General features: G+C 39.1%; 6 protein-coding genes, 1 long non-coding RNA gene and 1 pseudogene across 9 annotated transcripts in view; 7 read left to right on the top strand and 1 right to left on the bottom strand.

The window, feature by feature from the left end:
• Nucleotides 1–42: 42 nt before the first annotated feature.
• On the top strand, nt 43–988 carry LOC135776810 (olfactory receptor 52E8-like; annotated as a pseudogene).
• An 8,487-nt stretch (nt 989–9,475) lies between these two features.
• LOC135776811 (olfactory receptor 2AT4-like) lies at nt 9,476–10,387 on the top strand. Its single transcript, XM_065287728.1, has one exon. The coding sequence runs from the start codon at nt 9,476–9,478 to the stop codon at nt 10,385–10,387; it is 912 nt and encodes a 303-aa protein (XP_065143800.1).
• Nucleotides 10,388–15,697: 5,310 nt separating this feature from the next.
• Nucleotides 15,698–16,627, top strand: LOC135776863 (olfactory receptor 6E1-like). Its single transcript, XM_065287779.1, has one exon. The coding sequence runs from the start codon at nt 15,698–15,700 to the stop codon at nt 16,625–16,627; it is 930 nt and encodes a 309-aa protein (XP_065143851.1).
• Nucleotides 16,628–23,317: 6,690 nt separating this feature from the next.
• LOC135776812 (olfactory receptor 14J1-like) lies at nt 23,318–24,274 on the top strand. The gene has a single exon (XM_065287729.1). The coding sequence runs from the start codon at nt 23,318–23,320 to the stop codon at nt 24,272–24,274; it is 957 nt and encodes a 318-aa protein (XP_065143801.1).
• A 5,652-nt stretch (nt 24,275–29,926) lies between these two features.
• Nucleotides 29,927–30,862, top strand: LOC135776813 (olfactory receptor 5K1-like). Its single transcript, XM_065287730.1, has one exon. The coding sequence runs from the start codon at nt 29,927–29,929 to the stop codon at nt 30,860–30,862; it is 936 nt and encodes a 311-aa protein (XP_065143802.1).
• Nucleotides 30,863–44,672: 13,810 nt separating this feature from the next.
• Nucleotides 44,673–53,883, bottom strand: LOC135776265 (uncharacterized). Of its 3 annotated transcripts, none has more exons than XR_012335415.1 (5): nt 53,479–53,883; nt 51,644–53,257; nt 51,284–51,394; nt 45,996–46,067; nt 44,673–45,910 (listed from the first exon to the last, which is right to left on the bottom strand). It is a non-coding gene; the product is annotated as an uncharacterized lncRNA (long non-coding RNA). The 3 variants fall into 3 exon arrangements; XR_010544095.2 differs by having other exon boundaries at nt 44,684–45,910; nt 53,154–53,257; XR_010544094.2 differs by lacking the exon at nt 51,284–51,394 and having other exon boundaries at nt 44,687–45,910; nt 53,154–53,257.
• A 9,470-nt stretch (nt 53,884–63,353) lies between these two features.
• LOC135776814 (olfactory receptor 5K1-like) lies at nt 63,354–64,286 on the top strand. Its single transcript, XM_065287731.1, has one exon. It carries the CDS (start codon nt 63,354–63,356, stop codon nt 64,284–64,286), a length of 933 nt encoding a protein of 310 aa, XP_065143803.1.
• Nucleotides 64,287–69,827: 5,541 nt separating this feature from the next.
• The window catches only part of LOC135776815 (olfactory receptor 52E8-like), a 4,834-nt gene continuing 2,572 nt past the window's right edge, over nt 69,828–72,089 (top strand). The window contains exon 1 of the mRNA XM_065287732.2: nt 69,828–70,733. Coding sequence (XP_065143804.2) covers nt 69,828–70,733 — 906 coding nt within the window. The remainder of the gene's footprint in view (nt 70,734–72,089) is intronic.

Genomic DNA, 72,089 nt, shown 5'->3' on the forward strand with positions numbered 1-72,089 from the left:
TACATTTGATTTCATGTGACTTTAAGGACCATTCATACCATGATGGATAACTCTTCTTATCCTGTGATGCTGACTCTTATGGTGCCCAAAGAATCAAAATCATTCAGGCACATATATTTCACGTGTTTTCTTTTCCTTTATTTGCTCATACTGTCTTTAAATATTCGACTTGTTTCTGTCATTGTAATGGAGATATCCCTTCATGAACCAATGTACACATTCTTGTGTAATATATGTGTGAATGCAATATATGGAGCTTCAGGATTCTACCCTATGTTTTTGTATAATTTGATTTTGGATTCATATGTCATTTCCTCTTACATGTGTGCTCTGCAAAGTTATGTCATATACACTTCTTTAATATCTGAGGTTACAATATTAACAGTCATGTCATATGATAGATATGTAGCAATATTGCAGACCTTTAGACTATCATTCAAAATTAACTAAAAGCACCTGTTTGAAATTAATTCTGTTTTCCTGGATCATACCACACTGCTATGCAGTTCCGGCATGGCTTTTATCAAATTTGAGGACATTTTGCAAATATCACATTGAAAAATTATATTGTGACAACTGGTCAGTTGTAAAACTATCTTGTGCATCACCTTTTGTTAATAATCTTTTTGGATATTTAGTTATTGTCACATTCTTTCCTTTTGTAGTTGTTGTCATAGTGTCATACATTAAACTCATTGCTGCATGTAAAATATCTTTAGAAAATAGAAGAAAATTTTGGCAAACCTGTTTACCACATATAATATCACTGATAAATTTTACCTTTGCGGTTCTTTTTGATTTCATGTTTAGTAGATACGGTGCTAATGATATTCCAGAGAGTTTACGGCATTTTCTGGCTTTAGAACTGATTATAGTTCCTCCTGTTGTTAATCCTCTAATCTATGGGTTAAATATTAAGGCAGTGCGTGAAAGAGTTTTGCCGGCATTATATTGAAAAAAATGTACATGTATATATAAATACATGTAAAAGGTTGCTGTGATATTTGATTTTATAAACAGATTATGACAAAAGACAAGACAAGACAAGTCTTATACGATGCGAACTGTCAAAATAAATGACATACACAATATAATGGTAGCAGTTACTCAGTGATAACATATCTTTTGTAGACAGGGTTCATTTTTAAACTTGTTGCAGCATAAGACAATTTTATGCAAATAAGTAAGTACATTTTATATTAACATATTTTTGAAAAATATTGTGCATGCCGAGACCATTCAAAGTTTTCATGCAACTTTTAAAAAAAATTCTTTAATGATTATTATATACGTTTAATTATCACATTGTATGATTATTAAAGTGAAACATGCTATGGTACTGTAGGAATCTCACATGTTTGCTGTTCCTTTCAAATGAAACTATTGTATGGAGCAACATCTGTGTTTTTCTAGTCATTTGTTAAATTCAACTTCTGCTGTTGAGTTCATCCCCTGTCTTTCTTTAGTGCTTGTTACACTTTCACAGATCACTTGTAATCATAAAGATCTGGGGCCGTATTCACAAAGAATTTTAAGGCTAAAAGTAGCTCCTAACTGGCGAATTTAGGAGCAACTCCTAAAAATACTGGGCGTGTCACTCCTAAATTTAGGACTCCTAATTTTTTTCACTAAGAGTAATTCACAAAGCATTTTAGCCCTAAAAGTAGCACCTAAGTCTGGGATAGCTTAAAAGAAGTCGAGAGGACTCCTAACTCACTAAGACCTATTCACAAAGGGTCTTAAAATGTCTTAGGTGCTGATCCTCCTTAACATGGACAGTTTCACCAACTCAAAAGCATTGCACATACTTAAAAGCACACTTTAATGTAAGCATATTGTTTATAACATTTGTTTCATAATTCATTACATTCATGGCAAGCGGGAAGTTTTTTAGAATTACATGAAACAATAATGAAATTAAATATTTAATAGCATACCTGTTGCCATGCTAGTCTGTTTAAAGGCTGCAATCTCAACCCTCTACTGGGGTGAGACTGTGTTACAGATTGTAATGCATACCACTGCCTCTCGCAGTCGTCCGGGGTCCGCGACACAAGCGGGAATGCTGCATTGATCTGCAACAAATCCTCTCCCCAGTGATGCGCGGGTTGATCCGAAATGAGCGGATGCATGCGGTCACCCGCGGTCGCGAGTCATCCAAAAATATTTTTTATGATATTCGGGTCGCGTTCGGTCGGGTCGTTTGAAATAAAGATGGCAATTACAGTAACTATTAAACAATTACTACTTAAAAAAATGATGGCCAGGTAGCGGGTCGGGTACACTATTTATTTTTTATTTTTTGCGGTCCGAGTTGCGGGCGGGTTAGTTGAAAACGTTGGTCGGGTGCCAGTTGTTTTGTACATTGACCCGCGCATCACATTCTCGCATGTCTCACGCTTAGTTTTGCTTGATATCTCAGTGCCGAATTTCCTTTTTATTACGTTTCTTTTTTCCAGCACAAACTGGGCCAGCAGCAGTAACTGATCCTGCATCCATTTGGGCTTTCTTTTTCGTTTTGGCGAGTTCCACCATCATTTAGCCTATTTATTACATTAGGCAGGCTTCTTTAATATGGGCAACATTTCCTTGCTTTAAGTAGTCTATTTAGGCTAATAGGATGTACATTAATCAAGCAAGTGTTAATGCAATGTCGTTTTATTATTAGGCAATTGGCGGTTTTCATTTGCATTAGGCTTGATTTAATTTAATTTAATTTAATTCACGACTTTTCTTTAATATATGCATTTCGATGGCATTACTATTATTATTATTTTGTATAGGACACAGACATATTTCGATGTTGTAATTCCATGATTTGGTGCGTCTGTGTTATGTTCCGCATGACAGCCCTGTCATCTAACAACCAATCACCGTGGTCATTGCGAGGCAGCTCGTGCATGAGAATTGACGTCATCCGTAGCAACGAAGACTCACTCTTAGTTTAGGAGTTATCATTTTTCCTTACTAAAAGTAGGTCTGAAAGGCGTTGTGAATAACTTTTAAGAGAAAACTCCTAGCTAAAATCTTTTAGTGCGATTTAGGAGTACTCTTAGTGATAAGATAAAATGCTTTGTGAATACGGCCCCTGGAGAATAAATTCACCCAGATTTCCATGATTTCCACATGATCTAGTATTTCTCACCTCATACACATGAACATTTTCATAGTCTTCAGTTGTGAATATGTGGTGTATATAATTTAATTATAACTAACACGAACTTAGGGCCTAAAATGTAACACTTATAATTTTACAGGCAATAATGGTTTTATTTAAAACGTTTATTCAAAGAAACTTTACTTTTACTGACCATAAACCTCAAATATATCAATACTTGACAATTATGAAGTCCAACGTTGGGTTTTGACGTCTGTTAGAAGGGTTTTGACGTCAATTTGACATTGGTTTTTGATATTAGTCCGACATTGGCCTTTAACTCATTCCCCACTATTAAGAGAAAACATTTGCAGGAAAAAAAAATGTATTCCTTATGAGTTTTTATGTAAATCTGTAATACTACGATTATCCAGTAGATTGCTCTTACCCAATTTATAAAAAACTGAAGCAAAAAATTATTAATTAATTTTACAATTCAATTAAATTCAATTCAATTTTATTTATATAGCGCTTTTCACAAAGTCAATTGTTTCAAAGCAGCTTTACATAAATAGAAGCAGTTAAAAGCACAGAAAAACGACAGATAGCACAACAAAATACATGATAGCATGAGCAGTTAAATTTGCTGCGGCTATGACTCAATATTATAAGTGCACGTATTACTAAAGCAACGTCTAGAAGAGGAAGCTAAGTAAAGCCCAAAAAGGCTGCCTCCCCGGGGTGAAAAACCCCCTAGGAGAAAAAAAACCCTGGGCTTTTATCCGAGGAAAGATAAGTCCCCACTGTCGTCGTTAATGCAGGTTCAGTGGCAAACGGGTATGTATGGCATACTATTCACAAGACACACGAAAGCGTGAAAACGCAACCCGACCATACATACCAACCCGTTTGACTAAGGCTGGAGGCCCCACTGTCGTCGTTAATGCAGGTTCAGTGGCAAACGGGTCTGTATGGCATACTATTCACAAGACACACGAAAGCACCAAAATCGCAACCCAACCATACGTGCCAAACCGTTTGACTAAGGCCGGAAGCCCCACTTTTGTCGTTAATGCAGGTTCAGTGGCAAACGGTGGCAAACTATTTAATGCAATTCATTTTAAGTGTTCATGCAGAAAAGGTTTTTTTTATTTATTTGGTTGGTCTGTGTTATGACCGTGAGTGCTTTGTTCCGTGAAAATAACTATTGCGAGTTAAGAACCTTTAAATTATGCGAATGCTTTGTTGAAGAGAAAAGTTTTAAGTCTAGATTTAAAATGATCGACTGTGTCTGATTCTCGGACATCGGTTGGTAAATCATTCCAGAGCTTAGGGGCTAAGTAGGAAAAGGATCTTCCACTTTTAGACACTTTTGATAGTCTAGGGATAATCAATAGACCAGAATTTTGCGACCGTAGTGTGTGTGATGGATTGTATTCTGATAGTAATTCTCTAAGATATGAGGGTGCTAAGCCATTTAAAGCTTTGTAGGTGATTAGTGATATTTTAAATTGGATGCGATATTTAACTGGTAGCCAGTGTAAAGATGCCAGAATTGGGCTTATGTGGTCATACTTCTTAGATCGAGTAAGTACCCTTGCAGAAGCGTTTTGAACTAGCTGAAGCTTGTTGACCTGATTTGAATGGCATCCCCCGAGTAGCGAGTTACAATAGTCTATTCTAGAGGTCATAAAAGCATGAATAAGCTTCTCTGCGTCAGATGTAGACAGCATATGGCGTATTTTTGAGATATTTCTAAGATGGAAGAATGCTGTGCGGCAGACGTTGGCGATATGACTATCAAAGGATAAGTTGCTGTCGAACATCACACCTAAGTTCCTAACCGTGGAAGATGGCACCACAGTACAGCCATCTATGTGCAATTTGTAATCTGACATATTATGTTTGTAGCAATTTGTGTGTTTTGACTCCGTGTATGTTTTGATAATCGTTCTCAATCTGATCTCTAACAAAATTTCCTTCACAAAAATGCAATAATTTTAACTTTTTGCTTAAAAATTTGTATATTTGAAGAAAAATGCCCATATTTCAGAGTTTATAAACAGAGAAAAAAAATAAAGATAGGATAAAAGTTTTTTTCCGTTTTTTTTTTTTGAAAGCAGATGGTCTGTTCTTTCATTTGAGATTTGTATGTTTATTTTTTGAAGAAAATTTTCCTGGAAGACATTCTGTAACACTTTTGTGAAAATCACAAAAAATGCTGATGTGCAACTTTAAAAAAGGCTGGATGGGAATGAGTTAATGCCTTCCAACATTGGGTTTTGATGTCAGTTCAACGTTGGCTTTTGTCATAAGTCTGACATTAGGTTTTGATGTCAACCAGACGTTGGGTTTGACATCAAATCGCCGTTAGGTTTTGACGTCAGTCCGACGTTGGGTTTTGATATCCATCCAGCATTGGGTTTTGCCGTCCGTCCAACGTTGGGTTTTGATGTCAACCAGACGTTGGGTTTTGACATCAAATCGCCGTACGGTTTTGACGTCAGGCTCACATTGGGTTTTGACGTCCGTCCGACATTGGGTTTTGATGTCCGTCCGACGTTGGGTTTTGACATCCGTTTGACGTTGAGTTTTGACGTCCATCCAGCATTAGATTTTGCCGTCCGTCCAACGTTGGGTTTTGACGTCCATCCAACATTGGGTTTTGACGTCCGTCCGACGTTGGGTTTTGACATCCATCCAGCATTGGGTTTTGACATCCGTCCGACATTTGGTTTTGACGTCTGTCGATGTTGGGTTTTGATGTCTGTCTGACATTGGGTTTTAACATCCATCCAACTTTGTGTTTTGACGTCCGTCCATCGTTGGGCTTTGACATGAACCAGACTTTGGATTTTGTAAGGACAATTTCCTAAATAAAGATAGCCCCTCCCCAAAGCACAGCTCACACGATTCACAGTGGACTTCCCACCGAGACCATTTGGTTTTCAAAGATCACACCTTTAGGGTGCAATACAGCTGTATTCTCTTTCTCTCAAAGCAAACTGTATATGAAATGCTATATGCATAAATAATCTAAAACTGATCTTATTTGTTTTCATTCAATGCAAGTGGTTAATGGTCTCACTCATATAACAACAGAATTCAATGTGTGTAAAAGTGTAAGCAAACTTTACTCAATATGGATAGACACCTCCCATCTTAGACATAAACCAATCACCCACTGTATGCATATTAAGGACAGCCCTAAGTTTTACAACAAGCAATCAGTACCAAATTCCTATATGAGGATTTGAGAGAAACGACTAGCACTTGGCGTTAGTTTAAGTGTGCTTAAAAGCGTGGAGGCTAACAATATGTGTTTCCGTTTAGAGTAACATTTCTGATTACTCTAAATAGGGTCAGCCTCAACCTCAGATTAATTAATTATTCTATTCATTAACTTTGGTTAGAAATAATTATTGTAATAAATAAGTGTCACCTCTAAGGGGACTAAATAAAGTATGTTTAAAGTTGAGCACGCAGAGAGAGGCCGCTTAAGCGTATAGTCCGACCTCTGGCAGCGACCAATACTGATTCGCTTATGACCGTTAAACAGTATATTAATTATAAGGCCCATACTAGGATCAAGTGCGACTATGAGAACCGAATGAACGAGTGTAATTCCAGAGCTTAATTAGAATAAACAAGCATCCATCTAAATTCTGTAAGTGTTAAAAGCAATAATCAATCCGATTTGTATTATAATATAAACAAGATCTTAATCTTTGGAGTCAGATAAATGACAGACATGGGGACTTGTGACTTGGTGACTTGGACTCGAGTCGACTCGAGTCGCTATTTTTGTGACTTGTGACTTGACTTGACAAAAAATAAAATACTTGAGACTCGACTCGGACTTGGAAGTTAAAGACTCGGGACTTGACTTGACTTGAGACACGATGACTTGAATGACTTGAGTGTTAATCACATCATGTTTTCAGTTTAAATATAAAATATATAAATTATTTTAAAAAATAAAGTCGACCCAGCTGGAGCGCAGGCTGAGAATGGTGTTGTCATGACTGAATCACGACACTATCATTCGTCATGCCCTCTCGTACCTTACGCACACTACGCCCACTTAGATCAGATATCAACATGTCAGCCGGAGGGGTATGGAGGGTCATCGCTTTTGGCTTCAACAAGATTGCAAAAGACGAACAGTGCTTTGCAAGACATGCAACATCAAAATCACAAGCAGCCAGAAGGCAACCTCCAATTTTGGTCGTCATTTAAAGAGCCATTATGCCCAGTAAGTGCTTGTCAATTTGTTAATATCTGGTTAGTTGGTAGTTAGCTAATGTAATAATAGCTAATTTAGCCCTGTGTAACGTAGCATGCTGTGTTGGGGACAAATGTGGGCAAAATAATTTTGATTTATTTTTTTAAATACTTATTTTTATTTTTGAATACTTCTTTTTCAAGTTTGCCACCTGAACACACACACAGAGAAAATTTACTTGATTCTACAATGTTAGGGGCGGTTCAGATGTTGCGTCTTTTGCGCGCTCAAGTTCGTTATTTCAAATTTAGGCGCGCGAACGGAAGAGATGCGACGCGCTCGTTTTTTCTGGGCACATGTTTGAGAGAGAGAGAGAGAGAGAGAGAGAGAGAGAGAGAGAGAGAGAGAGAGAGAGAGAGAGGGGGGGGGGAGAAATGTAACAACGTTTAATGTTGTATGTGAACTGTGTTTGAGAGAGAGGGAGGTGTTCAGAGAGGGGTCTGTTGGATGTTAAGCTGTTATTTGTTTTATGGACTCAATGTGGAAAATTTCAAACACGGTTGGCAGAAGTGAAAAATAAATAATTTATGAAATTACAATTTAGTTTGATTCCAAGATGTATTTTACTGAACATGAGTATTTACAATGCAAATCCAAATTATTGTAATTTACTGATAGTTACTTACTGTATATCTTGTCACTTTATTAAGATCAGATTCTGCAGGTAAAATTACAATAATAAGGTGACTTGACTTGGACTTGACTTGACCTACTACAGGACTTGACTTGACATAGCCTGTGACTCGACTTGACTTGACTTGCCCAAGAAAAAAAATACTTGGGACTTACTTGAGACTTGAAGGTTCAGACTTGAGACTTACTTGAGACTTGCACATGTGTGACTTGGTCCCATCTCTGATAAATGAACCTAAATTATGTAATGCCAAAAAGTCATCTGCAAGCGCCGGAAAAGACAGAATGCGCTAAAATCCTTCGCCATGCCGTTGGTTTCCGCTATTTGGGCCTACTTATATTCACCCCCTTACAATTTTGACATCAAACTTATGTTGTGTTGAAACGTCAGTCCGACATTGGGTTTTGAGATCCGTTCGACATTAGGTTTTGACATCAACCCAATGTTGTGTTTTGACGGCAGTCATAATTTGGGTTTCGACATAAGTCCGAAGATGGGTTTGATGTCAAAGTTGGGTTTGGAAGTCAGTCCAACATTGGTTTTTGACGTGAGTCCAACGTTGGATTTTGACATAATTATATACATTGTTATATACATTATTATGGATGTTTCAAACAATAGTTAAATACAATTTTGAAACTTATAAATAAAAAAGGTGTTATGATATGTACATTGTGTCAAACCTTGAGAATTGTTGTAAACTTTGATACATGCTGAAAGTGTGTATTTTTCAGTGCTCAATTACTTTGCCCTATGCAAATGAAATATGTACATAGAACTATAATTAAACCATTCATGGGTTGATTTTAAGATAATCTGAAAAACAGCAACCAGTTTTCAAACCCCGACGTCAAAACCCAGCATTGGCCTGAGGTGAAAACTCAACATATGACTGATGTCTGGTTGATGTCAAAACCCAGTGTAAATATGACGTCAAAACAGTACTGTGCCTACTCACTTCCGTAGTAGGAAAAACAAATACTTTGAAAGTCTGTGAGTACCATCATCTGTGTGCAAACCATCTTTAAGAGGTTTAGAACAACATGAGAGTGAGCAAATGGTGACAGAATTTTCATTTTTGGGCAAACTATCCTTTTAATTTTAAAATAAAATGTATATACATTTTATTAGTCTCACAAAAGAAGGTGCTTAAATAATTTGTTTGTGAGCGGAAAATCAATCCCTAGAAATTATGGGCGAAAATTCCCAACTGGGGAAAGCCTTCATATAAAACAATGCACAACCTTGCCAATTTTTAATTCCAGACACATGCAGCTCCAGATCTGTGGATTAGTTAATTTGCCTTTTCCTGACTGTGACGAACAATAACTGATACATCTATGACTGTGACAAGTTTATTTTATCAACAATGGCAACTGAAGCTTATTGAAATGCTGTTTATATGTTGTAGAGAGCTTAAATTTGATTTCATGTTACTTTAAAGACCATTCATACTATGATGGATAACTCTTCTTATCCTGTGATGCTGACTCTTATGGTGCCCAAAGAATCAAAATCATTTAGGCACATATACTTTACTTGTTTTCTTTTTCTTTATTTGCTCATACTGTCTTTAAATGTTCGACTTGTTTCTGTCATTGTCATGGAGAAATCCCTTCATGAACCAATGTACATATTCATGTGTAATCTATGTGTGAATGCAATATATGGAGCCTCGGGATTCTACCCTATATTTTTGTATAATTTGATTTTGGATTCATATGTCATTTACTCTTACATGTGTGCTTTGCAAAGCTTTGTCATTTACACCTCTTTAATATCTGAGGTTACAATATTAACAGTCATGTCATATGATAGATATGTAGCCATTTGCAGACCTTTAGACTATCATTCAAAATTAACTAAAAGCACCTGTGTGAAATTAATTCTGTTTTCCTGGATTGTACCAAACTGCTACACAGTTCCAGCATGCCTTTTAGCAAATTTGAGAACATTTTGCAAATATCACATTGACAAATTATATTGTGACAACTGGTCAATTGTAAAACTATCTTGTGCATCACCTTTTGTTAATAATCTTTTTGGATATTTAATTATTGTCACATTTTTTCCTTTTGTAGTTGTTGTCATAGTGTCTTACATTAAACTCATTGCTGCATGTAAAGCATCTTTAGAAAATAGAAGAAAATTCTGGCAAACCTGTTTACCACATATAATTTCACTGATCAATTTCACCTTTGCTTATCTTTTTGATGTCATGTATAGTAGATACGGTGCTAATGATATTCCAGATACTTTACGTCATTTTTTGGCTTTAGAACTGATTATAGTTCCTCCTGTTGTTAATCCTCTAATCTATGGATTAAATATTAAGGCAGTGCGTGAAAGAGTTTTGCCCTCGCTATATTGAGAAAAAATTACTAAAACATACATGTAAAAGGTTGTGTGATAGTTTGATTTTATATTCGAGCATCAAGACTATTCACATTTTTGGGTGGATTTTACATGAAACTTTAAAAAGAAATTCTTTAATGATTATTATATACGTTTAATTATCACGTTGAATAATTATTTAAGTGAAAAATGCTATGGTACTGTCGGAATATCACATTTTTGCTGTTCCTTTCAAATGAAACTATTATATGCAGCAACATATGTGCTTCTCTAGTCATCTGTTAAATGAAACTCCTGCAGTTGAGTTCATCCCCTTTCTTCCTTTAGTGCTTGTTGCACTTTCACAGATCACTTTTCATCATGATGATCTTGAGAATAAATTCACCCAGATTTCCATGATTTTCACATGAACTAACTAGTATGACCATACTCTCTCACCTCATACACATGAACATTTTCATAGTCTTCAGTTGTGAATATGTGGTTTATATAATTTAATTATAACTAACAATAACTTAGGGCCTGAAATGTTATACTTATAATTCTAAAGGCAGTAATGGTTTTATTATTTTTTTAAATATTCCAAGAAACTTATTTTAACATTATTGAACAATATTTTTGGGATAAGGAAAGTGTTTTCTGTGTTGTATTATACAAACAATAGGTTAACACTAGTTTGGCAAACATGCACTTGCTCTGTATGTGTTACCTTCGTACTCTGTTTGTTTGAGGAAGACAATTAATTGATACATGTGACCCCTTGTCTGTGAAATCAAGTCATGTTATCTATTTTTGAGATTAGGAACATCTAAACTTGATTTAACTCATTGATTTCACATTGATTATAATCTTTGACATTAGACCTTACTCAGTAAATATTAAGTATATCAATGTTATATTCCTACAGAATGTTCTTTACATGATGTAGAATGATTTTATGTAAAAAAGAGTAAATCACAAAAAAATTACTTGAGTTTTAACAGACAGGGTCACATAATGTTTAATAGTCTTGCTACATTGCATCCATGATCTAAACGTAGCAGTGAAGTGATTTTATTGGTAAAGTAGCGGGTAGCACTTTATATTACAGTACATGTACTTACCTTGTACATATATGGTAAATATGTTGTACTTACAGACAAATGTGTGGTACTTACATTTGCATATCTACATGGTAATTAAGGGTATCATTACTGTGCTTACAGTGGTACGTACTTGGTAGTTATTGTGTAAGTACTGGGTAATACCAGATACATTATTATATTGTAGGTATACTGTAACTAACAAGAAACACTACTGTACTTACAAATAAATGTACAATATAAGTATTTAGTATTTACAGAAAGTTTGGATTTATGACAGGTACTTATAGTGTAGGTATATGATAACTTATAACAAACACCACTGTACTTACAAATTGTATGTACATGGTAAGTGTATAGTACTTACAGTGTGTAATTAATGGCAGGTACTTATAATATAACAAATTACAAACATTACCAATGTGCCATTTTGTACTCAGTATCTTTGTCCTTTATTATACTCTTTAAACCCAACAATGCATCTTATTTTATGGTCTGACTAGTTAATATAACTCACAGTGGAATATGTTACTATGCAATAACTTAGATTGTAGGTCCTAGGTAATAACTGTGTAAAATGGAGCACTTTATTTAATCATAAGTATGTACCACTGGTAAGTACAGTAATGATATCCTTTGATTACCATGTAGATACTCAAAAGTAAGTACACATTTGTCTGTAAGTACAACATATTTACCATATATGTACAAGGAAAGTACACTACTGTAAAATAAAGTGCAACCAAATAGCGAGATAACATTCATAAATCAGTCACAAACTGTCACAAACAGTCATTCAGTCATGGAAATGCATCCTGCTGTTTGCCAGAAATAATGAAAATAATTGTTTAGTTTAACACCTGCATGTGATGATTTTAAATACTACTGCCCTCAATGGAAAAATATTTTCAATAAACAGTTTCAGTTACATAACTACATAAAACATGGCAACAAATACTACACAACAATTATGCCACTGTGCTTACTTATGACCATAAGCAACAGTGAATAAGTACATTTTGAGAAGAGACTTAAAATCAGCGTAGGTTTGTGCGGCTCTTATACAGAGTGGCAGCGTGTCTCATAAGCAACAGAAAAGGCACGATCGCCTTTCGATTTCATCCGTGTCCTTTGCACAGAAGACTGTTAGACGAACAAAGATTCCTTGAGTCATTATACTGGAACAGTAGGAGATCAGAGATATAAGATGGAGCTAGACTGTGGACGCCTTTATACACGAACAGCAATGTTTAAAAATGGATAAGATATTTGACTGGTAGCCAGTGGAGAGAGAGATCAACACTGGTGAGATATGTTTCCTATTCCTCGTTCCAGTCAACAATTGTGTAGCAGCATTTTGAAGACGTGACAAAAGAGACTGTGACACACCAAAGTATAATACATTATAATAGTCAGATCTGAATTAAATAAAAGCATGTATTACAGTCTCCATGTCTCTTGATGTTAAGAATTACTTTATCGTTGCAATATTCTTTAACTGATAAAAGCAACTTCTAAACATTAACCTGTTTATCGAAAGTTAAAGTAAAGTCGAAAGTAACGCCTACGTTTCTATCATGTGAATAAAGATTATCTGATAAATGTCCCAGTTACTGGCCGCAACCTCTGTAGAAGCAGATGAGCCACAGATTAAAACTTCAGTCTTAGACTCATTTAACTGAAGGAAGTTGGTAGACATCTACTCTTTAACATCTCTCAGACAATCAAACAAACACTGTAAACTAAAAACATCCGTTGGATGCAAGGGAACATAACACTGAGTATCATCTGCGTAACAGTGGTGTGAGACACAATGCTTCTATAATATAGCATACAGAGGAAGCATGTATAAAGAAAATAAAACAGGACCCAAGATTGAGCGCTGTGGAACCCCATACAAAACTGGTCTGCATGATGATGAATATTTGCCAGTCTCTGCGGAGAAGGTTTGATCCTTTAAATAGGAAACAAACCAATCTAAAAAATGTCCTTGGATTCTAATAAGCTGTAGGTGCTTTATAAGAATGCCATGATCAAGAGTGTCAAATGCCGCACTAAGGTCCAATAGAACAGCACACTTGCCAGAGTCAACAATCAACAATAAATCATTTAAAACTTTAACAATGCAGATTCTGTACTGTGTTGAGGTCTGAAACCGGACTGATATTTATCAGAATTACCATTTTACTGTAGGAAAGAAGAAAGATTATTAATTACAACATTCTCCAAAACTTTTGATAAAAACAGCAATTTAGAAATTGGACGGTAATTATTTAAGATTGTTTGATTAAGATTTTTTTAAGTAATAACTGTAAGGTGGCATGCTTAAAATAGGATGGGACTATTCCACTGGTTAGACTACTATTAATTATTGAGAGTAAATTAGGACCAGTTGTGTCAAGTGTCTCTAATCAGAGACGAGTAGGAATGACATCCAAACGAACAAGAGCTGGGCTTCATTTTATGAATAATTTGCACCAGGTAACTCTAAAACACTGGAGTAAATACAGAAAATTGTGTAGAATTGGAGGTGGACTGAGGGATGTCTAGAGAGGAGGGGACAATGCATGATCTAATTTCATTGATCTTGTCCATAAAAAACTTTAACTTTAACTTTCTTTTTAAGTTTTTGCAGGCCACAGGAGATGGATCCAGATATAAATTTGACATTGAATTTCAGACGCTATTAATAGTATTAAATAATATTTTGGAACTGCAAGTGTTCTTAGCAATAAGATCCGAGAAATGATTTGCCTTTGCGATACCTCCTCACGCGTATTAACACACCATCGCATGTTTCCCGTCTTCTATAGCGTTTCCTCCTCCGATGACTCTCACAGTCCAGTATGCGACATATTTCAGATGGCAACATAGAGAGGAATGTGGGATCATAGGTAATTTACCCTCCGTGATTGAATCAGAAACCGTTCCTACTGACCATAGTAAATTAAGAAGAACCAAGCGATCATAACCAAGCACTGTAGTTATTTTTAGTGCAGATGTAGACACAAACAAGACAAATATACTCAATAAAGAGAAAACAGACGACGGGCAATGGCTTGCCAAACTCCACACCGGCGCCATCTTGCAATAACAAATGACATACTATTAGTGAACTAAAAAAATTTTAGTGAGAGATCAAATGCTTTAGCTTCAAAACTGCTTAATCCCAGACTCAGGCCATTTAGAAATACCAATTTGTTTATTCAGAAAGGTATTTTATTGCCATTAAAACCACTAAACAGTGAACATACATTTAGAGCCTGATAAAAAAATGCTAATTTACGAAAAAAACAAAACCATTTCAGACAGTATTTCAAGGCCAATTAACTTTTATCTTAAGCAAAAACAAGTGTATTGAGAAAGTGCTAGTGTCAGCTATTGAAGTAAAGTGTTCTGATGCAATTTTATATAAGGTGATGTTAAAAATGTGTGTGTCTGATGATGTCAGAAAGTCTGAAATTGCATGCTACATGGATGACAATTATATGTTTGTGTATATGGACCCTCATCTGTTAGTCCTGTTAAACAATGTGTCAAGTAAACAATGTGTCAAGTAAGACCTTAACTGGATAGTTCACCCAAAAACTAACATCTGGTGGACATCAAAACCCAACCCAACCTAATGACAAACCCCAACGTTGGCCTGACCTCAATGTTAGACTGAGGTGAAAACTTAACATATGACTGATGTCAAAACACAATGTCTGGTTGACATCAAAACCCAGTGTAAACATAACTTTAAAACAGTACTATACCGACTTCCAAAGTATGAAAACCAAATACTTTGAAAGTCAATGGGTACCGTCAACTGGGTGCAAACCATCTTTTTGACATGAGTGTGAGTAAATGGTGACAGAATTTTCATGTTTACTCAAACTATCCCTTTATTTTAAAATGAAACATATATACATTTTATTTTCTTACGAATGAAGGTGCTTTCATAATTTGTTTGTGAGCGGAAAATCAATCCCTAGAAATTATGGGGAAAATTCCCAACTGAGGAAAGCCTTCATATAAAACCATGCAAAACTTTGCCAATTTAATTCCAGACACATACTGCTCCCGATCTGTGGATTAGTTCATTTGCTTTTCCTGACTGTGGAGAACAATAACTGATACATCTATGACTGTTTTGATTTTTTTAATCATCAATGGCAACTGAAGCTTATTGAAAAGCTGTTTATATGTTGTAGTGAGTTTTAATTTTATTTCATGTGACTTTAAGGGACATTCATGCAATGATGGATAACTCTTCTTATCCTGTGATGCTGACTCTTATGGTGCCCAAAGAATCAAAATCATTTAGGCACATATACTTTACTTGTTTTCTTTTTCTTTATTTGCTCATACTGTCTTTAAATTTCCGACTTGTTTTTGTCATTGTCATGGAGAAATCCCTTCATGAACCAATGTACATATTCATGTGTAATCTATGTGTGAATGTAATGTATGGAGCCTCAGGATTCTACCCTATATTTTTGTATAATTTGATTTTGGATTCATATGTCATTTCCTCTTACATGTGTGCTCTGCAAAGCTTTGTCATATACAGCTCTTTATTGTCTGAGGTTACAATATTAACAGTCATGTCATTTGATAGATATGTAGCCATATGCAGACCTTTAGACTATCATTCAAAATTAACTAAAAGCACCTGTGTGAAATTAATTCTGTTTTCCTGGATTGTACCAAACTGTTGTACAGTTCCGGCATGCCTTTTAGCAAATTTGAGGACATTTTGCAAAAATCACATTGACAAATTATATTGTGACAACTGGTCAATTGTAAAACTGTCTTGTGCATCACTTTTTATTAATAATCTTTTTGGATATGTAATTATTGTCACATTTTTTTCATTATTAGTTGTTATTATAGTGTCATACATTAAACTCATTGCTGCATGTAAAGCATCTTTAGAAAATAGAAGAAAATTCTGGCAAACCTGTTTGCCACACTTACTGTCAATTATCAATTTCTCATTTGCTCTTCTTTTTGATTTCATGTATATTAGATACGGTGCTAATGATATTCCAGAGAGTTTACGTCATTTTTTGGCTTTAGAACTGATTATAGTTTCACCTGTTGTTAATCCTTTAATCTATGGATTAAATATCAAGGTCGTGCGTAAAAGAGTTTTTCCGTCATGTATTATAATGAGAAAAAAATGTTAAATGTTAAAACAAGTGTAAAGCATACTATATATGTACTGAAAAATGTATAAATACAGGTACAGTAAAAGGTTGCTGTGATAGTTTGATTTCATAAACAGATCATTACAAACTACAAGAACGAGTCTGTTTTTCACACACATATTTCTGGTCTGATACAGTATGCAAACTGTCAAATGACATAAAAGGCCATCCAAATAAGAGTAAGAAAACTTTTTGCAAATAATTAAAACATTGACAATATTTAACCTGATCTGAAAAAAAATATTTTTGAGCACATGCATCAAGACAATTCAGATTTTTGATTGATTTTTAGATGCAACATTAAAAAGAAAATAATTATTAAATACGTTGAAAACTATCAAAAGGACATAAAAGGTTACATTTGTTATTTGGCATATGATTTTACCAAGACTCAGTGTCACTGCTGCCATTAAATAAATCACATTGATTGGACACTCAGCACCACAGTGAAGGCTCAGTTTTTTCACCTCTTTTATTTCTCAGTTTTCAACTTGAATTGAGTGTGTGCGTTGTCACTTCCCTGTGTGCTTCGTCAGCTTTGTGCAAACACAAACATTGATTTCCCTAAAAGAGCAGCATGTTTAAATCTTGTGTCTTTTTAAAGACTGCTGTTCATTCGTGTCACGATAAGGTGCATCTTTTTAAAGATTACATTTCGTCCCCGTTCCAGTTCCAGATGCGGCATATACATGGCTCCCTGGGATGGCCACGAGTGTTGTGTCTTGTGTCTGGGTCTTCAGCATGCTGAGGCAGTGTTTGTGGAGGGTTGCAGCTGCTAATGGTTACACTGGTATCCCAACAGTGGAGCGCCCGGTTGCAATGCAGCTCTGTCCAGACAGTCTCACTTCCACCTGGAGGGACCAGCCGACCCTTCCCTCACAGACTTGTAAGCAGTCTCACGACGGCTGCCTACCAGGCTTGTGGGGAGGCAGCTTCAGCCCTGCATGCAATGGTGTTGCTGCAGGTTCACCAGGCTAAGGCTCTGAGGGACCTGCATGAGGGAGGTCACGATCCGGCAGCCTTTACAGACCTTTGTGTGGCTACTGACTTGGCACTCTGTCAGACATGCAATGTCCACCCTGGTGGTCCAGGAATGCCATGTCTGGCTGTGCCTGGAGGACATGCGGAATGTTGATAAAAGCAGACTCCTGAATGCTCTGATTTCTCAGGCCAGCCTGTTCAGCAAGACAGTTGTGGAGTTTGCCCAGTAATTCTCTGTGGCCCAAAAGCAGACTGAGGCCATTGCTCACATCATGCCGCGTCCCAAGAAGCCAACACCTGCCCCATTGATATTGGCTCCTCAGTCTGCCTCTGGCTAAGGGTGTCCTTCAGTGGCGTTCTCCATTCCTCCCTGGGTCACTTCTTCTAAGAAGAAACAAACCAGTAGTCCGCCTCCGCCACTCAGCCCGCTACCTGAGGTGGGCCGGGTGGGGAATCCTTGGTTACAGTTAATTTCCATTCTGCCGGCTTTTCAGCTGGCACCCACTCATCCACAAAAAGTGCAAGTCTCCTTCCATCTCCAGGTCTCCAGAGGAGCAGTGAAACTATGACTGGGCTCATAACCCATCGTCCCCCTCTTCCTCTATCGCCAGTGGGTACGTAGAGTGGCTTGGGACCCTCACAATGGAGTGTCACCTGTTCTGCGGAGTCAGGTGAGGGTTGCATTAGGCAACACTTCTGTCGGTATGGCCAAAACGCACACACCAGCAATTCATACTATGGAATTCCCAAGTGCCGTTAATCTATCTTGCTTGGCACCTGGGGGCTCGGCTATGCGATTCAGTTCTTCCTGGAGAACATTCATTAATCAGATGCTTTGTGACCACAGAGTTCTCAAACACCTCACTCAATTGGGTCTTCAGGTCAACTGGGAAAAGAGCAAACTTTGCCCTGTGCAGAGGTTCTCCTTTCTCGGTGTGGAACTGTACTTGGTCAAACTAACAGAACTGACTTGCCTGAATACATTCAAAGGCAAGAACGCGGTCCCACTGGAATAATTTCAGAGGCTTCTGTGGCATATGGCTGCAGCAGCGGCAGTGACACTGTTCAGGCTGCTCCATATGAGACCGCTTCAGCGTTGGCTTCACAAGGAGAGGGTGGCACAATGGGTTGCACCGTGTAACCATTACACCGCCGTGCCATCTACTCTTCACTCTGTGGTCAGACCGATTGTTTATCTGGGCTCGTGTGCCTCTGAGACAGATCTCCAGACTGCCATAGGATGCACAGATGCCTCCACCACGGGTTGGGGAGCCACATCCGACAGGCTTGCAGCTTTGGGGGTCAGGACGACACCCCAGCTGCATTGGCATATAAGTTGCCTAGAACTTTGGGATATATATTTTGCTTTCGTCTGTTTCAGCAACAAGCTCCAAAACAAAGATGTATTAGTTTGTACCAACAACACTGTAACTGTTGTGTAAATCAATCACCAAGGCAGTTTGCGCTCTTGTCACTTGTCGCATCTCGCTCGTCATCACCTCATATGGAGTCAGAAGAATTTGAGGTCCCTTTGTGCCATTCACAATACAACGCCAGATGCATTCTCACGAGCAGCAGGCCCCGGCGAGTGGAACTCCACTCCCAGTCGGTTCAGCTGATTTGGAAACATTTCAGCAGAGCGCAGATAGATCTGTTTGTTTTTTCAGGGACAACCCATTGTCGCCTGTTTTATTCATTAACCGAGGGAACACTTGGTGTGTATGCACTGGCACACAGCTGGCCGCGGGGTCTGCGCAAATATGCGTTTCCCCCAGTGAGCTTTTACAGCCCACAGTTCGAGGCAGTTTATGTGTCAGTGCAGCTTGGGTGCTGTCCACATTCCAGAGACTGCAAGCCCGTTTTACGTAACCCCTTCACCCCATGTTGGAGGCATCTGTGTGTACTACAGCATGCCTGAAAACCTGTTTCAGGGGTACACCAGGACAGAGAAACGTTGGGTATAATGGTTACACAATGCACACCGCTGTGCCATGATATTAGTGCCAGTTCCATACCGAGAAAAGACATCCTCTGCACAGGGCAAAGTTTGCTTCCCGATTCCTCTGGGGTACTGGAGGCAGAAAGGGAATAAGCTCTTTTTTGTGTAAAGGTGGGTGCTGGCTGAAAAGCTGGTGGAACAGAAAATAACTGAAACACAGGATTCCCCACCCGGCCCTCCTCCATGGGGGAGCAGTGCCTTCACCGTCTCCCGAAGACCCCTCCATTTCCAGGTCGCACTGTCTCAGGGCCACTTACCCCTTTGTGTTTCCTGCCTCAGGTAGTGGCCAGGGCAAGCTGCTGACAACCGGTACCTCCCTTCTTCTGAGAAGAGGCTGTGGAGGAGGAATGGAGATGGAAACGGAGATGAGAAAAGGCAGCCTGGTCGTGTCCTTTCTCATCCAGATCCTTCAGCATTTTGGCCTGATGAACCTGGAGCAATGCCATAGCATGCACAGCCGAGGCCACCTCCCCACTGGCCCGGTAAGCTGACTCCCTGAAGGCGGGGAACTGCTTACAGGTCCACAAGGACAGTGTCGGTTGGTCCCTCAAGGAGGCAGTGGCACCGGCGGGACACAACTGCATTACCACCGTGCGCTTAATTGTTGGGATACTGACATTACCCTTGGCAGTCCCACCGTCTAGAGAGGAAAGGGGTGACAGCTGAAATGGCCAATTGCGGGATGCAAACGGGGTCCTCCATGACGGAGTCAGCTCGTCAAGAACCTCAGGAAAGAAAGGTACTGGGGTGAGGGTTGAGACGCCTGAGCAACCCAGAAGCACCAATCATCCAGGCGGGATAGTTTGGGTGGGTGAGGTTGAGTCCACTCCAAGTCGACCATCACAGCCACCCGACAGAGCATTGCCCCCATCTCAGGGTGAAACGCAGGCACTGCAACTCTACCCGAAGGAGAGAGCTTGTCCAGATTGAGAATTAAAATTCCTCTGCATGCCTAACACCTGTCGTTTTTAACCGAAGCCTTACGCCTGGGACACACTGCCTGCATGGAAGACGTGGAGTTGGTTTGTTGCGTGAATGCTGTGAACAAAAGTGTTTCCCAATCCTGGTCCTCAAATACCCCCTCCCAGAAAGTTTTAGATGTCTCCTTATTTAACACACCTGATTTAACCCATCAGCTTGTTAGGGAGACATGTTAACCATTTTGGAAGGATCCTGATGAGTTGAATCGGGTGTTTTAAATAAGGAGACATGTAAAACTTTCTGGAAGGGGGAACTTGGCCTAAGGTAAAGACACAAAATATAATGACAAGAGTATGCATAAATCTGCCCTGCATTACTACAGTAAAAGTTTGATTTTGAATTTGTTTGCACCCCCCCTCCCATTTTTTGCCCCAGCCGCCATTGGTTGTGCCATCTGAGTTCCGTTGCTTTTCTCTTGGATCATCACTGTCACGAGTTTGAGTTACACAGGTTTATTTTCTGCAGAGCATCATATCAGATTCAGTAGAACAACATGCAGCGAGTCCGCAGCATCTCTTTGAGGGGAACTTTTTGACAGGCACTGTTAGTCTGGATTTCAATCTGACTTTAAATCAATTGCACCAAGCACCATCACTGCACGCAATTCATAGATTTGTAAATGCGAGTGATAGTTTTGTCACAGATTATAATACACATGCGGTGTGGTGTTTTTTTCCTGTCAAGGTATCGTTTAGCAATAACAAATCTGAACAGCTTGAAACAGATGTCCAAGTTCACAAACTGTCGCACTGACTCTGAAATAACATTCTGAAAGAAACATACACGTGCCTATATGATTTACCTGTTTTGTGATGGTTTTTCCTTCACTGCTTCCTGAGTGGACATTTAATGTATAATCTTCACTTATTTTGTTTTTGTCCACTGGCTAAACTTGCCCTGAACACGTGCCCTCAATAAGCCTATGTGGCCGCGCATGTGCATCTTAAAGGCAACATGTAAAGTTTTGTACATATTAGGCCTGGCAAACTCGATTCCTTTTAAGGATCCGGGTTATTGTGAGTCACTCACTAAAGTGATCCGGGTTGTGTGATTCACTTGAGTCATTTGAGTCAGTATTGCTAAATTGCCAAGGAAACTCAGTACAGACCCACTTGTAACCGGCTGATCCACGCGACTCGAGATTCTCAGAGCCGGAAACATTGCAGACTCGCAGACCATGGACATGAGACTCGCTCTACAGATCCCACTAACCGGCTGATTCGCGTGGATCAGCCGGAGCCGGTTAGTGAATCTATAGAGCGACTGAAGTCTCCTCAAAAGCAAATCCATAACAAAAGCCTTTCACTTCTGAAATAACATGCTTATAGGTTTTAGGTTTGGTGTGTATGGTCGACCATTTAAAAAAGAAGCCTAATAACAATAGCATAATAATATAGAGAAAATATAGAAACGAACTGTCCTGCTTATGTAGCCCCCAGAGTCGGAGAGACAGTTCGCGCAGATCAGCCGGTTACGGATCAGCCGGCGGATCAGCTGGTTATGGATCAGTCGGTTATGGATCAGCCGGTTACGGATCAGCCGGTTACGAGTTGAGAGACTCTTGAGTCAGAGCAGATTCGCATGTCTCTCGAGTCCGCATTGTTTCCGGCTCGGGTCAGTTCGCGGCTCGCGCGGATCCACAGGTCTCTCGAGTTTGCAATGTTTCCGGCTCTGAGTGAGAATCTCGGGTCAATTCGCGGCTCGCACGGATCCGCAGGTCTCTTGAGTTTGCAATGTTTCCGGCTCTGAGTGAGAATCTCGGGTCAGTTCTCGCGCAGATCAGCCGTTTACGAGTGGATCTGTAGTGCGAGCGAAGTCTCATCAATAATGTTAAAAGAGGTTTGTGTGTGTGGTGGCGCTGTTTATGGTTTTACATTGAATTGTAGTAGGACTCAACTAATCCGGGTTAATGACACTAGAGACTCGCGACTCATGAGTTAATTTAAAGATCCGGGTTAAAGATCCGAGTGAGTCGCGACTCGAACAGGTCTAGTACATATGTTTTACATTTATAATAGTGTGTTTGAATATATGGACCCTCCACTGTTAGTTCTGTTAAACAATGTGTCAAGTAGGACCTTAAAGGGATAGTTCACCCAAAAACAAAAAATTCTGTCATCATTTACTCCCCCTCTTATTGTCTGAAACCTGTATGCGTTTCTTTATTCTACTAAACACAAAAGAGGATATATTAATAAATTGAGGTTGGCACACAGTTGACAGTACCTGACTTCCATAGTATGAAAAACAAATACTTCAATGGATATAATAAACTGTGTGCAAACCATCTTTTACCGGTTTAAAACAAAACGAGTTACAGTAATGATGAATTTTTATTTTGGGGCAAACTATCACTTTAATTTTATATACATTTCATTAATCTCACAAAAGGTGCTTGGAAAATGTTGTTTGTAAGCGGAAAATCAATCCCTAGAAATTATTGGCGAAAATTCCCAACTGAAGAAACCCTTCATATAAAATCATGCAAAACCTTGCCAACTTCAATTAGACACGTCCAGCTCCAGATCTGTGGATTAGTTAATTTGCCTTTTCTGACTGTAACAAAGAATAACTGCTACATCTATGACTGTGACTTGTAACAAGTTTGCAAGTTGACCGTGACAACTGAAGCTTATTGAAAAGCTGTTTATATGTTGTAGAGAGCTTACATTTTGTTTCATGTGACTTTAAGGACCATTCATGCAATGATGGATAACTCTTCTTATCCTGTGATGCTGACTCTTATGGTGCCCAAAGAATCAAAATCATTTAGGCACATATACTTTACTTGTTTTCTTTTCCTTTATTTGCTCATACTGTCTTTAAATTTTCGACTTGTTTCTGTCATTGTCATGGAAAAATCCCTTCATGAACCAATGTACATATTCATATGTAATCTATGTGTGAATGCAATATATGGAGCATCAGGATTCTACCCTATATTTTTGTATAATTTGATTTTGGATTCATATGTCATTTCCTCTCACATGTGTGCTCTGCAAACCTTTGTCATATACAGCTCTTTAATGTCTGAGGTTACAATATTAACGGTCATGTCATATGATAGATATGTAGCCATATGCAGACCTTTAGACTATCATTCAAAATTAACTAAAAGCACCTGCTTGAAATTAATTCTGTTTTCCTGGATTGTACCAAACTGCTATGCAGTTCCGACATGCCTTTTATCAAACTTAAGGGCGTTTTGCAAATATCACATTGACAAATTATATTGTGACAACTGGTCAATTGTAAAACTGTCTTGTGCATCACCTTTTGTTAATAATCTTTTTGGATATGTAATTATTGTCACATTTACTTCTTTTGTAGTTGTTATCATAGTGTCATACGTTAAACTCATTGCTGGATGTAAAGCATCTTTAGAAAACAGAAAAAAATTCTGGCAAACCTGTTTGCCACACTTACTGTCACTTATCAATTTCATTTGTGCTTCTCTTTTTGATGTCATGTATAGCAGATACGGTGCTAATGATATTTCAGAGAGTTTACGTCATTTTTTGGCTTTAGAACTGATTATAGTTCCTCCTGTTGTTAATCCTCTAATCTATGGATTAAATATTAAGGCTGTGCGTAAAAGAGTTATCCCGTCATGTATATTATTAAGAAAAAAATGTTTCACAAATATTTGTTTAAAGCAAGTGTAAAGCATAATATACATGTACTGATAATACATGCAAAAGGTTGATGTGATAGTTTGATTTTATAAACAGATCATGACAAAAGACAAAACTGTTTTCTTACATGATACGCTGCAAACTGTCAAAATGACATATCTTGTGTAGACGTGGTTCATTTTTAAACTTGTTGCAATTTGAGTGGAATTTACATGCAAACATTTACATTCAAAGAAACTTTATTTAAACATTATTAAACAATGTTATTGGGATAAAGAAAGTTTTATTATACAAACAATAGGCTAACACTAGTTTGGCAAACATGCTCTTACTCTGTATGTGTAAACAGGTACATACAGTACAATACTGAATGCAGGACCAGCCTGACCGACTTATAGCAATTTGTATGTGTTTTTGGTCATGGCTAATTTATATTCATTCGTACGACCACATTCTTACATTTTTGTACAATTGGCCTTGACCCCTGTGACAATAATTGTAAGTTTCTGCACTATTACCTTCATACTCAGTTTGTTTGAGGAAGACAATTAATTGAGATATATATATATATATAATATATATATATATATATTTATATATATATATATATATATTTATATATATATATATATGTGACCTCTGTCTGTGAAATTAAGTCTCGTAATCTAACTTTGAGATTAGGAACATCGAAGTTTGATTTAACTCATTGATTTCACATGGATTTTAATCTTTTACATTAGACCTTACTCAGTAAATATTAAATTTATCAATGTTATATTCCTACAGAATGTTCTTTACATTATGTAGAATGATTTTATGTAAAAAAGAGTAAATCACAAAAAAATGTGCAGTCACATATTGTATAATAGTCTTGCTACATTGCCCTCATGATCTAAACATAGCAGTGAAGTGATTTTATTGATAAAGTAGCGAGATAACATTCATAAATCAGTCACAAACTGATACAGTCATTCAGTCCTGGAAATGCATCCTGCTGTGTGCCAAAAATTATGAAAATAATTGTTACGTTTAACGCTTGCATGTGATGCTTTTAAATACTATAACGGCTCTGAATGGAAAAATATTTTCAGTAAACAGTTTAATAGATAAAAACTCTTAAAATACTACAAATAGGCTACTATTCAGTCAGTCACTTAGTCATATTTATTAATAGAGCATGTTTAAAAACAACAGCTGTTGGCCAAAGTGCTGTACAAAATGTAAACACAACAAAATACAAAAAACTACACAAAACACGTCAACAAATACCATACAGCAATTATGTCACTTTGCTTACTTATGACCATAAGCAACATGGAATAAGCAAGTTTTGAGAAGAGACTTAAAATCAGCGTAGGTTTGTGCGGCTCTTATATAGAGTGGCAGGGTGTTCCATAACTGCAGAGCAGTGACGGAAAATGCACAATCGCCTTTCGATTTCATCCATGTCCTTTGAACAGTCAACTTTTAGATGAACGAAGATTACTTAAGTCATTATACTGGAACAGAAAGAGATCAGAGATATAAGATGGAGCCAGACTGTGGACGCCTTTTTACACAAACAGCAATGTTAAAAAATGGATAAGATATTTGACTGGTAGCCAGGGGAGAGAGATCAACACTGGTGAGATATGTTCCCTCTTCCTCGTTCCAGTCAACAATTGAGCGGCAGCATTTTGAAGACGTGACAAAGAAGACTGTGAAACGCCCAAGTATAATGTAACATTATAATAGTCAATCTGGGTATAATAAAAGCATGTATTACAGTCTCCATGTCTCTTGATGTTAAGAATTACTTTATCTTTGCAATATTCTTTAACTGATAAAAACAACTTCTTAACATTAACATGTTTATTGAAAGTTAAAGCAAAGTCGAAAGTAACACCTACGTTTCTAGCATGTGAATAAAGATTATCTGAAAAATGTCCCAGTTATTGGCCACAACCTCTGTAGAAGCAGATGAGCCACAGATTAAAACTTCAGTCTTAAACTCATTTAACTGAAGGAAGTTGGTAGACATCTACTCTTTGAAATCTCTCAGACAATCAAACAAACACTGTAAACTAGAAACATCCATTGGATGCAAAGGAACATAACACTGAGAATCATCTGCGTAACAGTCGTATGAGACACAATGATTCTTAAATATAGCATACAGAAGAAGTGTGTGTAAAAGAAAATAAAACAGGACCCAAGATTGAGCCCTGTGGAACCCCATACAAAACTGGTGAGCATGATGATGAATATTTGCCAGGCTCTGCGGAGAAGCTTTGATCCTTTAAATAGGAAACAAACCAATCTAAAACATTGGTTTCCAATAAGCTGTAGGCGTTTCATAAGAATGCCATGATCAAAAGTGTCAAATGCCGCACTAAGGTCCAATAGAACAGCACCCTTGCCAGAGTCAACAATCAACAATAAATGAACAATAAATCATTTAAAACTTTAACAATGCAGATTCTGTACTGTGTTGAGGTCTGAAACCAGACTGATATTTATCAAAATTACAATTTTCCTGTAGGAAAGAAGAGAGATGATTAATTACAACCTTCTTCGAAACTTTTCATAAAAACTGCAATTATTTAAGATTGTTTGATCAAGATTTGTTTTTTAAGTAATGGCTGTAAGGTGGCATGCTTAAAATAGGATGGGACTATTCCACTGGTTAGACTACTATTAATTATTGAGAGTAAATTAGGAACAATAGTGTCAAGTGTCTCTAATCAGAGACGAGTAGGAATGACATCCAACAAACAAGAGGTGGGCTTCATTTTATGAATAATTTGCACCAGGTAACTCTGAGACACTGGAGTAAATACAGAAAATTGTGTAGAATTGGAGGTGGACTGAGGGATGTCTAGAGAGGAGGGTACAATGCATGATCTAATTAAATTGATCTTGTCTGTAAAAAACTTTAGAAAGTTTTCGCAGGCCACAGGAGATGGATCCAGATATCAATTTGACATTGGATTTCAGATGCTATTAATAGTATTAAATACTATTTTTGGACTACAAGTGTTCTTAGCAATAAGATCTGAGAAATAATTGGCCTTTGCGAAACCTACTCAAGCGTATTAACACACCGTCGCATGTTTCCCGTCTTTTATAGTGTTTCCTCCTCCGATGACTCTCACAGTCCAGTAGGCCCCATATTTCAGATGGCAACATAGTGAGGATTGGGGGATCATAGGTCTTTTCTAGTAACTTTTTGTGCAGATGTAGACACAAACAAGACAAATTTACTCAATAAAGAAAACACAAACAACAGGCGACGGATTGCCAAACTCCACACCGGCGCCATCTTGCAATAACAATGACGTACTATAATACATTTTTAGTGAGAGATCAAATGCTTTTGCTTCAAAACTGCTTAATCCCATCCTCAGGCCATTCAGAAATACCAATTTGTTTATTCAGAAAGGTATTTTAGTGCCATTAAAGCCACTAAACAGTGAACATACATTTAGAGCCTGATAAAAAAATGCTAATTTACAGAAAAAAAAATTTCCGACAGTATTTCAAGGTCAAGAAACTTTTATCCTAAGCAACAACACGTGTATTGAGAAAGTGCAATTGTCAGCTATTGTAGTAAAGTGTTCTGATGCAATTTAAAATAAAGTAACTTTAATGATGTGTTTGATGATGTCAGAATGTCTGAAATTGCATGCTACATGGATGATAATTATATATTTGTGTATATGGACCCTCCACTGTTAGTCCTGTTAAACAATGTGTCAAGTAAACAATGTGTCAAGTAAGACCATAAAGGGATAGTTCACCCAAAAACTAACATCTGGTGGACATTAAAACCCAACCCAACCTAATGCCAAACCCCAACGTTGGCCTGACCTCAATGTTAGCCTAAGGCAAAACTTAACATATGACTGATGTCAAAACACAATGTCTGATTGAGGCGATGTCCATCTAATACCTACCTGTCCGTCCGTAACACCGACCCCCGGCTGTAACCTGACGAAAGCAGAGTGAGAACGCTGGTAAAGGTACTGTGGAAAGGATCATATTGTTGGAAAGGGAAATCATTGGAACTTGACGCAAGAGAGACTGACTGTGGTGTGAACAGCTGTATTGTAAAGTGAGCCTAGTGGCCCATGCTATTTCTCAGATCTTTGCCTTCCTCCCAGAAAGAAAGGAGGTGTCTGTGCCATCCCGCCAACCGGACCCGTGGTGTCTAGCCGCATGGACCCATCGACCTAGACCTCACCGGCCATAGCTGGCCTCCCGTACAGCAGTTGAAAGTGGTAAAGTCCCCTCCTTGCCCTGGAACACAGACGAGAGGTGACGTATGATTTCCCTACCTATCTGTTAGGATCAGCATACTAGCCTTGTGAAGCCCTGAAGTGAAGAAATAGAGATCCCATAGACACAACCTGAGAGAACGAGCCAAGTGCTACTTACCCCGCTTAAGTCCTGTACGGCCCTAAAGTGAAGAAATAGAGATACCATAGACACTTACCTGAGAGAACGAGCCAAGTGCTACTTATCCCACTTAAGTCCTGTACGGACCTAAAGTGAAGATTAGAGACATCACCGAACACTTACCTGAGACGACAAGTTGAGCGTTACTTACCCTGTGTATTTCCTGTGTGTTCAGCAACCAGCCTTAGTCGCCGATGATGTACCGGCCTGCTGCGTACGACTGTCTGGCCCCGAGCGGGTCTGGAGGACTCACTGAAGTTATACTTACCTTTGTCATCCAATTGTCTCTCCAGGAACGTCCAGCCAAAGGAACTGAAGATCCCTCTGTGGCAGGTAGTTGATTTCTGTTCTCTCCAATATTCATTGTGTGTTTCACTCTGCCTTCAGGAGAAGGGCACCACGGGGAACAAGAAACCAAGCAGAGCTAGCAACGAGTTTGGTGAAAAAGGATGAAGGAGCTCCATCCCGCCCCTCGCCACCTGTGGGCACTTACCTTGGACGTCCCGTTCTCTCAGGCCCAGGCCCCTCCTGCGAATAAGAGAAGATTTATTTTAGATTCCCTTTCCCCAAATAATTTTTAACTATTTAAATAAAGTTTGTTTTAAGTATACTTATCCTTCTCGTGTGTCTGGTCATTGGGGTGCTCTTGGGACCTCCTCGAGGTGAAAGTTAGGAAGGGGCGTGACCCACAACGTTTGTGGTCCGCTCTGACCGGTGACATAAACATGACTTTAAAACAGTACTGTACCTACTGACTTCCAAAGTATGAAAAACAAATACTTTGAAAGTCAATGGGTACCGTCAACTGGGTGCAAACCATCTTTAATGGGATTAGAACAACATGAGAGTGAGCAAATGGTGACAGAATTTTCATTTTTAGGCAAACTATTCCTTTATTTTAAAATTAAAAATATATACTTTTTATTTCCTCACAAATGAAGGTGCTTCAATAATTTGTTTGTAAGCGGAAAATCAATTCCTAGAAGTTATGGGGAAAATTCCCAACTGAGGAAAGCCTTTATATAAAACCATGCAAAACTTTGCCAATTTCAATTCCAGACACGTCCAGCTCCAGATCTGTGGATTCGTTCATTTGCTTTTCCTGACGAACAATAACTGATACATCTATGACTGTTTTGATTTTTTTAATCAACAATGGAAACTGAAGCTTATTGAAATGCGGTTTATATGTTGTAGTGAGTTTTCATTTTATTTCATGTGACTCTAAAGACCATTCTTACCATGATGGATAACTCTTCTTATCCTGTGATGCTGACTCTTATGGTGCCCAAAGAATCAAAATCATTTAGGCACATATACTTTACTTGTTTTCTTTTCCTTTATTTGCTCATACTGTCTTTAAATTTCCGACTTGTTTCTGTCATTGTCATGGAAAAATCTCTTCATGAACCAATGTACATATTCATGTGTAATCTATGTGTGAATGTAATGTATGGAGCCTCAGGATTCTACCCTATATTTTTGTATAATTTGATTTTGGATTCATATGTCATCTCCTCTTACATGTGTACTCTGCAAAGCTATGTCATTTACAGCTCTTTACTCTCTGAGGTTACAATATTAACAGTCATGTCATTTGATAGATATGTAGCCATATGCAGACCTTTAGACTATCATTCAAAATTAACTAAAAGCACCTGCTTGAAATTAATTCTGTTTTCCTGGATTGTACCAAACTGCTACACATTTCCGGCATGCCTCTTGTCAAACTTGAGGACATTTTGCAAGTATCACATTGACAAATTATATTGTGACAACTGGTCAATTGTAAAACTGTCTTGTGCATCACCTTTTGTTAATAATCTTTTTGGATATGTAATTATTGTCACATTTTTTTCTTTTTTAGCTGTTGTTATAGTGTCATACATTAAACTCATTGCTGCATGTAAAGCATCTTTAGAGAACAAAAGAAAATTTTGGCAAACCTGTTTGCCACACTTACTGTCAATTATCAATTTTTTATTTGCTTCTCTTTTTGATTTCATTTATATTAGATACGGTGCTAATGATATTCCAGAGAGTTTACGTCATTTTTTGGCTTTAGAACTGATTATAGTTTCACCTGTTGTTAATCCTCTAATCTATGGATTAAATATTAAGGCAGTGCGTGAAAGAGTTTTGCCAACATGTATTATATTGAGAAAAAATGTTAAATGTTAAAACAAGTTTAAAGCATTACATATATGTACTGAAAAATGTATAAATACAGGTACAGTAAAAGGTTGCTGTGATAGTTTGATTTCATAAACAGATCATGACAAACTGCAAGAATGAGTTTGTTTTTCACACACATATTTCTGGTCTGATACAGTATGCAAACTGTACAAAATTACATTAAAGGCAGTCCAAATAAGAGTAAGAAAACTTTTTGCAAATAATTTTAAAATTGTACCTGATTAAAAATATATATTTTTGAGCACAAGCATCATGACTATTCAGCTTTTTGAGTAATTTTAGCTGCAACTTTGAGCAGAAATTGATTAATAAATAAGTTGCAACTGTCAAAATGACTTTAAAGGTTATGTTATTTGGCGTAGCATATTTCTAATGATTTCACCAAGACTCAGTGTTACTGCTGCCATTAAATAAATTACATTGGACACTCAGCACCACAGTGAAGGCTCACAGTTTTTCTCAGTTTTCAACTTGATTTGAGTGTGTGCGTTGTTAGCTTTGTGCAAACACAAAAAGTGATTTCCCTAAAAGAGCAGCACGTTTGAATCTTGCGTCTTTTTAAAGACTGCTGTTCAATCGTGTCACTGCAAGGTGCGTCTTTTTAAAGATGACATTTTGTCTCTGTTCCTGTTCCAGATGCGGCATGTACATGGCTCCCCGGGATGGCCACGAGTCTTGTGTCTTGTGTCTGGGTCTTGAGCATGCTAAGGCAGTGTTCGTGGAGGGTTGCAGCTGCTAACGGTTACACTGGTATCCTAACAGTTTAGCGCCCGGTTGCAATGCAGCTCTGTCCAGCCGGTCTCACTTCTCACTTCAGCTCTGCATGTAATGGGTAATGGTGTTGCTGCAGGTTCACCAGGCTAAGGCTCTGAGAGACCTGCATGAGGGAGGTCATGATCCGGCAGCCTTTACAGACCTTTGTGCGGCTACTGACTTGGCACTCTGTCGGACATGCAATGTCCACCCTGGTGGTCCAGGAATGCCATGTCTGTCTGTGCCTGGAGGACATGCAGGATGTTGATAAAAGCAGACTCCTGAATGCTCCGATTTCTCAAGCCGGCCTGTTCAGCGAGACAGTTGTAGAGTTTGCCCAGTAATTCTCTGTTGGCCAAAAGCAGGCTGAGACCATTGCTCACATCATGCTGCGTCGCAAGAAGCCAACACCTGCCCCATTGATGTTGGCTCCTCAGTCTGCCCCTTGCCGAGGGTGTCTTGCAGTGGTGTTCTCCATTCCTCTCTGGGTCAATTCTTCTAAGAAGCAACATACCAGTAGTCCGCCCCTAACACTCAGCCCGCTACCTGAGGTGGGCCGGGTGGGGAATCCTTGGTTACAGTTAATTTCCATTCTGCCGGCTTTTCAGCTGGCACCCACTCAACCACAAAAAGTGCAAGTCTCCTTCCATCTCCAGGTCTCCAGAGGAGCAGTGAAACTATGACTGGGCTCATAACCCACCGCCCCCCTCTTCCTCTATTGCCAGTGAGTAGAGTGGCTTGGGACCCTCACAATGGAATGTCCCTGTTCTGCGGAGTCAGGTGAGGGTTGCATTAGGCAACACTTCTGTTGGTATGGCCAAAACGCACACACCAGCAATTCCCTCTGCCCTCCGGTCTTGCCGTTAATCTATCTTGCTCGGTACCTGGGGGCTCGGCTATGCGATTCAGTTCTTCCTGGAGAACATTCATTAATCAGATGCTTTGTGACCATAGAGTTTTTGCAACCACCTCGCTTAATTGGGTCTTCAGGTCAACTGGGAAAAGAGCAAACTTTGCCCTGTGCAGAGGATCTCCTTTCTCGGTATGGAACTGTACTCGGTCAAACTAACAGAGCTGACTTGCCTGAATACATTCAAAGGCCAAAACGCGGTCCCACTGAAATCATTTCAGAGGCTTCTGGGGCATAGGGCTGCAGCAGCGGCTATGACACCGCTCAGGCTGCTCCATATGAGACCGCTTCAGCGTTGGCTTCACGAGGAGAGGGTGGCACAATGGGTTGCACCGTGTAACCATTACACTGCCGTGCCATCTACTCTTCACTCAGTGGTCAGACAGATTGTTTCTCTGGGCTCGTGTGCCTCTGAGACAGATCTTCAGACTGCCATAGTATGCACAGATGCCTCCACCACGGGTTGGGGAGCCACATCCGACAGGCTTGCAGCTTTGGGGGTCTGGACGACACCCCAGCTGCATTGGCATATGTGACCAGTCACGGAAAGTAGGGACACAAGTCGGATCTGGGCATTTTGAGTTATTCACAGATTCTGAAAGTGCAGTTTCTAAGCTTTCCAACGATGTGTGACACATGGAAATCTGATAAGATTTGGAGAAGTTGTGGCCATTTGAATATAGGAACTCAGAAATACTCAAACCGAGAAAATCAAGACGAAAGGGACTCTTCTTTTCAGCTGGGGGAGACAATAGGGCTCATTTACATCTCATTTAGCTAAGCCATGCCCCCTGTAAAACCCTTTTTGAGATGTTCTAGCATCATATGTAGTATTTTATGACCAAATGACAACCCGCAAAAATAAACATGACTCATTTACCTTTGTGGGGATCACAAGTCGAATCCAGTCTGTTTCAGATTATCCAAGTACCATATTTGTCCACAAATGCGTATAATCCGTGAAATATAGATTGTTTACATCAGATTTCGCATGAATGTCTGGTAATACAATATAATATATAATCTGAAGACTATTTAAATCGTAACATGTAAGGGTATATGAGCTTACACTCCGTTAAACACATGAACCCGCCTTCAAAGTTTGTATTTAAAATAGGGAAGTAGTATAATAGATCATCCAAACAGCGCCGTCGAAAACGTGACATCCTTTAGGGAGGTTACCAATGGCTCGCTCGTTCCTCCATCAGCCAATGACTTCATGGAAAATATTGATAGACAAAACATGTAGCCAATTATATGAAGAATACAACGATATCTGTGTAACTTCTGTGTGTTTGGACTCATGCTGCGCTGCAAGAACTGACATACAGATGACGTCAAAGTACCGCGAGAGCGAGTCGAAATTAAACTACTCCGTAAGATTTCTTGAAGAGCTCTCGCGGTACTTTGACGTCATCCGACTGCGGCGCCGCATAAAGTCAGTGACGCGGCTGACGTACGATGCGGCTGACTGTTATTTGTTCCGCCCCAGCTTCTTTTATTTTTCTTTTGTTTTGTGCGCCCGAGCTTTACAGTCTGGGGAGACGCAGGCTATAAGTTTGAAAAAAAAAAAAAAACTTAGCAAACATGTCTGAGGAACAGGGCAGCGCGTCACTACAGTCACGTGACTTCACGCTCGAGCCGGAAGAGAAGACAATGCTGAATAAAGTCGTAATTCTGCTATTTTTGGACCAAACTGTATTTTCGATGCATCAACACAATCTTACTGACCCACTGATGTCACATGGACTACTTTGATGATGTTTTTATTAACTTTCTGGACATGGAAACCATACATAGATTTTCAATGAAGGGGAAAGCTCTCGGACTAAATCTAACGATAAAACATCTTAAACTGTGTTCCGAAGATGAACGGAGGTCTTCCGAGTTTAGAACGACATAAGGGTGAGTCATTAATTACATTATTTTCATTTTTGGGCGAACTATCCTTATTTAGTAGTCACGCTGTTCCCTTTGGGGGCGGAGGCGAAAACACAAGCTTATACAGTATGTAAATATACACACAGACAATGACGCCCCCCGCTGCACGCTAGAATCTCCGGAAAAACAAGCCTATTTTAACCGCAAAATGTACGCTTTTAAATATACAAAAACTGATATCTCAAACATGGAGAGGCTTCTTCGTGATCTCAACTAACAGATTCTGCAATAAAACGAAAATCACAAATTTCGAAAAAAAAACTTTGTTTCTCATTTTCTCGAAACTTGTGCTGCCGACTTGAGTCCCTGGTTTCCGTGACGGGTCACATATAAATTGCCTAGAACTTTGGGCTATAAATGTAGCTTTCGTCTGTTTCAGCAACAAGCTCCAAAACAAAGATGTATTAGTTCGTACCAACAACACTGTAACTGTGGTGTAAATCAATCACCAAGGCAGTTTGCGCTCTTGTCCTTGTCACTTGTCGCATCTCGCTCGTCATCACCTCATATGGAGTCAGAAGAATTTGAGGTCCCTTTGTGCCATTCACAATACAACGCCAGATGCATTCTCACAAGCAGCAGGCCCCGGCGAGTGGAACTCCACACCCAGTCGGTTCAGGTGATTTGGAAACATTTCAGCAGAGCGCAGATAGATCTGTTTGTTTTTTCAGGGACAACCCATTGTCGCCTGTTTTATTCATTAACCGAGGAAACACTTGGTGTGGATGTACTGACACACAGCTGGCTGCGGGGTCTGCGCAAATATGCATTTCCACCAGTGAACTTTTACAGCCCACAGTTCGAGGCAGTTGATGTGCCAGTGCAGCTGGGGTGCTGTCCACATTCCCGAGACTGCAAGCCTGTTTTACGTAAGCCCCCACCCCATGTTGGAGGCATCTGTGTGTACTACAGCATGCCTGTAAACCTGTTTCAGGGGTACACCAGGACAGAGAAACATTGGGTATAATGGTTACACAATGCACACTGCTGTGCCATTATATGAGTGCCAGTTCCATACCGAGAAAAGACATCCTCTGCACAGGGCAAAATTTGCTTCCCGATTTCTCTGGGGTACTGGATGCAGAAAGGGAATAAGCTCTTTTTTGTGTAAAGGTGGGTGCTGGCTGAAAAGCTGGTGGAACAGAAAATAACTGAAACACAGAATTCCTCACCCGACCCTCCTCCATGGGGGAGCAGTGCCCTCACCGTCTCCCAAAGACCCCTCGATCTCCTGGTCGCCCTGTCTCAGGGCCACTTACCCTTTTGTGTTTCCTGCCTCAGGTAGTGGCCGGGGCAAGCTGCTGACAACCGGTTCCTCCCTTCTTCTTAGAAGAGGCTGTGGAGAAGAAATGGAGATGAAACGGAGATGAGAAAAGGCAGCCTGGTCGTGTCCTTACTCATCCAGATCCTTCAGCATTTTGGCCTGATGAACCTGGAGCAATGCGATAGCATGCACAGCCGAGGCCAACTCCCCACTGGCCCGGTAAGCTGACTCCCTGAAGGCGGGGAACTGCTTACAGGTCCACAAGGATAGGGTCGGTCGGTCCTTCCAGGAGGCAGTGGCACCGGCGGGACACAACTGCATTACCACCGTGCGCTCAATTGTTGGGATACTGACATTACCCTTGGCAGCCTCACCGTCTAGAGAGGAAAGGGGTGACAGCTGAAATGGCCAATTTCGGGATGCAAACGGGGTCCTCCATGACGGAGTCAGCTCGTCAAGCACCTCAGGAAAGAAAGGTACTGGGGTGAGGGTTGAGACGCCCGAGCAACCCAGAAGCACCAATCATCCAGGCGGGACAGTTCGGGTGGGGGAGGTTGAGTCCACTCCAAGTCGACCATCGCAGCCACCCGACAGAGCATTGCCGCCGTCTCAGAGTGAAACGCAGGCACTATAACTCTACCCGAAGGAGGGAGCTTGTCCGGATCGAGAATTAAAATTAAAATACACTGCCTGCATGGAAGACGTGGAGCTGGTTTGTTGTGTGACTGCTGCTAACAAGTGTTTCCCAATCCTGGTCCTCAAATACCCCCTCCCAGATGTCTCCTTATTTAACACACCTGATTTAACTCAGGTGTTTTAAATAAGGAGGCATGTAAAACTTTCTGGAAGGGGGAACTTGAGGACCAGGATTGGGAAACACTGGTCTAAGGTAAAGACACAAAATATAATGACAAGAGTATGCATAAATCTGCCCTGCATTACTACAGTAAAAGTTTGATTTTGAATTTGTTTGCCCCCCCCCCATTTTTTTGCCCCAGCCGCCATTGGTTGTGCTATAATCTGAGGTCCGTTGCTTTTCTCTTGGATCATCACTGTCACAAGTTTGAGTTATACAGGTTTATTTTATGCAGAGCATCATATCAGAATCAGTAGAACAACATGCAATGAGTTTACAGCATCTCTTTGAGGGGAACTTTTTGACAGGCACTATTAGTCCGAATTTCAATCTTACTATAAATCAATTGCACCAAGCACCATCACAGCACCCAATTCATAGATTTGTAAATTTGAGTGATAGTTTTGTCACAGATTATAATACACATGCGTTGTGGTGTTTTTTGCCTGTTGAATTTGTTTTAATATGATGCAAAGAGAAGACCCGTGAAACCGTTTAGGTTTTACCCCGGATTTCCACTGACTGCGGAACGGCTGCGGATCCGTTGCGGAACGGCGGCGGAGTCAATCGGTTTCCATTCATGTGTGTATTTCCACTGACTGCGCTCCGAATCCATCACAGCTCCAGTCATCCGCAGCCCTCCGGCACAAATACGCAGAGCTTCTATTTTTGACGGATGCCGGACAGCTCCGCAGGGCGGAGCCATGACTTTATCGCGTGATCATACCTGAATTCGCGAGAACTTGTGTTTTTTTATTAAATCTTTGCAATACAAACATTACAAACACACACAAATAAAGTAATTAATACAGAAACAACAAATAATAGACAGGAACAGAGCCAGGGGGAGTTTAAAATAAATACATTAAAGATAGAGCATAAATAAATGTTTTAGCAGCCTTCTTATTTTTTGAATTTTGGATGGATTTGATGTACTGCTCTGTCTACGCGAGATCTCGTGTTGTGATCTGGGCTGGTTTGTTAAAACGTCATAATTCAACGGCATAATGGGCAGAGACAGAACTAGGTATCGCGCGATCATCACGTGAATTTGCGAGACCTCATGGGTCCTCGTCACTTCAGCACGCAGCCTCTGCAACAAATACGGAACTGGTGGGTATTGACGGATGGCGGAGTGCGGAGCCGTTACGCAGCGGAGCTGATCTGCAGCCGCTCCGCAGTCGGTGGAAATCCGGGGTTAGCCATGTTTGTTTTATCTGAGTTGGCCCCGCCCCGTAGCCCCAACCTTACATTTAGACTTCAGGGGTAGTAACAGGTGACTCGTTTATGACGTATCATGACATCTCCTTTTTTTTTACATACTACAAAATAACTTCAGTCACCTTGTATATCACCCAACATTACAAAACAAAAGTGTATCACTGTACATATAACACAACAGCATTGTTTTTTTTTTTTTTTTTTTTTTAGAACATTTCAAGTGTCCATATAACATAACACTGTCCTTTGAACTGTGGCTTAGTTTAACTTAAGGAAAATTTAATCATAGAACTACTCCTCAATAAGCCTTCTTGGTTTTGAGACTACCCGTCCACTGGCAGTTCTCACAGGTAAGCTTGAGAGCTCTGTGGGACTAGCATCTCTTTTCCATGTTTGAGTGTCCATTTCCTGTTTTGTCTTCTGCGTTGTCACAACTGTTTTGTTCAGTCACTTTTGTCTATCCGTGTCCTTCTTTGGTGTGTCACTTTGTTCTTTTGTTTTCATTAAAAACTTTCTGTTCCTTCTGTACACATTCCTGTCAGGTGTCTGAATAACATAAGATCTCGACAGCTCAGAAAGTTCATTAACTTCAGCTTGATTCCATGTGCCATCTTGCCATATTCTTACATTGTCACCAACCTGAAGCTTATGAAGAGGTTTGGATCTTTGATCGAAATATTCCTTCTGCTTCTTTTGCCTGTTTTCTAACACCTGCTGTACTGGGTTAGTTACTATGCTAGGCTTAAGCAACTCTGATGTCATTGGAAGTCTTGTTCTTAGTCTTCGACCCATCAACAGTTGAGCTGGCGATGCTCCAATATCCTCCATGGGTGTGCTTCTCAGGTTCAGCAGAGACAGGTAAGGATCTTTTCCAACAGCCTTTGCCTTTTTTAGCATATTTTTAACAGTCTGTACTCCTCTTTCCGCCATCCCATTCGATTTTGCGTGATGGGGGCTTGAGGTTTTGTGCAGGAATTCCCACTCTTTCGCAAAAACTTGAAATTCACGTGAGCTAAACTGTGGCCCATTATCTGAAATTACTGTTTCAGGAATTCCATGTCTGGCGAATTGGGACTTCAGATGGGAGACAACTGTTGTACTTCTTGTATCTGTTCTCAGCCACTCGAATTCTATGAACTTGGAGTGATAGTCCACTAAGATTAGATACTCCTTTTGGTCAAAGGTAAACAAGTCAACTCCTATCTTCTGCCAGGGTCTTTCAAGAACACTGTGTGGAAGTAATGGCTCTTTGCTTTGACGTTTCTGGTATGTGCTGCACACATTTGTTTACCATCTCTGTTATGCTTTGTGACATTCCAGGCCAAAAGAGAACATCTCTCGGTCTCCGTCTACAGCTTTCTATGCCTAAATGACTTTCATGGATTCGCCTTAACATCTCTGCTCTCATTGATGTTGGAACTATTAGCCGTTCTCCTTTGAACAAAACTCCGTCCACAACTGAGATTTCCTCTCTGAAGTTCCAATATCCTTGTATTTCTTTTGCTGCTTGGCTCTTCATTTCAGGCCATCTATCCAGCACTGTTTTTGTGAGTTTTGTCAGAATCACATCGTTTTTTGTTTCCTTTTTGAATTCATCTAGTTTCTCATTTGACACAGGTAGGTTTGACATTACCATATGCACCTGAGCTTCTATTTCTTTATCAGGAGAGTCGGTCTCAGGTAAGTATGCTCTGGATAATGCATCCGCTATATACATCTCCTTACCTGGCTTGTACCGTACGTTCACTTGATATTTTTGTAATCTCATCAACAGTCTCTGTATTCTAGCTGGAGCACTGCTCAATGGCTTTTTCATAATTGCTTCCAGCGGTTTGTGGTCAGATGGTATGTCTACCTCTCTTCCATAAACATACTGATGAAAAAGCTCCGCTCCAAACACAATCGCCAACATCTCCTTTTCTATTTGCGCGTAACGCTGTTCTGTTTCAGTTAATGCACGCGATGCGTAAGCCACTGGCTTGTTTTCTTGCAGTAAAACAGCACCCAGTCCGCTTTTAGATGCATCGATAGAAAGTGTTACTGGCAGACTGACATCATAGTATCTGAGCAAAGGGGCCTCAGTGAGCATTGTTTTCAATTTGTTAAATGCGCGCTGATGTTCCTCCTCCCAATTCCAGGCTACATCATCTCTGGTAAGTATACGCAAAGGCTCCGTGTGTTGTGACATGTTTTAAATGAACTTTGCAAGGTAAGTGACCATGCCTAGAAATCTCTCAACATCCTTTTTGCATTCCGGACTGGGCATTTTTCTGACTGCCTCTACTTTGGTCTCATCTGGTTTCAAACCATCCTTTGCGAAGATGTGACCGAGATATTTAATTTCCTCTAGGCCTATCTTGCATTTCTCCTTATTCAGCTTGAAGTTCTTAACCCTTGCTCTCTCAAGCACTTGCCTCAGTCTGTAATCATGCTGTGCTTTTGTTTCTCCCCAGATCAAAAGATCATCAATGTACGTCTCAACACCTTCGATTCCTTCAAAAAGTTGTCTCACCGTTCTGTGGAAAACTTCTGGGGCTGAGTTGACTCCAAATGGGAGACGGAGGAATTTGTAGCGGCCAAAAGGAGTATTGAATGTACAAAGGCGAGAGCTGGCTTCATCTAATTTGAGTTGCCAAAAACCTGAACTTGCATCCAACACTGTAAAGTATTTGGCTTTTGAGAGTCTCCGGTGTATGTTGACAGTTTCACATTTGTGGGTCTGAGTATATTCTTTTTTCCAATTTTTTGCAACAGGCTGTACGGGATTACATTGGCTTGGGCACCAGTATCAAGTTTAAATTTGACATGTTTGTGCTCCAGTTTCAAGTCAACTGTCCATTCATCTCTCCCTGTCTGCGTTTGCACTGCACCAACGAACAGAGGTCTCTGATCTGTGACATCGTCATCATCAACAGCATGCACTTTCTTCGATTTACACATCTTAGCAAAGTGATTCATTTTATCACAGTTCTTGCTCTGTTTGCCGTATGCGGGGCAATTGCGTGATGTATGCTCTGTTCCACATCTTTTGCAATTAAAAGTGCTTGCTTTGTCTTTTTCTTTTGGTTTGTATTTATTTCGTTGCTCATTTTTACGTGTCTGTTTATGTTTCACTGCATCACATGCTTGCTTTCACGTGCAGAGGCCTGTGCATTATGATCTTCGTCATGCATTTGCTTCATCTGAGTGTCACAGGCCGGGGCGGACCCAAGATAGCTGAAGGGCCACGCCCCTCTCTAATTCCCACCTCGAGGAGGTTCCCAAGACCACCCCAATGACCAGACAGACGAGTAAACTACAATTAAAATAAACTTTATTTAAATATTTAAAATAAGGGGGGAAGGAGGGAAAGGGTAATCTAAAACAATCTTCTTCTCGCCTCCAGGACGAATGGGACCGGGGAACGGGGGCTGGGAAACTCTTCAATCCGTGGCGCCCTCCGCTTCCTCCTGGAGGCAAAACAGTGAGAACACAATTAACAGCTTGGCCCAGTACCGAGTTGCTGCTTGCCTGACGATCACTTCTCTCTCTCTCTCCCTCTCGCCCTTAGTTCTCTCCTTTTGGACTTCGCTAGGCACTTGGGGAGTCTCTCTCCGAGGCGTTGCTGTAGGCACAGGTAGGTTACGCACTACACAGGTGAGTTCTTCACAAGACTTGGGCCTTTCATTCACTCCAGGGCATACGTTGGGGCAGAGGTAAGAGGTTCTCACTACTGACACTGTTCGGTCCTCTTCGAGGCGTTGCTGTAAACACAGGTAGGTTACACACTTCGCAGGTAAGTTACTCACAAGACTTGGGCCTTTCATTCACTCCAGGGCATACGTTGGGGCAGAGGTAAGAGGTTCTCACTACTGACACTGTTCGGTCCTCTTCGAGGCGTTGCTGTAAACACAGGTAGGTTACACACTTCACAGGTAAGTTACTCACAAGACTTGGGCCTTTTGTTCACTCCAGGGCATACGTTGGGGCAGAGGTAAGAGGTTCTCACTACTGACACTGTTCGGTCCTCTTCGAGGCGTGGCTGTAAACACAGGTAGTTTACACACTTCACAGGTAAGTTACTCACAAGACTTGGGCCTTTTGTTCACTCCAGGGCATACGTTGGGGCAGAGGTAAGAGGTTCTCACTACTGATACTGTTCAGTCCTCTTCGAGGCGTTGCTGTACACACAGGTAAGTTACACACTTCACAGGTAAATTACTCACAAGACTTGGGCCTTTTATTCACTCCAGGGCATACGTTGGGGGAGAGGTAAGAGGTTCTCACTACTGATACTGTTCGGTCCATGAATGGTTAACGTAATAGGGCTTGATTTGGTGTTTGGGGAAACCCCGGGAATTCCGGTGTTCGGAGTCAGGCGTCCGGGCGGAACCCGTCTTCCACACTTTTGGTTCCGCCCTCACAGATCGTCACCTGGTGACATCAGCTTTTGTCATTTCTGACGCGATACACAACTGGGTAGTTTTTTCGAGACTAATGTCAACTTCTCTTAAAAGTCTCTCTCTCATGGCATCTGACGTGATTCCACACACAACTCGATCTCTTATCAGAGATTCCTGCAACAGTCCAAACTCGCATGATTTCGCTTTTAGCTTTAGTTCGGTAATGTACTGGCTTATTGGCATGTCCCCTTCTTCGGGTTACAGTACTCTTCAAATTTCTCCATTATTTTAGACAGATTTTGATTATCATCGTCTTCTTCACACTTCAACCTCTTCCTCTCCGGCTACATGAAGAAATAGCGAGGACTTTACCTTGGCTGATTTGCTAGCGCTTTCAGTTGCTTCTAGATACCCCAGGTGAAAAAAAAGTGCACTAAAATACACTTTATTTAAGTACACTTAGTACACTTTTCCACAATATACTAAAAGTGCTCTATTTTCGCACACTAATTTTGAACTTAGTATACTAAAAAGTAGTATTTAGTACTTCTTAAGATGAACTTAATACCATCTTAGTGTACTCAACTGTGCTATTTTGAGACACCATGAAGTTGAACTAAAATGTATTTTTAACATACTAGGTCTGTATTTAAAAAAAATATATTTAATTATAACTTGAAGTACACTTGAACCCACCTTTAAGCATTTTTAAATATACTTTAAAGTATACTAATGGTAAGTTAAAATAATATTCCAAATGTATTCCCAGGTGAAAAAAGTTCACTAAAATACACTATTTAAGTACACTTTCCACAATATACTAAAAGTGCTCTATTTTCGCACACTAATTTTGAACTTAGTATACTAAAAAGTAGTATTTAATACTTCTTAAGATGAACTTAATACCATCTTAGTGTACTCAACTGTGCTATTTTGAGACACCATGAAGTTGAACTAAAATGTATTTTTAACATACTATGTCTGTATTTAAAAAAATATATTTTGTAAGGTACCACCCACAAGCCCAACGACAGATACAAGTGGAGTGGGTGAAGGGGTCTCGTATTCGTTCCTTCCTCAGCGCTTCTAGAAGAATAATTCCATATCAGGATTAATTAAAATTCTTTTGACCTCTGTATTTAAATTATAATCTGACTCCAATTTAATAAAGTAACAATTTAGTGCATTATTCCAATTATCTGTTGATCATAATTTAGATATTTGATTATTTATAAATTCCCATAGTCTTAGTTATTCGTTCATTAGGGACCCGATATCGCACAGGATATACGCCGGCCGTTTGCGTACATCTCACGGACACAAAATTGCCAGTTCTGATCTTAGTCAGAGGTTGCCGGGTAAACTAATATTTTTATGTCTGGCCGCCCCATGCTTGCTCCGATCATAAAAATAGTTACTTTAGTCACGATCATGCAACTTGCTAAGTCAGGTGATAGACATAAATCTGAGAATCCTGGTGAATGTGCTACCTGCTCCATTCAACATCAAAAAACCAGTGTGATCATATCCTGACATACTTATTTTGCGGTAATACCAGACTCCTTCTAATCTACTGGAAATAATAATTTCTGAAAGAATTAAAATAAATCAATACAATGTCTGAAGAATTCAGATGAAACAAATGTAACAATTTATTATACCAGGCAGGTTCCAGCTTCAAACATAAATGACAGAATATCATACAGAATATGATTCAAATCCAATTCGTTAAAATGATCAACAGTTACAAAGTCATACCTGGCAATAGACACTCTGGCTACAGAGTACTTCCATCATGAATATAATATACCTAAAATGGTGTAGGAAGATTCTTGTTAAAGATTTCTTCCATGATGTCTGAATACACACACCCAAAGTGTGGGGAAGATTCTTGCTAAAGAATACTTCCCAGAGTCTCTTGCCAAGCCACCTTATATACACAGAATGAGACAAAGAATAATAAAATCTCAAAACAGGATTTGGTTGGTCGGTTCTCGTGACCTGAAGAGGAGCACCAAATGGGACTGTTAACCATCTGTAATCTAGATCTTCTCATGATGTGACACCCCTCGCAGGAGTACAGATTATGTCTTTAAGTTTAAACTTTGATACACTTTCTCTTAGAATTATAGAAATTAGACCTTTTTAACCATCGCACCATCACCTTTAAAACGAAACCAAACATGAAGATGAAACCTTTGTAGCATCACAACATATGATATATCCAATGTTACATGTGTTTAGTATATTTCCAGTAACCAAACCCTTAAAGGAGAAGAGAGAGGGGGTGAAATACAGATCAGTTCCTGGGTATCCGTGACCCCTGTGGAGAGAGACAACACGTCTCTCAAAAATAGACACAGAATGTGTTTTTTATTGTTTTATGGTCCAGCTCCAAAACCAAAACTTGTCCACCTGTCCTACAATTTCATTATAACTTAAAGTACACTTGAACCCACTTTTAAGCATTTTTAAATATACTTTAAAGTATACTAATGGTATGTTAAAATAATATTCCAAATGTATTCCCAGGTGAAACAAGTTCACTAAAATACACTATTTAAGTACACTTTCCACATTATACTAAAAGTGCTCTATTTTCACACACTAATTTTGAACTTAGTATACTAAAAAGTAGTATTAAGTACTTTTTAAGATGAACTTAAAACCATCTTAGTGTACTCAACTGTGCTTTTTTGAGACACCATGAAGTTGAACTAAAATGTAATTTTAACATACTAGGTCTGTATTTAAAAAATATCTTTAATTACAACTTGAACCCACCTTTAAACATTTACGAATCTACTTTAAAATATACTAGTAGTATGTTAAAATAATATACCAAATGTATTCCCAGGTGAAAAAGTTCACTAAAATACACTTTAAGTTCACAACCTTAAGGTACCAAAAGCTCTTTATTTTCGTGCAGTAAATTGTGCTTAATATACTAAAAAGTAGTATTTAGTACTTGTTAAGACAAACTTAAGACAATCTAAGTGTACTCAACTGTGCTATTTTCTAAAATTGTATTCAGTTACAACTTGAAGCACATTTGAACCCACCTTTTAAACATTTATAAATGTAATTTAATAATTTCAGATATAATAATATTACATAAATAATATAGCATACAAAATGAAATAACAATATATTGCCCACACATTTGTATACATAAAATAAATCATTTCTAATGTACTGTATGTGACATTTGAATTACAGTCAAGTTTACTATTAGAATGTTATACATGTACTATTTTACCTGCATGTTTGCCACCAAAACATGTTTTAACTCATTCTAAAATGATACCTATTCTGTATTCATACATATGAACCAGTTTCTTCCATCATTAACAACTAATTAAATGTTAAAGAAACAACTAAGTATGTATTCACTGCTATTGAAATGATTTTACAATATAAAACAAAGATCAGTGAAATGCAATGAGCTACTTTTATCAAATTGTGGAACATTAATACATCAATATGAAAAGTACACTATGAATATGCAACCATTGAATAATTATATAATCATAATGATGTAATTCTCTAAACAAAAAGTTACTGGACAAATGCAGAAGTGCATTTGAACTTACTCGAGATAAACCTACAAATGGCTGAACCAAAACACAGAGCAGTTTAAATGTCACGTTTAAGTGGAGGGTCACTTCTTCTTGCCATTCAGACACTGAAGACTTAATCACAAGGTCTGTGAAAAGGAAACAGAATATATACAAAATTAACCAATAATTAATGAACATATGCATTAGAATTTTGTTAACTTCTCAGTTTACCTTTTAAAGCTTTGACTGTGTCCTCATCAAGCTTGACATGAGTGTTCGTTTGATCCGTCGCTACATGGCACTCTACAAGTTACATTGAACATAGGGTTATAGGAGGTTTAACTCACTGACACTGATATAATGCAACCTGTATGTATTACAGGATATTCTTTACTTTGATAATTGTGTTTTATTTTAACCAAGGGCATTTTCCATTGACATGTCTATTGTGGTCTTGCTTACAAGAAAAGTTCACCTCTGTTTAAAGAGATTTAAGGAAATCAGAAGTCATGCCAATGGACTCTATGCACGCTTAACTTCCACATTTGACTCAAGGCTGCTCTTAAGTTTCCGATGCAGGAGATTTAAAGCAGAGTGACAGCAGAATCGCTAAAATTACTTGTTTGCTGGATTTACCCAAATTTACAACCTATGATGTGTGAAGAATTGTCCAGATGTGCAAACTGAGAAAGGTTGCAAGTTTTATGTGTTGTCTTATCTCTGTAATCATTAAGATATATTCAGCTAGCCTGTACTAGCAGTGCTTACATTGTGCTGTTTTTTACAATTCGTCCAGCAGGCTAATCACGTTAGTAATATATTATTGTCTTTGTAATGTTGTCTAAAAGTGTCCGGTCCAACATCCAATAGGAAAATTCAACTGCAGTACAGGGCTCAAAAGTAACTTTTTTTTGGTAGCACTGGTGCTCACAACTTTAAAAAGTTAGGAGCACCAGCAAAAATTTAGGCGCATCCATCCAAAAATTAAAAAGCACCACAACTACAATGTATATGTTAATAGATTTATTTTATTAAAATAAAATGCAACCACCAGGCTTTACATATCCTATGGCCAGCTTTTAAAATTTGGTCTTTTATTTTATTTTTTTTACTGCATAGATTCCTAAATTAATACCCAACTGCTTTTGAAATAGTATAGCAATAATAATTTACCAATTACAGATTACAGGTAAAATAATTAAGATTACAATAGAAAATCTAGCAAACACGTAAAACACTGATTAATTGGGACATTTACAAAAGTGACCTTAATATAGAAGGCTAATATTGGTATTGATAACTGCATTACCAGGATGCTATTACTACTAAATATGTTTTAAAAAATATATTTTTTTATAAAAACATACCATCAACATTGTCGTGTTCCACATCAACATGGACCACAAGGATGTTTGTCGGATGTCCATTCACAAGCGCATGCGCACATACACTATCAAACACTCTTTGATAGACAGGTCGGTGTCTCCATCAATAATGAACACATTTGTCATGACACTATTTGTGTTTTTGGCACTTTCGCCATGTTTAAGCAGTGGCGGTTCTAGACAAATTTCACTAGGGGGGCCAAGGAGGGGCCAGTGTTTTACCAGAGGGGCACATAAAAAAATGGCAAGAAATTATATTTAAAGATTATAGGGGTGGTTACAGGAATTAGTTTAAGATAGGACTAGGCCTTAGTTTAATTAGGAAATATAACTAGTTTTAACATACATTATACATTACTTGTGTGCATTTTGAAGCAAAACAAAGCTGTATTTTAAGATATGGCATTGCAAGTTGTTTTCAGTTTGGACAGCTCTTACATTTATTTTAGTCTAGGACTAGTCCCTTTCTGGGAAACTACCCCGTATACTTTACAATCATATACTTTTTTATTTAATACAAGAGTCAGTGCAGGTGCAAAAGGGGAGCTGGGCTCTTTTCTAAAGCCCCCCAACCGAAAAGCATGCAAGCCTACTCAATAAACTTTATGAAATGCAAACTTTTATAAAGACAAACGTTTGTTTTAGTTTACATATAAACACACATTGCTAGACAGTTAGGGACCACAATCTAATCAACATTTAAAATAATATTTATTTTAAATTGTAAAAAAAATTATATGAAACATTTAATTATATTCCTCCAATTTTATGCACGTATATATGTAAGAGCATAATTACAGCGCTTTTTACAATGTGCAAACTTTAAAAATTTAGCGAGATGTTGGTTTTGCCGGTTGTTGATGAGTAACAGCTGTAAATGATCACAACACGCAGCCACATCACAGGAGAACAAGTGAACAGTGTCCCAATGTGTGAAGTGAGCTAGAGTCCTTACCAGTGCCCAAACCTGCATACTCATTCTCAACATCGGGAGGTTGGGAACGAATTGAGACACTCGCCGAGCAGCACCCACAGGCGGCTACAGTGGTTGGGTGCGGCGCTCTAATTTGCCCGTGTAAAACGTTGCGTCGCATTAGTTCCGCTTTTGGCGCTCGCGTGTAAAATGAAAATAAATATATGCTTTTTTATTTGGTCAGCACGGGGTGGCCAGGAACATGTCTACAGAGGCACGGGCCACCCTTGGCCTCCGTGTAGAACCGCCACTGTGTTTAAGCAAGGTCTGGCGCTTAAAATGTTTTGATTCCGCCACCAACGCCGTTTTACAGGATTTACAGTAAACACATTAAGTTACATCGAGCCATTTTCATAGCGGAGACACTCGAAATCTTTAAGCCACTCTCTCTGAAAGGTTTAACGTCAAGTCTTATTTTCCGGTGGTGGAGTCCAGTGGTGTAGTCTACGTGATACGCAGGTATACGCCGTATACCCACTAGAAATGGTCAAGAATTTCCGTATACCCACTGAAAATAGCGCGAGGATGCGTAACAGCATGGTTTTGTGACATTTTTAAACTTTTAGTCATAATATAGATGTGAAGCACTGATCATTAGCATGCTACACTTGCCACTTTAGCGGGTTGAAATACATATTAGGCTATATACTTCCTGCCGAACTGCGCGATCCGATCGGCGTATGAATTTCTATGAAATCAAATTACTATAGTGACGCGAAAGTGACTGGGGAGCAGACTGGTGTGACGCCACAGAGAAGTGACAGCAAAGCACCGCGAGAGCGACTCCAGTTATCACATGGTGAAATCTGCTTTGAATCGCTCTCGCGGTACTTTGACATCACCAAGAGGTCTGCTTAGAGCCAAATGAAGTCGAACCTGCAGTGTAGCTGCTCACGCGACACTGAGAAGTGAACGAGTGAAGCAGTGCTGCAACATAAAATCCATAGAGCTTACAACGCACATGTGAGTACAACATTTAAATCATCAGTCCAGTTTATTACTTTATCTGGAGGTAAGGCTCCAAATGCAATAAAATAAGCCCGTGATAATATCCTGATGGTTTTTAGCTCCCTTCAGTTCCTCTGCATGTTTGCTTGTGCTTCACAGTGTTAAACTTTCCTTCTCTGTGTTAATTTATATATCTGCGTTCAAGATCATCTTGACAAGATGTATATGATCTTAAACTTCTGTGAGGAAAGTCATGTCTGCGTTGATGTTTAGTTTAGACTTGCAAATTTTAGGCTACAGGATGGTCTTGTAATAATAATTAAGTATAAGCCTATTTTCATTTTTAGACAATGCTTATATTATATGCAAAAAAATAAGCTTTATTATCAATTACTATGCAAATTATAGTTAATTCATGGTCATCTTAAATGTGTATTAATTAAAAAATATAGTTGTCAGATAATATCTATTGAAAGAGTGAATATTTTTTTCTTCTTCAATGCATGTGTTTGCCACGGATTGAAGATTGTAAACAGTTTATTTAATTTTAATTAACAGTTAAGTAACTTTTGTTCCTGAGTTAGATGTTGATTAACACTAAACCAGTCTAAAAATCAGTCCAGTTTCCCCAGCTGTAAACCCATTGGCTCTAAAGTCTTTTTTTTCTTATAATAAACTGACATGTTGAGAACACATTCAGTTTATGTGTTTATGAGTACACTTTCAGAATGCTCTTAGTTACATGAATATCTCTACTGTATGCATCTGTGAGTGTGGTGGTGCTTATGAGGTGTCGCGCTAGGACGAGTGAGCATAAGGGTGAGAGGGAAAAATCACAGTATACTCACTACAAAAATCTAGACTACACCACTGGTGGAGTCGCATTTGAATCTGGATCGTCTGATTAATTACAGTAGTAACATTGGCTGTAGTCGGCTTGTTCTCGTCATGCTCGCGGTGCATCTCATTTTCGCGCTTCACGTACCAACGTAGCCAGGGCAGGACTTAACAGGGTGGAGGCCCCTGGGCTTGAATAAATTTTGGGCCCTACATTATCAGAACAAAAGAAAAGCTGTCACTGGGACGGTACCCTTTAAATGGGTCCTAATATTTACCATTTAGGTACAGATATAGGTAAATTTTTACCCATTATATCCACTCTTTAGGTACAAAGGTGTACTATTTGAAAGGGTACCACCCCAGTGACAGTTTGTGTAAATTATCTTCTGAGAGTGCACATACAGTAAACAACCTAAAATAAAAAATATATCATAGAACTACATTTTAGGGAAGTTTCCCGACAGGGTTAAGATTAATCCAGCACTAGGCCTATTGCTAGGTTATATTAGGGCATTCAAGTAGTTTTTACAAACAAACCTTACAAAAACATCACTGGTGTGCGTCTTGAGACAAAACAATGGCAATGATATATGTTAAGATATATCAGTGCAAAATGTGTTTAAATTAAGACAGATCAAACATGCATTTTAGTCTTGGACTAGGATAAGACCTGACTAGGAAACTGCCCCTATATCTCTAAAGCAGAACATAAGCCCAGTCTAAAATTAAATCATGTATTTTAGGGATGTCACAAATCCAAATTAATCATGCACATTAAAAAATGCCCCATAACAACATTTAAAATCATTATGTTAGACTTAGCTTAAGAAGAGAATGATATGTTTTGATTAACATTCACCTTATTACACACCATATAATGTTATAAACATAATCAACAAGCGTATTTTGTGCATATAGCCTAAGTGGTGCAGTGAAAAGAAAATATTTTAGGATGTAATTTAATAATTATGACAAGACCATCATGTAATATTAGACATAGATATGTATATAAAGGCTAGATGGCTCGTCCGCGCTGATGGCCAATTGAGTGGAACGTCCGCATTTTGGCGGCCATCTTAGGACAGGGCGCTCGCTCACTCGTAGCATTGAGTTTTAATGATGCAGGTACTTTTAAATGACCATAACTTGCTTAATTTTTTATCGATTTTCAAACGGATTGGTTTGTTATAAACGTCAAAGATGTACCTATGACACTGAATACGTATACTAAAAATAAATAAAAAATTCATGAAACATGTTAAAGCATCCAGAATTATAGCCACGTTAATAACGTTTGTAAAAAACCAAACCGTTTGTAAATCCGTCAAGAATTCAGCAAGTTACGAGCATTTTAGTTGGCGTATGTCACTCACCTTCCGTCCACAGCAGCAGGGAGCAGCACTATGGCAGCACTGACCTAAGATGGCCGCCAAGTGACGACACAGCTGACTCCGCCTTGAGCCATCTAGCCTTTATATACATATCTATGATATTAGACACCAAAAACCAAAGTGGAGAAGATGATCATTAATTAATTTTGCGTCTGATATGAACGTAATACATTAATACTTTGAACGTAGGTATAAAAATGAACACTTTTCAGAAGTTTAAACTGTGATTCTGTTAGCAAACATGCTGAAAGAGAAACTACAGGAAAGTTAGTCTAGCTAGCTAGTGGATTATATCAAAAAGCATCAGGACATCAACATGGCCATGATTTAGTGAATCCTCACCTCCAGATGAAGTAATAAACTGGACTGATGATTTAAATGTTGACATAATCATATGTGCGTTGTTAACTCTCCGGATTTTGTTATGTTTCGTAGCCCTGCTCCACTCGTTCACTTTTCCACAGAAACTGTTTGGTTACAGGGTCGTGTGAGCTGCAGACTTCGAGCAGATTGTATTTCATTTGGCGCTACGCAGACCGCTTGGTGATGATGTCGAAGTACCGCGAGAGCGATTAGAAAGCAGACTTCTCCGTGTGAACTCTCGCGGTACTCTGATGTAATTTTTTGGCTGTTGTTGAACCACGTGAATACACCCGTCTGCTTTACAATCACTTTTGCGCCGTGATAATTTGATTTCATATAATGATCGGATCGCGCAGTGCCGCATGAAGTTAAATGTACCAAATATCAAATAGCGGACTCTATATGAGGTTCAACCCGCCAAAGTAGCAAGTGGAGCATGCGAATGGTGAGTGATTCAGATGTCAATTTATGAATGAAAGAGTCAAGGGTTTGTCACACACTGTTAAGTATTTTCACGCTTTTTTAAATGGGTATACGGAAATCCTTGACCATTACTAGTGGATATACTGCGTATACCTGCTGCGTATCACGTTAGATTACAAACAAACAAGAAAAAACAGAGTTACAAGACCTACTCTAGTAATCTTTCATACGGAGCGCTTCATTTTCGCGTTGCTCTTTCTCGTTATCTGTAAAGCTTATTTATGACTCTCATTTCGCGTATTCGCTATTATACTAGCATCTATGGGTTTCAAAAGCAGGAAACGCAGGGCGTCATATTCAGCACCAAGATGACTGACATATATATATATTAACGAATTAAATGCAGCACCAAACAATTCCGCACCAACCAATAGGCTGTAAAATAATAAATGAAAACGACTGAACAAATCAAACGAACGCAAGCCGGCACGGAGGCCCCTATTGGCCGGGGCCCCTGGGCTCAAGCCCAATCAAGCCCAATGGTAAGTCCGGCCATGAACGTAGCACGGCAACAAGGAATGACTGACGCTCATATTAGCCAATCTGCGGTCTTCATTAAACGTAAGAACTTAATGATGAAATTTGATTGGTTATGTAACGTTGGAGAGAACACTGAACCTGGGACAGCAGCACGCAGCATCACAATCTAAATCAAGTCGCACCACAACAAAATGGGCAGTCGCAGAAATGCTCCCAAATATATTTTAAGATCGCACAGATTAAATTTCGGTCGCATATGCGACCAAAATATTCGCAATTTCGAGCCCTGCCAGTAGCCACCGTTCAACCTGAAGAGGGCAGCACTCAGACGTTTTTACAACATATATTGTAGTATTGAAACACTTTATATCCAAATGTCAAAAAACTTACACTAATAAAGCATCATTCTTACAGATCATTAACTAAAAAAGTTGGTTTAGGGTTTAGTTACTCTTTAAACATTAGCATTAGAAAAACGTAAAAGTTATCTAAATGTTATACAAATACTGTAGAACTAAAAACTTACCACCAAGAATAAGTATTTTTACGGGCTGTATCTTCATCTGTTCATCTCTACTTCGACTTATTAGATATTCTCGGCTCTGATTGGTCAATTTGAATGCCGCTGTGCTAAAAAAAGACAGGCTGTTATGATTTCTGAAATACAACAAGAGAAATGAAATGCCTAACTTTACTCACAAAAAAAATGTAACGTTATGTTCCAAAAGCCACACAACATACACGCTTTAAGAAGCTGGGTTAAAATTAAGACATACTGTAATACTGAAAGTTCTACTTATTTAATAGTTCACTAAAAATAAAAAGCAAAAATCTGTCATCACTTAACTTACCCTCATGTTCTCTCATTCATCTTCAAACAAAAACCGATGTACTTTAATGAAATCCAAGAAACGTATATTTCCCCTCGATGTCAGATCCACTTGATAACCTACTTAAAAACTGCTCACATTTCAAAAAGTTAATCGCAACAGCAATAAAAAACATCGCCGAAGTAATCCATGTGAATCGCGTTGTTTCAGCCAAGTCCTCTGATGATCACTATATATAATTTAACAGTTTTAGTTTCAACTTTTAATCCACATTACCAACGATCACGCACGTTGTGTATCGAACAACTGAATCAGGAAGCCAATGTGACGTACTGAATCCCAAGAACCAATGAGGTTTAGTCAGGTCCGTCACGTGTGTTGTTTGAATATAAACACTAACAAATTTATGTGGACTAACTTTGTGAAATCAATATATTATGCAAGTTCAATGATATGATGTTGAAATTGCAATGTTAGCCTATTAAAATTAATGTACATGTTTAAAAAAATATATGTTTTTTTCTAAATACACTAAAACCTCTGTAAAAGTATGCTTGTGTTTAACATACTTTTTTTAAATGTGTAATTAAACATATATTTTTTCCCAGCGTACCTCTAGTGCTCTTTTTAGAAATATGATAAATGTATGCTTGAGTTTAGCAGACTCATAAAAAGTGTAAATAAAAATATATTTAGTGTACCTCTAGTGCACTTTTTAGAAATACATTAAAAGTATGCTTGAGTTTAGCATATTTTTTTAAAGTGTAATTAAAGATATAATTATTACCAGCGTACCTCTAGTGTACTTTTTAGAAATACATTAAAAGTATGCTTGAGTTTAGCATACTTGTAAAAAGTGTAATTAAAAATATATTTATTACCAGTGTACCTCTAGTGCACTTTTTAGAAATACATTAAAAGTATGCTTGAGTTTAGCATACTTTTTAAAAGTGTAATTAAAGATATAATTATTACCAGCGTACCTCTAGTGCACTTTTTAGAAATACATTAAAAGTATGCTTGAGTTTAGCATACTTTTTAAAAGTGTAATTAAAGATATAATTATTACCAGCGTACCTCTAGTGCACTTTTTAGAAATACATTAAAAGTATGCTTGAGTTTAGCATACTTATAAAAAGTGTAATTAAAGATATATTTATTACCAGTGTACCTCTAGTGCACTTTTTAGAAATACATTAAAAGTATGCATGAGTTTAGCATACTTTTTAAAAGTGTAATTAAAGATATAATTATTACCAGCCTACCTCTAGTGCACTTTTTAGAAATACATTAAAAGTATGCTTGAGTTTAGCATACTTATAAAAAGTGTAATTAAAGATATAATTATTACCAGCTTACATCTAGTGCACTTTTTAGAAATACATTAAAAGTATGCTTGAGTTTAGCATACTTTTAAAAAGTGTAATTAAGCATATATTTATTACCAACGTACTTGTAGTACACTTTTTTGAAATACATTTAAAAGCTATTTAACATATTTTTAATACACTTTAAATAAGCACGTTGGGAATACAAATGTACTAAAAACATATTACTTAAATTTTAAGTATATTTTTAATACATTAAATACAACTTTTTTTTCACCTGGGACAGCTAAAATCTCTGTCGAAATCTCCGCCAGTTTTCCGACAAATTACCGTGCAGTCAGGGCCGGAGTGGGGCCACTTTTCAGCCCGGGAGTTTCAGGCCCAAGACCGGCCCACTTTTTCCATAGTGTTATTCCAAATTAGCACTTTTTTCAAATTGGATAAATAAAGCAACAGTTCAGCTCTTACTATAGTTTTTATTAATATCATGGTTCAACAAATAAGGTAAAGTTAAATAATATTTCACTTAAGATAAGAAGTTAACAAAAATATTCCTCTACACTCTAAAAAAGGCTGGGTTACTTTTTACCCATAATGGGTAAATATTGGACAGAACACATGCTGGGTTAAAAATTACCCCATGCTGGGTTAAAAATAACCCAATGTTGGGTTGTTGTTATGCAACCATGGATTATAATAACCCAACAGTTGGGTTAAAACAACCCAGCACTGGGTCAATTTTAACCCAGCAGCGTGTTCTGTCCAATATATTAAATATAAAAATAACCCAGCCCTTTTTAGAGTGTATTCCATAAGGAAAGGTTGATAAATTATTAGCATTGCTAATGCTGTGAGGCTGATGATTAATGCAAATAGAAATATAAAAGTCCTAATTAAAAAAGAAAACAATCTGACAAAAATATTGAATACAATATTGGGTAAATGGCATAACAAGTGATTTATAAGCTTTTTTAGGCTGGTCATTTTTGACTGGGAAAACAAACGTGTTATAGGGTTCTGAACACAACCTGAGGGTTAAATAACTTGAATTAATATTGTTTATTCATGGCCTCCTCATTTTCAGCGGGGGACTGCTCAGAAGCTGCTTGCATAATATTTGCAAAGTCTATCGCCAGGTATACACAAAAGGGTAATATTTTAACAAAAATAATGTTTGGCTTGTAAATAGTTTGACAACGGTATTAGCCGAATAATTACGTTGCTAATGCTAATCATTACTAGGCTTATTTCTCTTTAAGTTACCTGTTGCCACTTTTGTTTGTCCTCTTGAAAATAAATCTGTAGGTTTGGCACATTTGGCAGCATACTCTTCCGATGGATTTTTCTTCAACCTGTTTTTTACGCCCTCCTCCTCTCAGACGCGTATTGTTACGGTAGGGCCGGTGTCATGAGCAATCCAGTCCCCCCGAGCAATTCTGCCCCCCTAGGACCCCGCGTAATTCCATTGGCTGAAAAAACTCCTCATGGGTAGCCTTTGTAGCGCCTTATTACAATTCCTTCAAAATTTCGTGATGATTTATATCGTTAGAATGTTGTTAAAATTACAATTGGTCTATTTTAAATTATCCGTTTAATATAGTAGTATATAACTGATGCTCTAGGTGGTGAGATCTACCAAATCTCGTTCTTAGATTTTTTTTAATTAGCTTAACGTGACGTACCAGCTTAGCATACAGCTATCGGGTAAAATAGCTTAACACAAACACCAGTTGCACTCACCGTAATAACGTAATGTCATTTTTTTTAATCCTGAGGTTTAAAAAAAATATGTTTCACGTTCAGATAACTTAGTAATCAATAACATAAAATTGAAATGTGTTTTTGTTGTGTAAGGCAATTAATTGGGTTTTTAGGCGATTACGTGTGTCATTACGTGCTGCTCACGTGTTTGCAACATGAATATTAGTTCATTAATTATATTATTTTTGTAAGCTTTTATTTTAAAAATATTTTGTATGCTTCTATTTTGTAAAAAGTACCTAGCTTGCTACACCACTAACGCAGCTTCGATTAGCCATTAGCATCAAGATATCGCGATGACAAGTTTTTGACCAGGCATTACTGCTAGGTACCAATTGGGGTCCTAGGGGGGCAGAATTGCTCGGGGGGACTGGATTGCTCACGACACCGGCCCAGCCTACCGGAGAAAAGTTTTCTGGGACGTGCTATGGACCGAACCAACTCTATGGGAGGGGAGGGGAGAATTCCCTCACATGGTACAACCCATGCAGAGGCTGCGCGCTGCAGTGTCAATGCGAAACGTGTGAAGTGTCATTTAAGGGAAGATAGACTCACTAACGTGACAAATGTAAAAAAAAAAAAACTCGACCGGCCCAAAAGCGAAGCGGCCCACTGGGAATTCTCCCGGTTCTCCCGATTACCCACCCCGGGCCTGCGTGCAGTAAATCGAGTCCTGCAGGTGGCTTTAATCCTTCCATCTTCGTTACACTTTCCGTCGCGTTATCTTCAGAACTTTACTTCTGACACCATGTTTTAATATGATGCAAAGAGAAGACCCGTGAAACCGTTTAGGTTTTAGCCATGTTTGTTTTATCTGAGTTGGCCCCGCCCCGTAGCCCCAACCTTACATTTAGACTTCAGGGGTAGTAACAGGTGACTCGTTTATGACGTATCATGACAGAATTAGCGCTTAGCAATAACAAATCTGAACAGCTTGAAACAGATGTCCAAGTTCACAAACTGTCGCACTGACTCTGAAATAACATTCTGAAAGAAACATACACGTGTCTATATGATTTACCTGTTTTGTGATGCTTTTCCCTTCACTGCTTCCTGAGTGGGCATTTAATGTATAATCTTCAGATATTTTGTTTTTGTCCACTGGCTAAACTTGCGCTGAACACGCGACTTCAATAAGCCTATGTGGCCGCGCGTGTGCATCTTATGGCCAACATGTAAAGTTTTATATGCGTTTCTTTATTCTACTAAACATAAAAGAGGGTATATTAATAAATTGAGATTTGCACACAGTTGACAGTACCTGACTTCCATAGTATGAAAAACAAATACTTCAATGTATATAATAAACTGTGTGCAAACCATCTTTTACCGGTTTAAAACAAAATTAGTTAATGATGAATTTTTATTTTGGGGCAAACTATCACTTTAATTTAAAAATGAAACGTATATACATTTTATTGATCTCACAAAAGGTGCTTGGAAAATGTTGTTTGTCAGCGGAAAATCAATCCCTAGAGATTATGGGCGAAAATTCCCAACTGAAGAAACCCTTAATATAAAACCATGCAACCATTCAATTTTTGTATAATTTGATTTTGGATTCATATGTCATTTCCTCTTACATGTGTGCTCTGCAAAGCTATGTAATATACAGCTCTTTAATGTCTGAGATTACAATATTAACAGTCATGTCATATGATAGATATGTAGCCATATGCAGACCTTTGGACTACCATTCAAAATTAACTAAAAGCACCTGTTTGAAATTAATTGTGTTTTCCTGGATTGTACCAAACTGCTACACAGTTCCGGCAAGCCTTTTATCAAATGTAAGGACATTTTGCAAAAATCACATTGACAAATTATATTGTGACAACTGGTCAATTGTAAAACTGTCTTGTGCATCACCTTTTGTTAATAATCTTTTTGGATATGTAATTATTGTCACATTTTTTTCTTTTTTAGCTGTTGTTATAGTGTCATACATTAAACTCATTGCTGCATGTAAAGCATCTTTAGAGAACAAAAGAAAATTTTGGCAAACCTGTTTGCCACACTTACTGTCAATAATTTCTTATTTGCTTCTCTTTTTGATTTCATTTATATTAGATATGGGGCTAATGATATTCCAGAGAGTTTACGTCATTTTTTGGCTTTAGAACTGATTATAGTTTCACCTGTTGTTAATCCTCTAATCTATGGATTAAATATTAAGGCAGTGCGTGAAAGAGTTTTGCCAACATGTATTATATTGAGAAAATTTTTTTAAATGTTAAAGCAAGTGTAAAGCATACTATATATGTACCGAAAAATATATAAATACAGGTACAGTAAAAGGTTGCGGTTACACTTTATTTTGATAGTCCACTTTAGACATTCTACTAACTATAAATAACTTTGCAAATACATGTCAACTAACTTTCAATATTTGCAACTATACGTCAACTAACTGTCATTAGAGTATTAGTAGACTGTAAGGGTTAGGGAAGAGGTTTGGGTAAGTGGAATAAGTTGACATGCACCTGCAAAGATACTTATAGACAGTTGAATGTCTGTTGAGATATCATCGCAATAAAGGGTTAGTAGATATTAAGCAGACAGTTTATTAATTCTCTAAAGATTGGTAGTTGATAAGTAGTTGCAAAGTTCCTGTGATAGTTCGCTTTTATAAACAGATCATGACAAACTGCAAGAATGAGTCTGTTTTTCACACACATATTTCTGGTCTGATACAGTATGCACACTGTCCAAATGACATTAAAGGCAGGCCAAATAAGAGTAAGAAAACTTTTTGCAAATAATTTTAAAATTGACCAAATTTTACCTGATTTTAAAACAATATTTTTGAGCACAAGCATCGACTATTCAGATTTTTTTGTGGATTTTAGATGCAACTTTAAAAAGAAATTGATTATTAAATATGTTGCAAACTGTCAAAATGACTTAAAAGGTTACATTTGTTATTTGGAATAGCATATTTTGAATTATTTTACATTCCATTAAATAAATTACATTGGTTGGACACTCAGCACCACAGTGAAGTCTCAGTTTTTCACCTCTTTTATTTCTCAGTTTTCAACTTGAATTGAGTGTGTGCGCTGTCACTCCCCCGTGTGCTTCGTCAGCTTTGTGCAAACACAAAGAGTGATTTTCCTAAAAGATCATCACTTTTTGAATCTTGCATCTTTTTAAAGACTGCTGTTCACTCGTCTTTTTAAAGATGACATTTCGTCCTTGTTCCAGTTCCAGATGTGGCATGTACATGGCCCCCCCGGATGGCCACGAGCGTTGTGTCTTGTGTCTGGGGGAGAACATGTCCCCCGTGGATTTACGGAAATGTGTCGTTTCTCCGGAAACTGCCTCTCTGTCGGTCCTCCACCAGATGCTGTGTGTGTCATAGCATCGGAGGTGGGTTGTCAGCCTCAGACACCAATTCAAAAGCCCGTTTTTCACCCTGAGATGGCAGCCATGCTTGAAGTGGACCCATCCTCCCCCACCTGAACTGTCCCCCCTCAATATTTGGTATTTTGGGGGTGCTCGGGCATCACAGCCCTTACCCCCCGTCCCCTTTCAGCCCTCACCCCTTGACTCTCTCGATGGTGCAGCTGCTAATGGTTACACTGGAATCTCAACAGTGGAGCACCTGGTTGCATTGCAGCTCTGTCCAGCCGGTCTCTCTCCCTCCTGGAGGGACCAGCCAACCCTTCCCTCACGGGCTTGCAAGCAGTCATCTGGTCTCACGACGGCTGCCTACCAGGCTTGTGGGGAGGCAGATTCAGCCCTGCATGCAATGGCATTGCTGCAGATTCACCAGGCTAAGGCTCTGAGGGACCTGCATGAGGGAGGTCACGATCCGGCAGCCTTTACAGACCTTTGTGCGGCTACTGACTTGGCATTCTCTCAGATATGCAATGTCCACCCTGGTGGTCCAGGAATGCCATCTCTGGCTGTGCCTGGAGTACATGCGCGATGTCAATAAAAGCAGACTCCTGAATGCTCCGATTTCTCAGGCCGGCCTGTGCAGCGAGACAGTTGAGGAATTTGTCCAGTAATACTCTGCGGCCCAAAAGCAGACTGAGGCCATCACTCACATCATGCTGTGTCGCAAGAAGCCAACACCTGCCCCCTTGATCGGCTCCTCAGTCTCCAGCCACAGGCGTCCTGCAGCGACCTTCTCCGTTCCTCCCCGGGGCACTTCTTCTCAAAAGCAAAGAACCGGTCGTCAGCAGTCTGCCCCCACCACTCAGCTTGCTACCTGATGTGGGCCGGGTGGGGAATTCTTGTTTACAGTTAATTTCCGTTCTGTGCGTAATTTCACCCACAAAAAGAGCGAATTCTCCTTCCATCTCCAGGTCTCCAGAGGAGCAATGGAGCTACGACCGGGCTCATAACCCATCGTCCTCCTCTTCCTCTATTGCCAGTGGGTGCGTAGAGTGGCTTGGGACCCTCACAATGGATTGTCACCTGTTCTGTGGAGTCAGGTGAGTGTTACATTACGCAACACTTCTGTCTGTGGGGCCAAAATGCACACCCCGGCGATTCCATCCGCTCTCCAGGCGTGCCGTTAATCTCTCTTGCTCAGCACCTGGGTGCTCGGCTATGTGATTCAAGTTTTTCTGGACCTGCATTCATTACACATTAAAGATTTGATTTAACCTTTTATTAATTTTTGAACATTTGTTTGAAATGATCACACAGCGAATTATAAGTGGACCCCCCCTTTTGCCTTCAGACTTAATCCTTCGTGGCATAGATTCAACAAGGTTCTGGAACAATTTCTCAGAGATTTTGGTCCATGCACATCCATGATGCGAATCTCCCGTTCCACCACATCCCAAAGATGCTCCATTGGATTGAGATCTGGTGACTGTGGAGGCCATCTGAGTACAGTGAACTCATTGTCATGTTCAAGAAACCAGTCTGAGATGATTCGTGCTTTATGACATGGCGCGTTATCCTGCTGGAAGATGGGTACACTGTGATCATAAAGGGATGTACATGGTCAGCAACAATACTCGGGTAGGCTGTGGCGTTGACACGATGCTCATTTAATACTAATGGGCCCAAAGTTTGCCAAGAAAACATCCCCCACACCATTACACCACCACCAGCAGCCTGAGCCATGGATGGATCCATATTTTCATGTTGTTGACACCAAATTCTGTCTCTACCATCTGAATGTCACAGCAGAAATCAAGACTCATCAGACCAGGCAACGTTTTTCCCACTTCTACTGTCCAATTTTGGTGAGCCTGTGCCTCAGTTTCCTGTTCTTAGCTGTCAGGAGTGGCACCCGGTGTGGTCTTCTGCTGCTGTAGCCCATCCGCCTCAAGGTTCGACGTGTTGTGTGTTCAGAGATGCTCTTCTGCATATCTCGGTTGTAACGGGTGGTTATTTGAGAAAGGTTGCCTTTCTATCAGCTCGAACCAGTCTGCCCATTCTTCTTTGACCTTTGGCATCAACAAGGCATTTGCGCCCACAGAACTGCCGCTCACTGGATATTTTGTCTTTTTCTGACTATTCTCTTTAAACCCTACAGAGGGTTGTGCGTGAAAATCCCAGTAGATCAGCAGTTTCTGAAATGCTCAGACCAGCCCGTTTGGCACCAACAACCATGCCACGTTCAAAATCACTTAAAATGCCTTTCTTCCCCTTTCTGACTTCAGCAGATCGTCTTGACCATGTCTACATGACTAAATGCATTGAGTTGCTGCCATGTAATTGGCTGTTTAGAAAATTGCGTTAACGGGCAGATGGACAGGTGTACCTAATAAAGTGGCGGGTGGGTGTATATATATATACACATTAATAGAAAAAATATCTTAAAAATATGTCAGTGATTCTGAAGGCCAGCAGAAAAGGCCTTGAGGACCCTGACGATCCACCACTGCTTCATTGTTTATTACAGTACTGTACTGTACACATACAATACTGAATAAGTTTTATACAGACACCACAACTTTTTGCCACCAATGGTTGGTTGCTTGTGTTGCTGGAAATTTGCAGGCTTCCATTGAAATGAATGAGATGGTGTCGCTCCTCTGTTGCTAGTCACTGTCGGTGTGAACACAGCTTATGAACAGAGAATAATAATAATGCAGGATAAGAACAGACTTTAGCTGTATGTTGATACCTTTCTGAAGAATTCATACATTTTGTCAGATTTTGACATTTTTATTTGCAGTACATTAACATATGTATTTGGCTATCATTTTTATTTAAAAGCAATGCAATCACAATGCAAGATACACATTTACAGTAATAATTGCAATTTACATTATAGCAATAAGCTATACCTGCTTATTTACAGAAATTTTGTATTTTTTCAGTATATGTATATAGGTAATGTGTCAGGTTTTTTTGATATTATGAGATTCTTTTGCTACCTTATTTGGCCAGGACACTTATGAAAAAGAAATGCATAATTTTAGTTACTGAAATGTAATAAAATAAAATAAACTATGAGACGTTTGACTTTATGTCCTTAGATTAGACTAGTTATTGTATCTTCTGTATACCCTACATTGAGAATAAGGCAAAAGTGCAAAATGCAAAAAGTTTAATGAAAAGTCAATCTCCCAACAATGTTCACATAACAGTCCATGGGGTTTATTTGCAAGAGCCTCACAGGGACTTTACCCTGAATAAAAACATTTATAAGCATGGCAGGGGCTTTGCAGCCTGCATTTCATAACAAATCTTGCATGGTATTGGAAAGGGTTTAATATTTTTTAATGCTATATTTTTAAGCTGGGGCAAAGCCAAATTGTTTTAAATTGTCTTGTTTATTTTAATTTTAGTGATTGGAAATCAACCATTTTTAAATCCTGGATTAACATACAAATAATGCATAACCAAACCTACTTTACGATTTACACCCTAATGGAACCAAAAGACTCAAAATCATACAGGCATTTATATTTCACATGCTTTTTCATTCTCTATGTTCTGATATTGTTTCTGAACATTTGGCTCTGTGTTGTTATTTTCTTGGAGAGAGCCCTTCATGAACCAATGTATATTTTTCTATGCAATCTCTGTTTAAATGGTATATATGGAGCTACAGGATTCTATCCTAAATTTCTACACGATTTATTATTGGATTCATATGTGATCCCTTCTTACATGTGTGCCTTACAAGCTTTTGCGATTTACAGTTCAGTTAAGTGTGAATATTGTACATTAGCAGTGATGGCTTATGACAGACATGTGGCTATATGCAGACCTTTAGACTATCATTCAAAGCTAAACAAGTCTTTTTGTGTCCTTTTATTTGTCTTCTGTTGGTCTGTACCGTTAATTACAATGATGATTAGTGTTTCCTTATCAAATAGGTTGTCATTATGTAAATATCATATTGATAAACTGTATTGTGACAACTGGTCAATGGTAAAGCTCTCATGTGAATCTACTGTCACCAATAACATTTATGGATTTCTGGTTATTGTTTTTATGTTTGGCCTTTTTGTTTTCATTATGGTTTCATATATTAAACTTGTGATTGCATGTAAATCATCACTGGAGTGCAGAAGGAAGTTTTGGCAGACCTGTGTACCTCATATATTTGCATTGATAAGTTTCTCTATTGCAGTGTCTTTTGATCTAATGTACAGCAAGTATGGCTCAAGCGATTTCCCAGAGGATCTGCGTAATTTTTTGGCTTTAGAGATCACTATTGTGCCACCTATTTTAAATCCTATAATCTATGGTTTAAAACTTAAGGAAATTCGTAAGAGACTTTTAAAACCATTTTATAAAATCACTAAAATATCAGGATAAAGACATTTTAACATGTTTGCTACTGTATTCTGTATAAACAAAATATAACACTAATTTTAAACAAATTTCACTGTCAATCATGAGCAGTAAATGTTGATTTTTTTTTGTCTGTGTTTAATGTGTGTATGCTAGGGCAAAAATCACAGCATTTAACATTAGGAGGAATAGGAGCAAGTTTAATGTATTTTATAATAGCACAGGTAATCTAGACATGCTAAAACAATTATTTGTATACATTATTACATAAAATATTATTGATGTTTCAGCCAACAGTTAAATAAAATTGTGAAATTTTGAAATAAATTAAGGGTGTTATGATTCATCTTTCAATCCATGATAGCCATGTTGGAAGTGTGTATTTTTAATACTCAATTACTTTGCCCTATGCTAGTGAAATATGTACATAGAAGGTCTCGGTTACAGATGTAACTCTCGTTTTCTGAGGAAGGGAACGGAGACGTAAAGTAGTGACTAACGAATTGGGAACTGCTAAGCAGTGACTTTTCTACTTCAAGAAGCTACTAAAACACCATGAACTTGGCATGCAGGTATTTGCATCTGCCGGTGCCGCTCTGCCGCGTGAGTATAAAATGAGCTTCAGATGTAAATATTAAATCAGCTAATTCCGCTGAGAAAGCTGAGCATCCAGTGCTCGTCTGAATCAGCAATGGCACAGCGAACTGTGGCGAATGGACCTGACGTCTCTGTTCCCTTCCTTTAGGGAACGAGGGTTACATCCGTAACTGAGACCTTCCCCTTCAGTCGAATAAGGAATCCTTACCAAAACGCCACTTAGCTGTCGGTTGCTCTCCAAGCCAGCGCTCAGTGTTTCACCGGTTTGAGGAGAGACGACTAGAGGAAACCGGCTCGTCACGGACACTATATAATCTAGTGAATGTGTTAGTTGACATTCAGCCAGCAGCTCTACAGATGTCTGTCAGCGAGGAACCACGAACAAGTGCCCAAGATGGTGCAACACCTCTGATGGAGTGTGCTCTCAACTTAAGGGGGCAGGGGATGCTGATTGGCAAGGGAGATGGTGTCCACGATCCAGTGGGACATCCTCTGCTTGGTGACAGCTTTCCCTTTCTGCTGACCACCGTAACAGACAAAGAGCTGATCTGAGGTCCTGAAGCTTTGCATCTGGTCTACATAGAGGTGCAGTGCGCATATGGGACATAACAAAGCCATGGCTGAGTCTGCCTCCTCCAGGGGCAGCGCTTGCAGGCTTACCACCTGGTTTCTAAAAGGAGTGGTGGGAACCTTGGGCACGTAGCCAGGGGTATGATGAGCGGATATTGCAGCAACATCTACTTTAATGGTGGAAGGTGACAGCCTACCGTCCAACCGATGCTGGAGATATAAGAGCTTGACGCTGACAGGGCATTCTCTGTATACGCGATGCATATATTTTGTGTGAGATACTGCCTGTGGTAAATCACTCAGAACTTCCGCATCCCGTCCAGTGACCACACTTGGAGGTTTCACAGGTCGGGCGTGAGTGCCATAATGTGCCTGACTTTGCACAGAGTTTGTGCGAGAAGGCTCACTGGAGGAAATGCATATTTGCATAGGCCCCGCGGCCAGCTGTGCGCTAGTGCATCTACGCCGATAGAACCATCGGTAAGTGAATAAAACAGGCGATAATGGGTTTTCTCTAGAGATGCAAACAGACCTATATGTGCTTTGCCGAAACGTCTCCAAATTAGCTGGATCGACTGGGGTTGGAATCGGCATTCACCAGGACGCGCTGCTCGTAAGAGCGCATTGGCCGTTGTGTTGGACGATTCGGGAATGTGAATGGCACAAAGAGACCTCAGATTATTCTGACTCCAAAAGAGGAGATGACGGGCAAGATGCGACAGGTGACGAGAGCGTAACCCTCCTTGACGGTTGATGTGTACAACAGTCGCAGTCGCAGTGTCGGTGCGAACTAATACATTCTTTCCTCACAGCTCTGAGACGAGACAAATACAGCCCACAGATATACAGCCCACAGCTCGAGGCAGTTGATGTGCCAGTGCAGCCGTGTTGGAGGCATTTGTGTGTTCTACAGAATCCCTGGAATCCTGTTTCAGGGGTACACCAGCCTGGAGAAACGTTGGGTCTGTCCACGGAGTGAAGGTGAGACAGCAGGCAGGTGTAATGGTTACACGATGCACACCACTGTGCCACGCCACGAGTCCAGTTCCATACCTAGAAAAGAGATCCTCTGCACAGGGCAAAGTTTGCTCTTCTCCCCATTGACCTGAAGGCCCAGACGAGTGAGATGTCGAAGCATTAAGTCTCTGTGTTCGCAAAGCATCTGGCGTGACAGCGCTATTATAAGCCAATCATCCAGATACGTGAGTATGCAAACACCGCTTTTTCTCATGTGTTGCAACCCCCCCTTCACGACCTTCATGAAGATGTGGGGAGAGAGAGCTAGATCGAATGGTAAAACTTTGTACTGATAAGCCCGCCCCTCGAACGCAAAGCAGAGAAACTGCCTGATACGTGGAAGAATCGAGACATGAAAGTACGCATCCTTCAGGTCTATGGCTGCAAGCCAATCTTGGGGACGAATGCATTGGAAAATTTTCTTGTGCATCAGCATCTTGAACGGCAGCTTGTGAACTGCTGAGGGGTGCCTAGGTACCCGATATACCCGTCATTGTTAGAGGAAGAGGAGGACAGCGGTCTAAGGAACAGAGCATAGCTCCTGGGTTCCTCTGCTGGGGGGCGGCCGGGTTCGCAAAGTGGGATGCTGAGGCATCCCAATGCGCCAGCTGGCAAAAGAGGAAGGGGCAGACGGCAGTTTTTCTGATTTCCGATTCCCCTGGAGGCAGAAAGGGAATTCGCTTTTTTGTGTAAATGTGGGTGCTGGCTGAAAAGTATTCTGATTAATAATCTCCCTTGACTTTAAGGGATTTGCCAATTGGGATGCAAATGGGGTCCTCCATTACCGAGTCAGCTCATCATGCACCTTAGGAAAGAAGGGTACCGGGGGTGAGGGTTGAGATGCCCAAGCAGCCCCAAAGTACCAATCATCCAGGCAGGACGGTTCAGGTGGGGGAGGTTGAGTCCACTCCAAGCCGACCATTGCCACTGACCAAGAGACCATGGGCGCCATCTCAGGGGTGAACCCAATGAACGACTCAGCACAGTAATGTGGAGGTTTTCGGGACAGAGCTTCACAGCCACACTGCTGGGGCTGGGCACCGGGCAAAGGGGGTGCCGTTCCCGCACCCGTCTCTGCAAATCCAGGAGGGTTGAGTACATGAACCCCCTGTGAAAGCTGCCTTCGCGTGCTGTAGGCCCAAGCACGAAAGACAGCGCTCGTGATCATTCTTAGGACCAATGTACTTACCACATCCGGACCCGCACGGGCGAAATGACATCTTTAAAAACGCGCACTTGCCCATGACCAGAGCATGTGAGTGGAGCTGAACGGTGAGAAATTCAAAGTCAGACCAGACCGCTTCACTCTATTCCGCTCCCCGCTCACCTACAATTTCATCAATCTCCGGTGAAATCGCTCACCCACCCTCAGATAAAAAATTCCTCTGCATGCCTTCCCTGCCGTTTTCAACCGAAACCTTACGCCTGGGACATACTGCCTGCACCAGAAGGTGACTGGTTTGTTGCGTGACTGCTGCGGACAAAAATCCACTTCACTTCTATTCTGTCGCGGGGCCTGCACCTGATACGCGTGTATTCCGCAGGCAGCATGTCTGTTAACATAGGCAAATCTTCACACAGCAAACCCGCTCCTCGTCGCATCCGCCACGCAGTCTATATTTTTGTGCATGCCCTAGACTCATGGTGTGAGCGATATCAAAGCAAAACCAGAGCGAGACAGAGTGATTGAACCGGCCTTTGTATAAAAACACTATCTGCGCTCTGACTATATTTAGCATACTCACTCCCCGCAATGCTTCCGCTCACATGCTCTGCCCCTGACAAGAGAGAATAGCTGTCTTTACAAAAACACAAATTCTACTCATGCTTGTTCCTTTAGGAAATACACTCTTCCAGGCGTGCCGAGCTGGAGGAAGCACGCAGGGGAGTAGCAATACACACACTGAAGTTCAAGTTCGCCCAACCAACTTCAGACACGGTGTACTCCAGAGCAGTGTAGCATCATATCAGACTCAGTAGAACAACATGCAATCTCTTTAAGGGGAATTTTTTGACAGACGCTATTGGTCCAGATTTCAATCTGACCATAAATCAATTGCACCAAGCACCATCATGGTGCACATTTCATAGATTTGTAAATGTGAGCGATAGTTTTGTCACAGATTATAATGCACATGCGTTGTGGTGTCGAATTAACGCTTTAGCAATAACAAATCTGAAAAGCTTGAAACAGACAAGTCCAAGTTCACAAACAGTCGCATTGATTCTAAAATCATTATTTGGCGGATCCCCTGCAGTTTCGTCGTGGACCCCCTGTGGGCCCCGGACCCCCGGTTGAAGACCCATGATGTAGAATGATTTTATGTAGAAAACAGTGCATCACAAAATCACATTACTTTAGCTGACTTTTGAGTTGATAAGGTAGGGTCACATGTTTGCTAGTCTTGCTACAGTACACATTACCCACAGAGTAAGTTTAGCAGTGAAGTGATTTTATTGGTGAAGTAGTGAGATTCAAAAATCTGTCACAAACTGATACAGTCAGTTAATCCTGGAAATGCATTCTTCTGTTTGCCATGATATTCTGAAAATCAGTGTTAAAGAGCACCTATTGTCCGAGTCACTGTTTTACATTTCATTAGTACATGTTAAGAATATGCAAAAGGTACATACCCCAAAGTAAACAATGACGCGAGTTATCATCTCCAACGTAAATCTTTTTTTCTTGGACTACAACAAACACACGGATTGTAGGCAATTGGTATTACCAAATACACAAATTTGCTCTTTAAGTTTAACACCTGCATGTGATGCTCGTAAATAACTGCCCTCAAGGTAAAATATTTTAGTAAATGGTAAACTCTTTTAGTAAATAGTCTCGTAACATACTAAAACTAGGTGACTATTAGTGAACTTAAACATTTTTAGTGCTTTTGCTTCAAAAACACTTAATCCCAGCCTCAGGCCATTCAGAAATACAGATTAGTGCACTGAAGAAAGTTTGTAACCCGGTTAAAAGAGGTTTAACTGAACATTTTGGGGCAAACTATCACTTTACTTTTAAAACATATATACATTTTATTACTCTCACAAAAGGTCCCTGGAAAATATTGTTTGTAAGCGGAAAATCAATCCCTAGAAATTATGGGCGAAAATTCCCAACTGAAGAAACCCTTCATATAAAACCATGCAAAACTTTGCCAATTTCAATTCCAGACACGTACAGCTCCAGATCTGTGGATTAGTTCATTTGCCTTTTTCTGACTGTGACAAACAATAACTAATACATATATGACTGTGATCAATTTATTTTTTTAATCAACAATAACAATCGCAACTGAAGCTTATTGAAATGCTGTTTATATAATGTACTGAGTTTTAATTTTATTATATGTGACTTTAACAACCATTCATACTATGATGGATAACTCTTCTTATCCTGTGATACTGACTCTTATGGTGCCCAAAGAATCAAAATCATTAAGGCACATATACTTTATTTGTTTTCTTTTCCTTTATTTGCTCATACTGTCTTTAAATTTTCGACTTATTGCTGTCATTGTCATGGAGAAATCCCTTCATGAACCAATGTATATATTCATGTGTAATCTATGTGTGAATGTAATGTATGGAGCCTCAGGATTCTACCCTATATTTTTGTATAATTTGATTTTGGATTCATATGTCATTTCCTCTCACATGTGTGCTTTTCAAACCTTTGTCATATACAGCTCTTTAATGTCTGAGGTTACAATATTAACAGTCATGTCATATGATAGATATGTAGCCATATGCAGACCTTTAGACTATCATTCAAAATTAACTAAAAGCACCTGTGTGAAATTAATTCTGTTTTCCTGGATTGTACCAAACTGCTATGCAGTTCCAACAAGCCTTTTAGCAAACTTAAGGACGTTTTGCAAATATCACATTGACAAATTATATTGTGACAACTGGTCAATTGTAAAACTATCTTGTGCATCACCTTTTGTTAATAATCTTTTTGGATATTTAAGTATTGTCACGTTTACTTCTTTTGTAGTTGTTATCATAGTGTCATACATTAAACTCATTGCTGCATGTAAAGCATCTTTAGAAAACAGAAAAAAATTCTGGCAAACCTGTTTACCACATATAATATCACTGATCAATTTCATTTGTGCTTCTCTTTTTGATGTCATGTATAGCAGATACGGTGCTAATGATATTCCAGAGAGTTTACGGCATTTTCTGGCTTTAGAACTGATTATAGTTCCTCCTGTTGTTAATCCTCTAATCTATGGGTTAAATATTAAGGCAGTGCGTGAAAGAGTTTTGCCTTCATGTATTATATTGAGAAAAAAATGTTTCACGAAAATTAGTTTAAAGCAAGTGTAAAGCATTATATACACGTACTCACATATATATAAATACATGTAAAAGGTTGCTGTGCTGATTATGACAAAAGAGAAGAAAGAGTCTGTTTTTCACACACATATATTTGGTCTGATACGCTGCAAACTGTCAAAATGACATAAAAGGTTACATTTGTTCTTTGGCATAGCATATTTCTAATGATTACATCTTTAATTTGACCAAGACTCAGTGATGACATATCTTGTGTAGATGTGGTTCATTTTTAAACTTGTTGCAGCGTTTCTGAGTGGATGTTACATGCAACTTTAAAAAGAAAATTATTTAAGTTTATTTATCATGTTGTATGATTATTAAAGTCAGAAGTGTCTACAATGCTATGGTAGTGTAGGAAAATAAAAATTTTTTGCTGTATGTTCTAAATGAAATTATTATATGTATCAACGTCTGTGTTTTTCTAGTCATCTGTTAAATGAAATTCCTACTGTTGAGTTCATCCTCTGCTTTCCTTTAGTGTTTGTTAAACTACAGATCACTTGTCCTCATGATGATCTAAATTCACCCAGATTTCCATGATTTCCACTTGATCTAGTATGACCATACTCTCTCTAACCTCATACACATGAACATTTTCATAGTCTTCAGTTGTAAATATGTGGTGTATATAATTTAATTATAACTAACAATCACTTAGGGCCTAAAATTGAACACCTATAATTTTACACGCAATAGTGGTTTATTTAAAACTTTTATTTAAAGTAACTTTCTTTTAACACTATTAAACAATATTATTGGGATGAAGAAAGTGTTTGCTGTATCATCCAAACAATACGTTTACTCTAGTTTGGCAAACATGCACTACTCTGCATCTGTAAACAGGTACATACAGTACAATAATGCAGTGCCAGCCTGACCAACGCTATCTCATGGAACTTCGTAAGTATTTTAGGTCATGGCTAATTTGTATTCATTTGAACAACCACATTTGTACAAGTGGTTGCCTGAGGCCTGCAGAAACCTCATTTTTTAACAGAAATGGTGAGAAGTGCTCGATGGTCCATGGCCAGCGTGAATACTGCCCGTAATAAAACTTATAATGACGAGCATATGTCTTAACTGAATGTGAACATGTGTGACTGAATGATTTATGAATAATTCAGTAATTTTGATACAACTTAACTATATTTAACTTACACAGTGAAGACTATGCAGTGTTAATTTACATTTGATTACTATAAGTCAATTTTTTAACCTCATAATTTGTCCGAAGTTGGATTTTGATATCAATCTAATTTTCCTGCATACAGCAGGCTACTTGTCACATTTGGT

Source organism: Paramisgurnus dabryanus, chromosome 18 (assembly GCF_030506205.2).
Source record: "Paramisgurnus dabryanus chromosome 18, PD_genome_1.1, whole genome shotgun sequence".
Lineage (NCBI taxonomy): Eukaryota > Metazoa > Chordata > Actinopteri > Cypriniformes > Cobitidae > Paramisgurnus > Paramisgurnus dabryanus.

Coding starts and splice junctions, on each gene's coding strand:
- LOC135776863 (XM_065287779.1), top strand. CDS start 15,698: ATGGATAACTCTTCTTATCCTGTGATGCTGACTCTTATGGTGCCCAAA.
- LOC135776813 (XM_065287730.1), top strand. CDS start 29,927: ATGGATAACTCTTCTTATCCTGTGATGCTGACTCTTATGGTGCCCAAA.
- LOC135776812 (XM_065287729.1), top strand. CDS start 23,318: ATGGATAACTCTTCTTATCCTGTGATGCTGACTCTTATGGTGCCCAAA.
- LOC135776811 (XM_065287728.1), top strand. CDS start 9,476: ATGGATAACTCTTCTTATCCTGTGATGCTGACTCTTATGGTGCCCAAA.
- LOC135776814 (XM_065287731.1), top strand. CDS start 63,354: ATGCATAACCAAACCTACTTTACGATTTACACCCTAATGGAACCAAAA.